This window comes from Neoarius graeffei, chromosome 1 (assembly GCF_027579695.1).
Source record: "Neoarius graeffei isolate fNeoGra1 chromosome 1, fNeoGra1.pri, whole genome shotgun sequence".
Classification (NCBI taxonomy): Eukaryota; Metazoa; Chordata; class Actinopteri; order Siluriformes; family Ariidae; genus Neoarius; species Neoarius graeffei.
In genome coordinates, this window is record NC_083569.1 from 79,799,442 (window position 1) to 79,871,530 (window position 72,089).

The window sequence follows — 72,089 nt, forward strand, 5'->3', positions numbered from 1 at the left end:
TGCAGTACATCCAAAACTCAGCAGCTAGAGTCCTCACACTCACCAAGCGCACTGCTCATATTACTCCTGTTTTACAGCAACTGCATTGGTTGCCAGTTATTTCTAGGATCAAATACAAAATCTTGCTTTTGACCTATAAAGCTCTTCATGGTTTCGCCCCTTCCTATCTCTGTGAGCTAATTCATTTGTACTGTCCCTCCCGCTCCCTCAGATCTTCTGTCTGTGGACCTCTGACTGTTCCATGTTTTAAACTGGCATCTATGGGTGCCGGATCATTCAGTGTTGCTGCTCCTAAACTTTGGAACTCGTTACCACAATCGCTTCGTGACTGTTCCACTCTCTCTTCCTTCAAAGCTAACTTGAAAACTTTTCTCTTTTCCTCACACTACTCTTCCTAGTGTGGCTTTTTTTTTTTTGGCAACTCTTGTGTCAAGCATCCTTGGGTTTGTGAAAGGCGCTATATAAATTTAACTTAATAATAATAATAATAATAATTGAATGATTGTCAGTCATGTATCTGTGATTTTTTTAAAGCTTATTTTATATCTGTGTTGGAGGGGAGAAAAGGGAGAATCTTCACTTTGAGTTTTCAGTCCAGATGGATAATGACCCAAGTATTACAAAATAATCCTTATTTTGATAAGTATTTTGGCTTATCCGATTACTTTTGAGCCTGTGAAAATGAAGTAAATGTGTAAAAAATGTCTGTAATTCCTAAATGTTTGATGTTTTTGTTAAAATCCTTGAATTAAAGGTGATATATGGAAGAATTTTCTGCTTCATTTTTATTTCGCTGAGATTTCTGAAACATTACAGAGAAATAAACATTGTACTATTGTATAACCCTGTGACTTTAACCAAATAAATTTATTTGATCTGATTTGTGAGGCTTCTGTTAAGGCTGATTTTCACTTCTGGATCAAATCCACACCGGAAGTTCAACGTCGACACTTCCGCAGTGTGAAGCTTTTATACTTCATGTAAGTTGTGTGTCTCCTCTAGGGGGCGCTGTCACATGAACTATACAACAACTAATTTTTTGTTGTTTTTTAAAGGAGGCAGAAAATGTACAATTTGTGTCAAACAAAGCAGAGAACACAATGTTAACAGAACAAGCAAACAAACAAAAAATAAGGGGTCATTTCTAACAAATTTAAGACATCAATAATATTCAGTAATTTATGTGCTGTTTTATTTTTCATTAATTTTAATGATTTGTAATTTAATGATAGTTCCCTCAAAAAGACCACCAATAAGATTTGTGTTTTGATATATTTACATTTATGAATATAAAATTTGCCTAGAATAACTCATTTCTGATAAACTGTGTAAGAGAAGAGATTTTTTCTTAAAACCATACATGTCACACCAAAAGGTATCTTTCTACCGACAAGAGAAAAATAAGTGATCCATGCTTTCTATTTCATCAGCACAGAATGTGCAATTATTCTGACCAAAGTTGAATCTTTGTCTCAGGAGTTCACCTGAGGGATATATATTATTAAATACCTTAAAATGAAGTTTTTGAAGGTAAAGGTAACTTAAGAAATTAGTGCATAATTTCTTTAAGGGACGCTGATTAAAAATACAAGAAATTGAGTTCCTGTTTAATTGCACAGGATATAAAGTGTTTGTAAAAAGACCACAGATCACTGTGTTTGGCAAAATCTTACTTGAGAAATCATGACCACTAATCATCAGGGAAGGGGGATGAGGAGAGGTAACCATATGAGGGAGCAAGTTTTAGTCAGCAAAATAAAGGAAACTGGTTTACTTTTAAGAACCTTATTCTATTGACTGTTTGTGCAGTGGAGGTTACATTTTAAACCGAATTTCTCTAAATGTTACCAGATTCATCTAATAAATGGGTGACAGAACAAATCCAGTCATTGAAAAATAAATACTTCTTCCTAAAAAGAATAAATCTGCAATTCCAAATGAGAACATCATCTCATCTCATTATCTCTAGCCACTTTATCCTGTTCTACAGGGTCACAGGCAAGCTGGAGCCTATCCCAGCTGACTATGGGCAAAAGGCGGGGTACACCCTGGACAAGTCGCCAGGTCATCACAGGGCTGACACATAGACAACCTTTCACACCTATGGTCAATTTAAAGTCACCAGTTAACCTAACCTGCATGTCTTTGGACTGTGGGGGAAACCCACACGGACGCGGGGAGAACATGCAAACTCCGCACAGAAAGTCCCTCGCCGGCTACGGGGCTCGAACCCGGACCTTCTTGCTGTGAGGTGACAGCACTAACCACTACACCACCATGCCACCCTGCCTTGTTTTATACCTCTGTTAATTGTAAAACGAGGGGAGGTGCCGCCTGACAATGATATTGAGCTATTAGTGCCATGGTATAAGGATTTGAATACAGTCCTAAAGTTCTCTCTGAAACCACAGAGTTCCAATGCTTTTAAAATAAAAGGATGATCTACCATGTCGAAAGCTTTATAGAAATTCAGAAAAAGAATAAAGCCATCATCATCATCTTCAATATAATCACGATATTCAAGAATGTCCAGAACTCGGCACACATTGTTATGTACTGATCTACCTCTCATAAAACCTGATTGGGTATCACTTATTATTTGAGAGAGTCCTTCTTTGAGATGGTTGGAGAATTTGTGTTTGTAAGTAGTTTGTAATTGTTATTGAGGAGTGTTTTTGGTCTCCAGTTATCTAATATGTTTGTATCTTTATCTGGTTTTAGTATAAGAACTATGACACCTTACCTCATAGTTTGTGGAAGTGATAAATTTTCTGTAGTTTCTTTTAGTGTTTCAAAAAAAAAGTGCTTTGATATGATCCCAAAATGTTGATAAAAATGTGCTGTAAGGCCATCTGAGCCAGGCAACGCAATGCTCTCTCAAGCTCCTCAAATGTAATTTGTGCCTCACAGTCATTTCTGAAATCCTCATTTATTTGAGGAATGAATTCTTTATTCTACAAAAAAAAAAAAAGATTTCTGATGAATCAGAAGAGAAACTACAAGAGTATGACTTACTAAAAACAGTATGTTTATTTGTCTATTTTCTTTGGGTCTGAGCATTTATTATCATTAATGATCAATGCTCTGATATATTTTTTTCTCCTGGAGGTTTTTCTCCAATCTGCAAAAATAAGAAGAGTTTCTCTCTCCCTCCTCAATGCATTTAGCTTTAGATTGAATAAAAACCACATTTGGTTTCTTCGTGTAAATATCATCCAGTTTGGTTTGTAATGTAAGCAATTTCCTTTTGTCAGCATCACTAATTGAGGGTTTAGTGCAGCACAGATATATTTCTCTAATCAAATTGGCCTCTACTAGCTGGTCAGAATGTTTTAGTTGTTTATTAAATGACATAGAATAAGAAACTTTTCTAAATTTCAGAAATTCCCATTTGGAGATACAAGAAGAAAGGCTGGCATCTTCAGAAACTTCAGCAATAATATTCTGAACCCCTTGACAGTAGATCTCAGAATGTATGGAATCAATTTTGTGCCAAAATGTTTCTCAGTTTTGCTTGACATCATTTATTTTGGTTGCGATTCCAGCTTTCTCGTTTGCGCTCCCTGACTTTTTGCTTGCAGTTTTGGCACAAACTTCACGTGTGGGTGGGCTGTCCAGGAATGCATTCCCATTGGCTAACTTGTGTCTGACTGACAGCTACGCTCAGCCATTCCCTACTCGGATTCTGGCGGACTGTTTGACGAGTGACCGATCCATTGACGGTAAACAAGGATCGAGTGGACTTCAGTGGCGACTATTATATTGAATTAATTCAACAAAGTGTAAATTCAATATAATAGTCGCCACTGAAGTCCACTCGATCCTTGTTTACCATCAATGGATCGGTCACTCGTCAAACAGTCCGCCAAAATCCGAGTAGGGAATGGCTGAGCGTAGCTGTCAGTCAGACACAAGTTAGCCAATGGGAATGCATTCCTGGACAGCCCACCCACACGTGAAGTTTGTGCCAAAACTGCAAGCAAAAAGTCAGGGAGCGCAAACGAGAAAGCTGGAATCGCAACCAAAATAAATGATGTCAAGCAAAACTGAGAAAGACGCGGAACAAAAAGGTTTCTGAAGAGTAATAGACTGATATTTTGCACGATTACACAAATAATTTGTTTGCCAGTCTAAAAAATTGACTTTTTTCTTTTTTTTGTATTTTGATTTGTCGTTTTTGTTTGATATTTCAAAAGTATTGTATGAACATTTTGGCACAAAATTGATTCCATAAGAATGTAACAAGCTGGAATTGAACTTCCAATAGCCCTTGTTTCGTTTGTAGGCATTACTAGGTTTCAGAGTTAAACACTTAAAACAGTGGTCAGATAAAGGAGCAGAAGATATACAACAGTCAGTGACAAACTCTTCTACATAGTCAGAAATGAGACTCATTATGAGTCTATAATCAAACACATTACTCAAACAGGAGTAATGGGTGTGGAGATGGATGTAGGGCTTTATTCAGACTGGAATGATGGTTAAATTTGAGATTAATTCAAAATTATTTTTATTGACAATGCATAGACAAGCAACTAGCAACTTTAGAACAATCAAGCTTCATGTAGGCTGCACGGTGGCGTAGTGGTTAGCACTGTCGCCTCACACATAGGCATAGAATTGATGTTCCTACCAATATCAAATGATGGCTGATGCGTCCCTACCAATATTTCTGAATGGAGAAAAAAAAAAACCTGCTCCATGTGCGGTACATAAATTGCTACTACAGGTTTCCACTGGGTGAAACACCATGCAAAATTCACTCATGAATATTTCCTCTGGAGGTGTGGTCACGAAAACAGCAAGCCAGTTTGGCTTAGGGGTGGGTGATACTGGGAATTTGGGTATCGATCTGATACCAAGTAAATACAGGGCCAGTATCGCCGATACCGATGCTTTTTACTTTAAATGTTATCATTGAATAATTTTGTGATTTTGCCTTTTTTAGTTGATTATGAGTATGATAAAACACAGGACAAAGATTTTAGGCAAATATGTCTGTGAAGATTCTCAGTCATCCAGGTCATAGTAAACTGTGGGTGGTAGAAGAGAGCAACTGGACTTGTTTGAAGATTCCTGAAAATGTATTAGTCAGACAGAACTGAGGAAGCCTTTCGGATGAGAGGTGAAACGTTTTCAAGAATCTTCAAACAAGTCCAGTTGCTCTCTTCTACCACCCACATTTTAGGCAAATAAAAATGTTTTTTATTAACTAACTACAACAATATAAAAAAATACAGGTATATTAATAATAAAATAATTCCCTTATCACCTTCTGCTACACAAAATTATTTAAGAAAAAAGTCACTAGTGCAAAATAACAAAAAAGCAACAATGTAACAAAAATATAAATATAATGTCAACACCACAAAAAATACCTTCCACTGCACGCAAATATTTGTGAAAAATAAAGTCAGTAATAAAGTAACAAAGTCAGTAGTTCAAAATAAGTAAACAAAAGCAACAATGTAATAAATATAACAATATAAACAACACAACAAAAAAAAGATACCTTCCATTGCACGCTATGTGTGAAAAATAAAGTCAGTACTCTGACCATGGGCGTCGCCACCATTGAATGTGAAGGGGACATGTCCCCCTCACATTTCATAATTCTTCGTTTGGACCCCCCACATTTAACATAAAATATGAGTTCACCCAGCGCCGTTTCTATTGCTTCGTGAAAGAATCCATTCCACTTGATCGATAAGAGAAAACACAGAGCACTGAAAATCCACTCCGGGTTTTCCGGGCGGTCCCTACAACAGCTCACCGCGCGCGAGGGAAGTGAATCTCAGCGCGAGCACAGAAATGTTGGTGCAGCTGCTGGAAAGTGGAGGAGGTGACGTCATCCCCATTGCAACCTCACAATGTCTAGCTTTTGCTAAAACCTTATTCTTTTGTTATATGCCCTCAAAATTAACCCTAGGACACGTTAAATTAATATTCAACTAAACAGTGAAATAAGCTTAGCCTAATGGGGTATGCTTGGTTGATGATGAATTGTTTGCAGTATTTGCTCCTCCCCAGACACAATGGACATAAGGACATTCTTTACAAAGAAGCGGAAAGTCAGTCAAAATTTCCCCACAGGACGGGTTTTTTTTTTTTTTGTCCCAATGGAAATGTTAGTGCAGTTAGCTGGCTAGTCAATGTTAGGAGATGTATCAGCTAGCTTAACGTTAGCTATCATTTAATTCAAACCCAGTAGGCCTGCCTTACTGTAATGCCAAGAATGAGGTCAAGTCTGCTCTGATGATATTTATTGATTCCTTGTTTTGTCTGGTCTTTGCCAGTTTTCTGGAAAGTAAGATGGGAAATCAGTGTATGGGGAAGGAATAGTAGAAAGGAAAGTAATGGAGAGAGATGGATGTTATTCCAGGTGGACTGTGAAGGAAAGGGGGATAAAAGTTATGAAGTGGTAGAAATTGTGGTGGCACCAATATAAGAAGGAGTTATATCTATAAATCTATTTGTTATACTAATCTGTAAATGCTACTGTAGTACCACCATTGCATGTAGGTTGACAAAACTGCACTTGTTCATTGTGTGAAGTTCTCTTTTATGTGTCATTGCTTGACACAGTGTAATTTTGTGTTATGAAGACTGCATGATGCCATGCCATTTTTGTTATGAGTATCACTAAATCGGAAAAAAGTAAAATGCACCCACTAAAGTCACTATTGGTGGTAAACAAAATTGCACCTGTTCATTGTGTGAAGTTATTTTTTTATGTGTCACACAGCAAAATCCCCAGTGTTGAATTAACACCCAGAGTGTTGATTTAACACCCTACTGTGTTTATATAGGTCCAATTGGACCCAGATTAACTCTGAAAGTGTTAATTCAACACTGAGGAATTTGCTGTGCACCGTTGCTTGACACAGTGTGATTTTGTGTTATGAAGTTTGCATGATGCCATGTCATGCCTGGTCATTGTGTGAAATTATGAATATTCTTATTTTTAAACATACAGTTGAGTGTCACTATTGCTTGGCCCAGTGGCATGTTGTGTTACATCTAAAACTAAATAGAAAACACAAAATAAAAAGTAAAATGCACCCATAAAGTCATTGTTGGTGATAAATTGTGTCACATTCATCTCATTATCTTAGGCGTAGCGGTGGGTTTAAAAACAGGCTGATGAATATATGGACTAATTGAATGAGGACTTATTGTTGAGTCTCTAAAATAGTCATTGAATTAAGTGACTTTTGTAGGTAAAATTAGGTGTTTAACAACCTGTTAAAAATACACCAGAATGCAGGAAATGGCATCTAATTAATTAAAAATTTTCTGGCGGAGGACCCCCCCCCCCCCCCCCCATTACAAATGCTTCTGACGCCCCTGACTCTGACTCTCCGCTCTCCGACAAAGCAGGGAGGGGCAAGGTGTGAGCGGCAGAGAGAGAGAGAGAGAGAGAGGTGCGCTGTTTACATAGACAGATTTAGAGAGAAACTACGTTCGCATGAACTCTGAGTAAATTCGAGTGATTTACTGGACGTATTGAAGAGAAACTGCGACGAAAGTATCGATTCGATTCCGATACTCACCGTGGTATCGATACTATCGATACTTAGTTTGGCTACCGGGTCAATTAGCAAGTGCGGTTGCAGTGCAGTGACTGGTTGCTAGCTAGCAAGCTAGCAAATTGTCCTTGAGGAATGTAATGTTAGATTAGATAAAACTTTATTGATCCCTTTGGGCGGGTTCCCTCAGGGAAATTAAGATTCCAGCAGCATCATTACAGATAAACAGAGAAAAGAAATAGAGAAAAACTTCTAGATAAATTAAATTAAGTATTTACATATACAAATATAAAAAGAATAAGATATGGGAGGGAGAGAGGAGGAAAAAAGGGAACGGGGCAGCAGAAGAGATATTGCACTTTATATTGCACATTGTCTGGTATTGCTTATTGTTAGGCTACTGCTCCTTCCCATCCTCTGTCCTCCCAGAGAGGAGTTGTACAGTCTAATGGCATAAGGGACAAAGGAGTTTTTGAGTCTGTTCGTCCTGCACTTCATTTTAGCTTGTAAAATGAATACGTTAACAACAGTTCGTATTCACAACATACCAATATGACTGTTTTCTAAGTTTGTGTGGCATATAAATAACAATCCGACTTGATACTGACAACAACTGGTGTTCATTAAGGTCACAAAGACATTATTAAATCATATCAAATTGTGCTAATGTTGGCTAATATTGCACCGAGCCTTGCTTGTGAAGTGCCTGCAAACTTTAGCAGCCTGCTAACCCTGGATTTGAAGCGCTTCAGTTAAGACCTGCAGAGCCCTGACCAAGTTCGGGTAACATGACACATGTAAACATGGTGATGTGGACATTGTTCGTGGCCCAGACACCTTTTAATCAAATAAAATGTTTTCACATAATAAGCAAAACAGCCTCCGCATTCTTGATCAGAAATTTTTGGTTACTCCCGCCGCTCTTTTGAAAAGTCACATACTGAGTACATACAGTATGTCCGCTGAACTGACTGGATTTCCAGGGGGTTCATTTGAAAGCGGTAAGCGAGATGTCAGGAAAGAAAAGAAAGCTGGACATTCGCAGCTATTTTTCAAAACAACCAATCAGAATTCAGATACATTCTGTTGCCAAGTAAAATTGGAACCTTTCAACGTGTCAAAGTTCTAGAGCCCTCGTCCTGTTTTACGGTTAAATCGGTCACATATCAGCTTAAACTAGCATTCTAAAACTAGTTAAAGATCATACAGAGAGAGCCCACTCCCCCTGCCAGACTAATGGAACGCAGTTGTGGCAGAGGGGGCGTGGTCAAGCGCCGGTCTGTGACCGGAGGGCAGAGTCAGGGAAGGTAAGTAGCAGAATCACTACACCTGAGGTCATGGCCGTAACTACCATTGAGGACACCGAGGTCATGTCCTCGGTATTTTTTTCAGAAATTTAAAATTGGTCTACGCTGAATTCGAGCAGTGATCAATGTAAAATGCAGCGTCCACATCCACATGTCATCTGTATTTCCCCCCAATAAAATTCACATTTGTCTAATGTAATCTGAAATCTCTCAGCCTCTATCTCTATTGTTGCCGTGTCTAACGCAGCGTCACGCGACGTAGCCTATACTAGTCTCGGCCGGGGAAGTTGGGTTTTGGATAAAACAGGTAGGGTGTAGTCTACGCTCTATCACATATGCCTACCTAACCTAACGTAGACTAATAGTCACATCGCATTATAGAGCTTTACCTGAGTGCAAAATGAAAACGTTGCAACAAACTAAATTAAGGTTTGGACAGCCAACAGAAGAGCAGGGAAAGAGAAGGTGAGAAAATATTGTCAGTGCAGTGGCAGACCGTTCAGCGGTGTCATGCCAACTTTCCAAGGGGAAACGTTTCATTGTCATTGCCTATTACATTTTAGTTAGCATTTCGAGAAACATTCAAAACTACGTTGTCACAGGCAGCCCTGTGCAGGGCTGACTAAACGGGCTTGTTTGAGTAACTCTCTCTCTTTCTCTCATAACTCTCTTTCTTTCTCTCTCACTCACTCACACAGACACACACACACAAATAATACACTCTCACACTCTCTCTAATACATAGTCTTCACACAGAACTAATAGCCCTACATTCTAATGTAATTTAAGATAATGAAATGTAAATAATGCCAATACTTCAGGTAGCTGAGCAATACACTCAGTTCAGTTTTGACTTTTATGTCAGACAAAACTCCACAGTTATGATGGCACAGTTTTAGAATTGTTGAAGTAAATGTGTTATGAGCCAAACTTACATTACAGGCAATGGTGAGAACACTCTGTTTCAGAGAATGCATGCAAATGGATCTCAATTCAAGACAGCCAGATAGACTGATGCCTTTACATTACTGCTCAGAATGTCTCTACCAGTGGTGTAGTCTACTTTTTTGCAGTGGGTATACTCAGTGCTTGCCATGCAACGCCCCCCCCCGGGAAAAAAATTTATACTCACACACACATATAACACGTGTGTGTTGTGGCTATTACTTGTACTCATCCATCTTGTAACTGTCCGATAACCTGAAAGCAACACCTCATTAGCACCATCACTGCCTAATGCAGAGTAATATGCATCTTGAAACTGGTTTTGTGTACAGATCTACTGTATGCAAAACAAATGTGGTTTAAATGTACAAAATTCATAAAATTTTGATTCACCGTTCAACTTAAGATAAGTGGGCTTTTCCATCATTGTTTTTTTTATTTTCATGTATCAAGAAAATTTTACATTGACATGTAAATTAAACACATCACACAATGTTTTTAACATATTAAATGCATTTCTTATTTCTTATCTATTCAGCACATCAGCTTAAATGAACAAGAAAACATCCTAGATGTGCTAAAACAAATGTTTGCTTCAAAGAAGAAAAAAATAATTTAATTAACAAATATGCAGTGCCCTTCAGTGTGTTAGTCCACAAGCCCTGCAAAAAAGGTCTACAGGACTTTCCAGGTGTTTTTATATTCTGGCATTTGAGGTCTGCATTGCTTCCTTGGTTGTGTTGCAGAGTGATGGCTGAGGACACTTCTGAAAACACTGTGTCGTTTGTTTTTGTTTCATGATTTCGCAAGCTTGATTGAATGCTAGATAATGCCGCGTGGTCTGTCATGACTGAATAAGCACTGTTGCTTAGCAACAAGTCAAAGGCAACAGGCATCAAACTACGTAGCTTCGTACGACCTGTATGCTTTCCCCTCTATTCTGACGTCATTTGACTGGCTACATACACGGCAAGTGCAGACGGCTGGCTTGACTGACATAGCAACAGTTGCTATGGGGGGCGGAGCTCCCGGAAGGGTCAATTCTCTGCTCTTGGATCAACTCGCAACGCCTTGAGTGCTGAGTCGGCTCTGTCAGCGTCTAATAAATGAAGCCCATAGGGTTTGAATTGAATAGGCGCTTGTAGCGCTAAAGCGCGTTTGGTGGACACAGGCATCTAGGAATGGAACTGTGGAACATTCATCTGACAATGTTGACGTTGGTTTGGCCAGTTCAAATAACGAATATATTTTTCGGTAGGCGTATGCACATGCGCAAATCACTGAGCTCTTCAGTGAGTATTGAGGTATTTCACCTGACGTCACAGGGTCACGTGACGCCCCGGTGTCCGCCATTTTGGACGGCAAGCTAGCTAATGTCAACAGCAGTAGCTGGTATGTTACTGTAGCAATGTTTACATTCAGTCATTTGGATGACTGTTAAAACCTTTCAGTCTCAAGTTTTTCCTTTACTGGATTTACTAGTTTACTGAGCTAGCGCGCGCGCTAGCCAGGCTCCCGGCCGGCGCGCGCGCTAGCCAGGCTCAGTAAACTAGTAAATCCAGTAAAGGAAAAACTTGAGACTGGAAGGTTTTAACAGTCATCCAAATGACTGAACGTAAACATTACTACAGTAACATACCAGCTATGATGTTGTTGACATTAGCTACTGCTAACAGCTAGCTGCTAGTACACTGCTACAACTACACTGACCCTAATAATACAGTTCTTAGTCATTGCCTGGTAACAGCAAACTTATAACGGGCCATGTCTCAACAGACTAAGAAGTTATTTCAATGACATTTAATAACATTTTGTTTATCCTGAGGACCGAAAGTAAATGAAAATGTGAACAAACCTTAGCTGTAATCAGATGGCGACCACCGGCTCCAGGGACGACCCGCTGATGTAGGCATGTTACCCAGCCTGACACAAAATATTTGTAGGTATCCAAACTTGTATACGCTTTCAGATCAATACCTGTGTATGGCGATGGGTTTTTAACGACATAGGTATACAGATCATGTGGGCCGAAGTCAGGTAAAGACGAGGGCTTGGTGTACTTCCGTACGTCAGTGAACAATCCTGGTGGAAGCAGGTAAACGTCGTTCTCTAAGCCTGCTAACCTCAATTTTTGCAAATACCTCTCCCTCTGCTCGCCCTGTAAATGCCCTACGTTGCTGGATAGTGAAGGTGTTTTCTGCATCTCGCTCCTTTTTCTTTTATGTTTTTCGTTTGTCGCCTTCCTCGCATTCAAAATGATTCGAGCCGTGCCGTCTAAAATGGCAGCATTACATGACTTGGTCACGTGAGTGAAATACCTCAGTACGGAAATCGCTGAGCTTTTCCAGTGGGCATACGGCGTATACCTGCGTATCACGTAGACTACACCACTGGTCTCTACACATACAGACACCCACAAATAACACACAAACTCTGTCACTCTGTCTCTCTCTCTCTCTCACACACACACACACACACACACTATTATTATAAGGTGTAATACTAAAGCTTACAATTCAGCAGTTCACACCCTTTCTGTCATGTGTATGCTGCAATGTAAATAATGCCAATACTTTAGGTAACTGGTAGTCTGGCTAACGCGACTTCAAAGCTCTCCGAGCTATTGGTCTGGCAAAGACCAATAGCCCAACCGTTTCCCAGAGCCCGTGGTTGACCCGCCTCCCTGAAATGCCTCAGTTTGCTACTGGTCAAAGCCAGAAAAGGCTGTGACGAAGCTTAAACCAATCACATCACTCTTTCCTCTGACGTATGTGACGCGACGATAGGATTCTCGCTGAGCCCCATTGATTTGGCTACCAGCGGGGCTAACTGGTAGATTAAATTCTTACCGAAGCCGGTTGGGAGCAAGGCGAAAACGTCCTTCCTTTCAATAAATACCTCCAGGGCTGCTCTTTGCTCCGTTTTCAATGAGAACTTCCCGTTGAATGCTTTCAATACAGCATGATTCTGTAAACAATCTATGGCTTCCGGTCGCAGTTCTACTACGTCACTGCCTTGAACACGCCTCTACCCAGGGCCGTTGGAGATGCTCAAAGTTGATTGGTTCCCGATTTTTCGGGAGCTTGGAAGAGCTGTAGATAGCTTGCCTGGCCAGACTAAGCTCGCAACAGGCCCTCGTGTTGCGTCATGCTTAGGATGGGCGGGCCCAGGCTACCAGTATCCATCATCTCTCCAAAGTCCAGACTTTTAAAATATGAAGTTCAGAACTGTAGTAATTCATGAATAATAATAATAATAATAATATACAATTCATTTGATTAATTGCAAATATTGCATGTGATGATTAACTCATTCTACTAATTTGCAAATGTGTTTTACAAGCGAATAGCGCATTGACCGTCAGGAGGGTGTATGTTCCTAGTCTGGCTAACGCAACTTCAAAGCTGTGTTGCGTCACACTTAGGATGGGCGGGCCCAGGCTAGTATGTTCCTTTCCCTCATAAATGGAAGTAAAACACATCCGGAGCCTTAAACACTGCTGTAGCGGTTTGTAGGAGGAGGAGGAGCACAGAAAGACGGCAGGCCAGAATAATGTTCAATAACATTTTTATTTTGCTCTTTTCACTCGCGCTCTCTCTCTCTCTCTCTCTCTCTCTTTCTCACACACACACACACACACACACACACACACACACACACACACACACACACACACAGCGCGCACACAAGCCGTCTAGTTCAGGAGAGCTCTCTTCCTCTGCTGTCTCTCTCCTTATATAGGGCGCGGTCACTGGGAAGTCACACAAACACAGGTTAATTGACCTCAGGCAGGGCCGTAACCAGGATTTTTCAAATACCGAGGTCAAGCATGGCTGACAGCACCGAAGGCCCCCCCGGCACAACTTAAATAAATAACAAACCAAAGATAGATTTGGTGGTGGACACATTTATTTTAACAATTCTACAACTGTGGCACCATAACTGTGGTATTTTATCTGACATAAAAGTAGAAAGGTAGTGAACTCTTGAACTGAGTATGCATACCTAAAGTACCAGTTACCTAGCCTGGGCCCGCCCATCCTAAGCGTGACACAACACGAGGGCCTGTTGCGAGCTTAGTCTGGCCAGGCAGGCTATCTACAGCTCTTCCAAGCTCCCGAAAAATCGGGAACCAATCAACTTTGAGCATCTCCAACGGCCCTGGGTAGAGGCGTGTTCAAGGCAGTGACGTAGTAGAACTGCGACCGGAAGCCATAGATTGTTTACAGAATCATGCTGTATTGAAAGCATTCAACGGGAAGTTCTCATTGAAAACGGAGCAAAGAGCAGCCCTGGAGGTATTTATTTAAAGGAAGGACATTTTCGCCTTGCTCCCGACCGGCTTCGGTAAGAGTTTAATCTACCAGTTAGCCCCGCTGGTAGCCAAATCAATGGGGCTCAGCAAGAATCCTATCGTCGCGTCACATACGTCAGAGGAAAGAGTGATGTGATTGATTTAAGCTTCGTCACAGCCTTTTCTGGCTTCGACCAGTAGCAAACTGAGGCGAGTCAACCACGGACTCTGGGAAACGGTTGGGCTATTGGTCTTTGCCAGACCAATAGCTCGGAGAGCTTTGAAGTCGCGTTAGCCAGGCTAGGATACTAGTGGAACACAATGGAGCAAAATATTGTGACCCTCTAATGTTGACCTGAAGTTGGCGCCACTGGGGGTTAGACTGGGTTGATGTCCCCTCTAATGTTAATACCAAATCTACACCCTTGACCTCACAGCAAGAAGGTCCTGGGTTTGAGTCCAGCGGCTGCCAGGGGCCTTTCTGTGTGGAGTTTGCATGTTCTCCCCGTGTCCGCGTGGGTTTCCTCCGGGTGCTCCGGTTTCCCCCACAGTCCAAAGACATGCAGGTTAGGTTAACTGGTGGCTCTAAATTGACCGTAGGTGTGAATGTGAGTGTGAATGGTTGTCTGTGTCTATGTGTCATCCCTGTGATGACGTTTAACATATTTCTTTTAATTTAGTATTTTCAGTCCTGATGGACCGCATCATTTCACCTTTCTACCAGCAGATGGTAGGACTTAGAAACCGAGGATTCATTTATGCATTCAGTTCTATTATGGAGAACAGAAAAATCCTGCCACTTTTATTTCGAAATATAATAAAAGTTTTATTGTGTTTGTGTTTGATGAGGCTTGAAGGAGAAACACAGTTTTGTTTAGTTTTATTTACACAGACATCAGCAGCTGAACTTCATCCATTTTACTGATCAGATTAAATTCTGCAGCCAAACTCAGTGTGAACTGTAAATAATCTTTAATAATATTTGATTTGTCATGAAAAAGTTCCACAATCAAAATGTGTAAAAACAGACAGTAGGAGTAAAATTATTTGTTTCTGGAAAAAAAAAACAGGTATTAAAATAAATTGAACAGCACTTTGAAAGGAGAATATGCATTTCTAAAATTAATCAGAAAATGCAATATATTTCTGTTTATTCTCACCATTTAATAGATGATTAAATTTGTGAGGTGAAAATTCATTCAGTCTTTAATACAGGGGAGATGATCAGTGGTGCTGAATTTTTACCTCCATCATTTAAACAAGGGTTGAAGTATGGATAGAGTTTCTCAGTGAAAGACTGACCAGTGAAAGAGTAGATATGAGATCTGGACTTCACATCATAAAAGGAGACCAGACCCTCCTCATAATCCACAAACACCCCCACCGTCTCCAGTTTCTCTCTCAGTGTGAGGGGGACAGAGGGATCAGCTTGAGCCTTATACTGATTCTCATTCCTCAGTACCACAGTCCATTCTGAGGAGTTGCTGTAACATCTCCCTTCCTGTTAATGTTCTTTCTCACAACTCCTAATGTCCACGCAGTTTTCCCTCTGACCTGCACCTCATAATAAAATCTCCCTGAGGAGAAACTCTGCTTTCCCAGAACAAATAAATGACCAAGTCAATAAATAAATGACCAAGTTTAATATTTTTCTCTCATTTGTTTAACTGGGTTCTCTTTATCTACTTTTAGGACTTGTATGAAAATCTGATGATGTTTTATGTCATATTTATGCAGAAATATAGAACATTCTAAAGGGTTCACAAACTTTCAAGCACCACTGATATATCTCATCTCATCTCATTATCTGTAGCTGCTTTATCCTGTTCTACAGGGTCGCAGGCAAGCTAGAGCCTATCCCAGCTGACTACGGGCGAAAGGCGGGGTACACCCTGGACAAGTCACCAGGTCATCACAGGGCTGACACATAGACACAGACAACCATTCACACTCACACCTACGGTCAATTTAGAGTCACCAGTTAACCTAACCTGCATGTCTTTGGACTGTGGGGGAAACCGGAGCACCCGGAGGAAACCCACGCGGACAACATGCAAACTCCACACAGAAAGGCCTTCGCCGGCCACGGGGCTCGAACCCAGACCTTCTTGCTGTGAGGTGACCGCGCTAACCACTACACCACCGTGCCGCCATATTTTTTATATATATATATATATATATATATATATATACACACACAGGAGTATATTTAGATCCCAAGAGGAATCAGGTGCACTCAAAGTGGAAAATAACATTGGACCATGGGCGTTGCCACCATTGAATGTGTGAATCTCAGTGAATCTCAGCGCAAGCAGAGACATGTTGGTGCAGCTGCTCGAAAGTGGAGGAGGTGACGTCAGCCCCATTGCCACCTCACAATGTCTAGCTTTTGCTAAAACCTTATTCTTTTGTTATATGCCCTCAAAATTAACCCTAGGCCACATTAAATTAATGTTCAACTAAACAATGAAATAAGCTTAGCCTAATGGGGTATTCTTGGTTGATGATGAATTGTTTGCAGTATTTGCTCCTCCCCAGACACAGTGGACATAAGGAAATTCTTTACAAAGAAGTGGAAAGTAAGTCAGAATTTCCCCACAGAACAGTTTTTTTTTTTTTGTCCCAGTGGAAATGTTTGTGCAGTTAGCTGGCTAGTCAGTGTTAGGCGATGTATCAGCTAGCTTAATATTAGCTATCATTTAATTCAAACCCAGTAGGCCTGCCTTACTGTAATGTCAAGAATGAGGTCAAGTCTGCTCTGATGATATTTATTGATTCCCTGTTGTGATTTGAAGAACTTGTTTTGTCTGGTCTTTGCCAGTTTTCTGGAAAGTAACATGGGAAATCAGTGTATGGGGAAGGAATATTAGAAAGGAAAGCAATGGAGAGAGATGGATGTTATTCCAGGTGGATTGTGAAGGAAAGGGGGATAAAAGTTATGAAGTGGTAGAAATTGTGGTGGCACCAATGTAAGGAGTTATATCCATAAATTTATTTGTTATACTAATCTGTACCTGTGATGACCTGGCGACTTGTCCAGGGTGTACCCCGCCTTTCGCCCGTAGTCAGCTGGGATAGGCTCCAGCTTGCCTGCGACCCTGTAGAAGGATAAAGCGGCTAGAGATAATGAGATGAGATGAGACTAATCTGTAAATGTTACTGTAGTACCACCATTGCATGTAGGTTGACAAAACTGCACTTGTTCATTGTGTGAAGTTCTCTTTTATGTGTCATTGCTTGACACAGTGTAATTTTGTGTTATGAAGACTGCATGATGCAATGTCATTTTTGTTATGAGTATCACTAAATTGGAAAAAAGTAAAATGCACCCACTAAAGTCACTGTTGGTAGTTAACAAAATTGCACCTGTTCATTGTGTGAAGTTATTTTTTATGTGTCACTGTTGCTTGACACAGTGTGATATTGTGTTATGAAGTTTGCATGATGCCATGTCATGCCTGTTCATTGTGTGAAATTATGAATATTTTTATTTTTAAACATACAGTTGAGTGTCACTATTGCTTGGCACAGTGGCATGTTGTGTTACATCTAAAACTAAATAAAAAAGGAAGCACAAAATAAAAAGTAAAATGCACCCATAAAGTCATTGTTGGTGATAAATTGTGTCACATTCATCTCATTATCTTGGGCATAGCAGTGGGTTTAAAAACAGGCTGATGAATATGTGGACTAGTTGAATGAGGACTTATTGTTGAGTCTCTAAAATAGTCACTGAATTAAGTGACTTTTGTAGGCAAAATTAGGTGTTTAACAGCCTGTTAAAAATACACCAGAATGCAGGAAATGGCATCTAATTAATTAAAAATTTTCTGGGGGAGGACCCCCTGCCAGTGTGTCCCCCCCATTACAAATGCTTCTGATGCCCCTGCACTGGACTACATTCTCTACTGGAATAATAAGAGAAAGCATTACATTACGGGCATTTAGCAGACATTCTTATCCAGAGTAAGAGGCAACAGGACCCTGACATACCCACAGCAGTGGGAGCAGTTGGAGGTTTGGTGCCTTGCTCAAGGGCACTTCAGCCATTCCTGCTGATCCAGGGAGTTGGACCAGTGACCTTTTGGTTCCAAAGCTGCTTCTCTAACCTTTAGGCCATGACTTTCCCTGTTAAGAGTATAAAGAGTTAAAGGTATCATTGCATCATTTTTTCATTAATTGTGCGGTGGTCCCTAGTATGAATGAATGGCCTGTGAGCCGGTTTTGGTGAAAAAAAATGCTGTGGTGCTCCTGTTTCAGGCTGTTCTAGTTTGGTGGAGGAGTGGGTGGGGAGAGAACGACAGGATTTCAGCTCTTACTCATGAATGTTCATGACATGTAAACATATCACTTCTGATTGGCTAACAGCACTGTGACGCTCCCTCCAGTGGGTTATGGGCAAGGCCATTTTCGAAGTGACGTAAGTTCGTAGGGCTTTTTCTGATTCGCTCATTTTTCCGTCTATTTTCTTTCATAGGCTGATACAGGGAATGGGGGTAGAAGAACATCTTCACGTGCAGCATACATATGCAACTTGGAGTGACCTATGGTATTTAAAAAAGAGCAAGTATTAAACGGTTTGTCATGGAATGACACCTTTCAGATAATAAACAGTCCCTGCACACACTCGTCAAAGTTATTCATTTATTTCATTCAAAATTTAACTAAAAGATTGGGATTCTACATGATATTGATAGTGTGAGCCACTATTACTGTTTCTATGTTTGAATGGTGCACTGTGATTGGCCGAGCAGAGAAATCGTGTTCTACTGAAAATCAGGAGTGGTATTTGTTGCGTATTGGAAAGAAAGGGGATATATAATGCAGAGAAATGTGGCAGACATTGTGTTTTGTATAAAATTGATTTTGGAACTTTGAATAGCAATCAAATGTCAAACTTATTTTGGCAGGAACTTGATTTTTTTTTTTTTAAATGGCACTTATCGTGTTTTGGAACCAAACTCTTCACATGCTTCCTCCGAGTCACGTGAAGTCACTGTATGCTTTCAAACTGCTGCTCATGCTGCACCAGAAGCTGAATGATGTATAGAATTTCAGATTTCATTCAAGTAGTGTTTTTTTAATTGCATTAACTGTTTAGGAATTACAGCTATTTTTATATTGTCCTTCCCTTTTCCCAGGCTAGATAGTAAATGAACAAATGACTAATAAGCAGTTTCATAGCCAGGTGTGACCTGTTTCCTCATTATTTCATGATAAATTAAGGAGACAAAAGATCCAACGTTGATTCTAAGTATTGAATTTACATTTGGCAGCTGTTTATAGGAACAGTTGTGCAAAGAGGTGTTGATGCAAGTGAAGGAGGCCATAGGATCTGTGGTACAAAGAGGTGTTGATGTAAGTGAAGGAGGCCATCATTGTGCTGAAAATTTAGGAGTGGCCAAATCAACAACTTGGTACATTCTTAAAAAGAAGAAATGCACTGGTGAGCTCAGCAACACCAAAATACCTGGAAGACCACAGAAGGCAGCTCAAGTGGATGATCATACAATTCTTTGCTTAGTGAAGAAAAAACCCTTCACAACATCTAGCCAAGTCAAGAACACTCTCAAGGAGGTAGGCCTATTATTGTCAAAGTCTACACTCAAGAGACGCCTTCAGGAATGTAAATACAGAGGGTTTACCTCAAGATGCAAATCACAGCTAACACTCAAGAACAGAAAACCCAGGTTATACTTTGCTTGAAAACATAAAAAAGCCGACCTAGTTCTGAAACAAGATGCTCTGTATAGATGAAACCAAGATTAACTTGTACCAGAATAATGTCAGAAAAAAGGATGGAGAAGGAAAGGAAGGGCTCATGATCCAAAGCATACCACATCATCTGTCAAACATGGTGGACATTTGCATGTGTGGCTGTGAATGGAATGAGGTCACTGGTGTTTCTTGATGATGTGACTGCTGATAGAAGTAGCAGGATGAAGTATGAACTCTGAAGTACAGAGAGCTTTACTTTGCTCAGATGCAATCAAATTGGTCCAAAACTGATAGAGGAAGCCATGGTCTAATGAGAAGCAGCTTTGGGACTAAAAGGTTGGTGGTTTAATTCCCTGGACCAGCAGGAATGGCTGAAGTGCCCTTGAGACAAGCACCTAACCCCTAACTGCTCCCCAGACTGCTCCGGATACATCTCTCTCTCTCTCTCTCTCTCTCATATATATTTCCCATCCTGACATCCTGGAGGCCAATTGGCCTGTCAGTTGCAAGCCTCTTACAAGGCTGTCTGTCTATTGAAAGCACACTTAATCTACCGCCAGCTTGCTAGGCCTGTCGCAGCTTCACAACCATTCGCACTCACATGTACTCCTGTGATCAATTTAGAACCTCCAATTAGCCTAACCTGCATGTCTTTGGACTTTAGGGGAAACCAGAGCACCTGGAGGACACCCACGCAGAGAACATGCAACCTCCACACAGGAAGGCCCCTATCGGCCGCTGGGCTCAAACCCAGAACCTTCTTGCCGTGAAGCGATAGTGCTAACCACTACACCACCGTGCCGTCCAAAACAAAATATGTTTTATATTTTAGATTCTTCAAAGTAGCCACCGTTTATTTGAAAAATATATGCTCCTTTTGGGGCGACACGGTGGTGTAGTGGTTAGCACTGTTGCCTCACAGTAAGAAGGTCCTGAGTTCAAGCCCAGTGGCCAACAAGGGCCTTTCTGTGTGGAGTTTGCATGTTCTCGCCATGTCTGTGTAGGTTTCCTCTGGGTGCTCCGGTTTCCCCCACAGTCCAAAGGCATGCAAGTTAGGCTAATTGGTGGCTCTAAATTGACCGTAGGTGTGAATGTGAGTGTGAATGGTTGTCTGTCTATGTGTCAGCCCTACGATGACCTGGCGACTTGTCCAGGGTGTACCCCGCCTCTCGCCCATAGTCAGCTGGGATAGGCTCCAGCTTGCCTGCGACCCTGTAGGACAGGATAAGCGGCTACAGATAATGGATGGATGCTCCTTTTGAATTTGATGTCAGAAACATGTTTCAAAAAAGTCGGGACAGGGACATGTTTACCACTGTGTTGCGTCACTTTTAACAACATTCTGTAAACATTTGGGAACTGAGGAGACCAACTGCTGTAGTTTTGAAAGAGAAATGCTCAACAGTGTGGGGTCTCCTTTGTCGTATTTTGCGCTCATAATGCACCAAACGTTTTAAATGGGACTGGACTGTTGGCAAGCCAGTTTAGCACCCGTACTCTCTTACTGTGGAGCCATGCAGTTTTAATATGTGCTGAAAGCGGTTTGGCATTGTCTTGCTGAAAGAAGGAAGGCCTAAAAAGATTTTGTCTGGATGGCAGCATATTGCTCTGAAACGTGTAAATATCATTCAGCATTAATGATGCCTTCCCAGATGTATGTACAAGCTACCCATGTCATGTGCACTAATGCACCCTCATACCATCACAGATGCTGGCTTTTGAACTGTGCACTGATAACAAGCCAGATGCTCCCTCTCCTCTTTAGCCTGGAGGATGTGGTGTCCATGATTTCTAAAAAGAATTTCTACTTTTGATTCGTCAGACCTCAGGACAATTTTCCACATCGCCTCAGTCCGTTGTAAAAGAGCTCGAGTCCAGAGAAGGTGGCAGTGTTTCTGGATATTGTTTATATCTAGTTTTAAATTGCATTTGTGGATACAGTAATTACCTGTTTTCACAGATGTTGGTTTTCTGAAGTGTTCCTGAGCTCGTACAGTGATTTCCACTACAGACAAGGTGTCTGCTTTTAATGCACTGTCGCCTGAGGGCCTGAAGCTCACAGGCATCCAATTTCAGTTTTCAGCCTTTTTTCTTGTGTACATAGATTTCTCCAGATTCCTTTCAAATCCATTGCGGTGGTGTACAAAGGAAAAATTAGCATAAATCATGTCACTGTTCAATTACTTATGGACTTGACTGGATAAAAAAGTTTTCATTTAAATAAATATTTAAATATGCATCAATCAAAAACATGACCTAATAAAAAGATCAAAATTCTGAACGAGGAGCCGGTCACCTTCTTAAACAGACAAAACACAGTGAAGCTTATGAGGAAAGAAGTGACAGTCACTCTGATAGAGGAATCAGGTAAACTAGTCAGTGTAATCTCCTCAGGATGAATTTTCACTGCAGTCAGAACACTGGCACGGGCAGCAACATGAAACGTCAGAGCCGTAACGTGTCACTGACCAGTCAGGTAGCGTTTTGTCATGAATATTAATGAGACTCCCCTCTGCCATCCTACATTTAACATACTTGTATTAATTTAGTATTTTCAGCCCAAATGGACCGCATTATTTCACCTTTGTACCAGCAGATGGAAGGATTTAGTGCAGATCGAAGATTCATTCATTGATTTATTTATTCATTCATTTCTAGTTTGAAGAACAGAAAAACCCTGCCACTTTTATTTCAAAATAAAATCCAAGGGGCAGCACGGTGGTGTAGTGGTTAGCGCTGTCGCCTCACAGCAAGAAGGTCCTGGGTTCGAGCCCCGGGGCCAGTGAGGGCCTTTCTGTGTGGAGTTTGCATGTTCTCCCCGCGTCCGCGTGGGTTTCCTCTGGGTGCTCTGGTTTCCCCCACAGTCCAAAGACATGCAGGTTAGGTTAACTGGTGACTCTAAATTGACCGTAGGTGTGAGTGTGAATGGTTGTCTGTGTCTATGTGTCAGCCCTGTGATGACCTGGCAACTTGTCCAGGGTGTACCCCGCCTTTTGTCTGTAGTCAGCTGGGATAGGCTCCAGCTTGCCTGCGACCCTGTAGAAGGATAAAGCGGCTAGAGATAATGAGATGAGATGAGATAAAATACAAGTTTGTTTGTGTGTGATAAGGTTTGAAGGAGAAACAGTTTTGTTTGGTTTTATTTACAACCCCGATTCCAAAAAAGTTGGGACAAAGTACAAATTGTAAATAAAAACGGAATGCAATGATGTGGAAGTTTCAAAATTCCATATTTTATTCAGAATAGAACATAGATGACATATCAAATGTTTAAACTGAGAAAATGTATAATTTAAAGAGAAAAATTAGGTAATTTTTAAATTTCATGACAACAACACATCTCAAAAAAGTTGGGACAAGGCCATGTTTACCACTGTGAGACATCCCCTTTTCTCTTTACAACAGTTTGTAAACATCTGGGGACTGAGGAGACAAGTTGCTCAAGTTTAGGGATAGGAATGTTAACCCATTCTTGTCTAATGTAGGATTCTAGTTGCTCAACTGTCTTAGGTCTTTTTTGTCGTATCTTCAGTTTTATGATGCGCCAAATGTTTTCTATGGGTGAAAGATCTGGACTGCAGGCTGGCCAGTTCAGTTCCCGGACCCTTCTTCTACGCAGCCATGATGCTGTAATTGATGCAGTATGTGGTTTGGCATTGTCATGTTGGAAAATGCAAGGTCTTCCCTGAAAGAGACGTCGTCTGGATGGGAGCATATGTTGCTCTAGAACCTGGATGTACCTTTCAGCATTGATGGTGTCTTTCCAGATGTGTAAGCTGCCCATGCCACACACACTAATGCAACCCCATACCATCAGAGATGCAGGCTTCTGAACTGAGTGCTGATAACAACTTGGGTCATCCTTCTCCTCTTTAGTCTGAATGACACGGCGTCCCTGATTTCCATAAAGAACTTCAAATTTTGATTCGTCTGACCACAGAACAGTTTTCCACTTTGCCACAGTCCATTTTAAATGAGCCTTGGCCCAGAGAAGACGTCTGTGCTTCTGGATCATGTTTAGATACAGCTTCTTCTTTGAACGATAGAGTTTTAGCTGGCAACACCGGATGGCACGGTGAATTGTGTTCACAGATAATGTTCTCTGGAAATATTCCTGAGCCCATTTTGTGATTTCCAATACAGAAGCATGCCTGTATGTGATGCAGTGCCATCTAAGGGCCCGAAGATCATGGGCACCCAGTATGGTTTTCCAGCCTTGACCCTTACGCACAGAGATTCTTCCAGATTCTCTGAATCTTTTGATGATATTATGCACTGTAGATGATGATATGTTCAAGCTCTTTGCAATTTTACACTGTCAAACTCCTTTCTGATATTGCTCCACTATTTGTCGGCACAGAATTAGGGGGATTGGTGATCCTCTTCCCGTCTTTACTTCTGAGAGCCGCTGCCACTCCAAGATGCTCTTTTTATACCCGGTCATATTAATGACCTATTGCCAATTGACATAATGAGTTGTAATTTGGTCCTCCAGCTGTTCCTTTTTTGTACCTTTAACTTTTCCAGCCTCTTATTGAGCCTGTCCCAACTTTTTTGAGATGTGTTGCTGTCATGAAATTTCAAATGAGCCAATATTTGGCATGAAATTTCAAAATGTCTCACTTTCGACATTTGATATGTTGTCTATGTTCTATTGTGAATACAATATCAGTTTTTGAGATTTGTAAAATTATTGCATTCCGTTTTTATTTACAATTTGTACTTTGTCCCAACTTTTTTGGAATCGGGGTTGTACACAGACATCAGCAGCTGAACTGAATACATTTTACTGATCAGATTGCATTCTGCAGTACAACTCAGTTTGAATTGTAAATAATCTTTATTAATCTTTGATTTTTAATGACAAAGTTCAACAATCAAAATGTGTAAAAACAGACAGTAGGAGTAAAATTATTCGTTTCTGCAAAAAACTAAACCCAGATATTAAAATAAACTGTACAGCATTTTAAAGGGGAATATGTATTTCTAAAATTAACCAGAAAAAGTAAAATATTTCTGTTTATTCTCACCATTTAATAGATGATTAAATTTGTGAAATGAAAATTCATTCGGTCTTTCATACAGGAGAGATGATCAGTGGGGCTGAATTTTTACCTCCATCATTTAAATAAGGACTGAAGAATGGATAGAGTTTCTCAGTGAAAGACTGACCAGTGAAAGAGTAGATATGAGATTGGGACTTCACATCATAAAAGGAGACCAGACCCTCATCATAATCCACAAACACCCCCACCGTCTCCACCTTCTCTTTCAGTGTGAGGAGGACAGGGAGATCAGCACGAGCCCAGTACTGATTCTCATTCCTCAGTATCACAGTCCACAATCCATTCTCAGGAGTTGCTGAAATCTTCCCCTTCCTATTAATGTTCTCTCTCACAAGTCCTAAATCCCACTCAGTTTTCCCTCTGACCTGCACCTCATAATAAAATCTCCCTGAGGAGAAACTCTCCTTTCCCAGAACCATAACACACGGATCAAACCTCTGTGGTGTATCAGAGAGATTCTGTCGTTTGTCTCCATGTGTCACTTGGTTTCCATCAGCAGACAGGATGAGATTGGGATGAGCTGTATCAGGATCCAGAGTTACATCCACTGAGAGAAACACACAGTGTGTGATTTGAGTATGCAGGTAAAAAAGATTAAATCATCATCCAGTGCATCAGATTCGTCACGATTTATAAGAGGATTTATAGAAGGTTAAATAATTAAGCTTTTTTTTTATTCTGTCCAAACGCACATGTAACCCTGTTGAAATTTGTTCATGAGAATATAAATGAATAAGTTCATAGTTGAATAAATAGAATTTAAGGTTAAAATGTTAAGATTCATTGACCAGCAATGAAGTAATGATGTTGCGCAATGAGAGAAATGCATACTGTATTGGGTAATGTTAATGTTTTAGTGAATACAGCATTTAATATGTTAAATATTTGTTGTGCAATAATATATGTGAAAATTCTTTAAATATGCGTGTAAGAATAGGAAGAAGGAGTTAAACAAATGTTTTTTTTAACGAAGCGGGTTTTTTCAGTTATTTATTTGAGGTGAACTTAATTTTTTCCCCAAAAAAAACCCCTTATTTTATAGTTAAAACGTTTGAGTTATACTGTGGTTTGTGTTCGTCAGAATTGTGAATTAACGTGTGTTGGAAGCGTCGCGTGCGTGTGTGCTGGGTGTATTTTTCTCCTGAGGTATTTTCGGTTGTCATGACAACAGTTTGCCTGAAGTAGCTGTTAGATAATGGTTTTGCTGACTCATCTCATCTCATTATCTCTAGCTGTTTTATCCTGTTCTACAGGGTCGCAGGCAAGCTGGAGCCTATCCCAGCTGACTACAGGCGAAAGGCGGGGTACACCCTGGACAAGTCGCCAGGTCATCACAGGGCTGACACATAGACACAGACAACCATTCACACTCACACCTACGGTCAATTTAGAGTCACCAGTTAACCTAACCTGCATGTCTTTGGACTGTGGGGGAAACCAGAGCACCCAGAGGAAACCCACGCGGACGCGGGGAGAACATGCAAACTCCACACAGAAAGGCCCTCACCGGCCATGGGGCTCGAACCCAGACGCTCTTGCTGTGAGGTAACAGCGCTAACCACTACACCACGTGGAAGCGGAGAGGGGAGAGGGGGAGGGGATGACCTGGTTCTGCAGTTAGCAGTAGCCGCGCAGTGAACGCAAATGCAGGGCTATTTGTCAGTCAGAAATGTTACAATTCTGCAAGATCCAAGCTAGTGTATAGTGCCATGCGTGAAACTTGCTGATTTAAAGTGAAGGGGCTTCGAAGTTAGTTAGACTTCCACCCAGGAGAAGAGCACAGTCTTCCCAGTGCCTCCTGAATGGACGCTGCGGCAGGAATGTAAACGCTAGTGGTGGGCGGATCGATCTAAAGTATCGATCTAAAGTATCGATCGTATCTCCATTAAAGCAACTCAAAATGGTATGTTTCCTTGTGCCAGCTGTTTACACTAAAGGGTCGATTCAACAAAGATCTTATTTAACCTTTTCATGTGTGAAATGTGAGGAAAAATAGTCCAAGTTTTAAGATTTTGTAGGATTGTTTTCATCATTCAAAATTGTGCTTAAATTGAAATCCATTTAAGTTACTCAGAACATTCTGTCTTATTTAAGTCATTTAACTGTCCATGCATGTGGGGGGAAAATGTTTTATTCTCAGTTCATGCTGAACCATATCAGTTATAAAACACGTACATCTATATTTTCATACATATACTGTACATGTATCTGCAATTGCTTGATTATTTGAGATTAAACTAATGTATTCTTTTGAAAATTGATTAAAATTAAGTTAAAATCCGAAACACTTTCTTATACTAGCTTCACTGAGATGTCAGGATTCTTTTCCTTTTATTTTAAAATTAATACTTTGGCTGCTGCTCAGATTAAGAAAGCAGTTTGAAGACGTCACTCTGGGCTGTGATCACCTCAGACTTTGGCTTTATTTTGTCAAATGTTTTTGAACCAAGTCTGACTATTTCCCGCTCTTTATTTCACTCTTATTTTCAGACTTTGTTACTTCGGGTGCTTGTCTTCTCCAAAGAAGCCAGACGAATACAGCTTGCTGTACCAGAATCTGTCAGTGAACTGATTGATGGACTGAAAGAGAGACTTGGACTTGAAGGTGATTTCTAATGACAGTTTGAGGATCCAGATTTTGGCAATGCGTTATGCAACTTGACAATGTCTGAATTACCAGCTGAGCTAAGCAGTCCTGCATATTATGCAGGCCTGTAATTCATCTCTACTTAACCAATCCAGTGACCATTCGATTGGTTCAGTCTTCGCTCTTGATACAGCCAGTGTTCACTCTGAGCATTTCAAGTCTAGCTCAGACTCTATCCAGAGCAATTTAAGGCATGTTGCTGAGCGGCCCTCTCCGTTCCTGATCCGTCTCATATGATGTTGAACTGAAATTGTGTAAGGGTAATGAGATGTACAAAAAGTCAAAGAAGGGCCTTGACGTGAAGAGACATTAAAATGGACATTTCAAAAATTGCCTGTGCAATTTTATCCAAAATCAAAAGCTACCCTGACAAAGATGAACTTCAATCAGTTGCCTCGTCCCTGGTTCTTAAGGAGCTAGGTAGCATCACAGGCTATGAAGGATGGAAAACAAGTATCCATTACAAGCTTGGAAACTACAGGTCAAAGCTGCAACAGGCAGGCTGCAATGAGGTGGATGTGATTAGGAAAAGAAAAGGTGGAGATGAGGATGACCACCTGTTCACCCTGAAAAAGCCCAAACATGGAGAGGTCAACCATGTTCCAGATTATCCACAACACCATGATGATTCTACTCTTGAAGAAGAGGGTTGCTCTGGTTGATGAAATGAAGAAGGAGAAGAAAAAGAACCTGACAATGATGCGGCACAAGACGGAGCCGACATTTTCCCTTAGGCGGAAAGAGGTAGTAGAGGGGCAGCCTATGGTATCCGAGGTCCAGGAGAGATGGCCTGCGCTGTTTTCCTTTGAGGAGGTAAGATTGTGCTCATTTATTTAGTAATTTTATTTTTCAAATGCTCAATGCAGCGTGTGTAATTGGGTAGGTCTTATTTTACTACATTGACTATAACTGACGAAATGCGCAATCTGTTATAAGCTATATTGACAAGCTATACTATACCCTGTCCTACCACTCCACTACAGGCCACTCCACACACTCCAACTCACGACACTATCAGCCCCACAATTCGTAATAGAATTTGTCCTCCCAAGGAGTACATATGTCCCCTAATTCAACTTGTAAATTGGAAACAATTGATGTGTCATAGTCAGATTAATTGTTAGTCCTTTGGATTTGTCTTTACAGATGCGAGTGAAACTTAATGAAACTTTTTTGCCAAAACTAAGTGATATACAACCTCGATTCCAAAAAAGTTGGGAAAAAGTACAAATTGTAAATAAAAACGGAATGCAATAATTTACAAATCTCAAAAACTGATATTGTATTCACAATAGAATATAGACAACATATCAAATGTCGAAAGTGAGACATTTTGAAATTTCATGCCAAATATTGTCTCATTTGAAATTTCATGACAGCAACACATCTCAAAAAAGTTGGGACAGGGGCAATAAGAGGCTGGAAAAGTTAAAGGTACAAAAAAGGAACAGCTGGAGGACCAAATTGCAACTCATTAGGTCAATTGGCAATAGGTCATTAACATGACTGGGTATAAAAAGAGCATCTTGGAGTGGCAGCGGCTCTCAGAAGTAAAGATGGGAAGTGGATCACCAATCCCCCTCATTTTGCACCGACAAATAGTGGAGCAATATCAGAAAGGAGTTCGACAGTGTAAAATTGCAAAGAGTTTGAACATATCATCTACAGTGCATAATATCATCAAAAGATTCAGAGAATCTGGAAGAATCCCTGTGCGTAAGGGTCAAGGCCGGAAAACCATAGTGGGTGCCCGTGATCTTCAGGCCCTTAGACGGCACTGCATCACATGCAGGCATGCTTCTGTATTGGAAATCACAAAATGGGCTCAGGAATATTTCCAGAGAACATTATCTGTGAACACAATTCACCGTGCCATCCGGTGTTGCCAGCTAAAACTCTATAGTTCAAAGAAGAAGCCATATCTAAACATGATCCGGAAGCGCAGACGTCTTCTCTGGGCCAAGGCTTATGGACTGTGGCAAAGTGGAAAACTGTTCTGTGGTCAGACGAATCAAAATTTGAAGTTCTTTATGGAAATCAGTGACGCCGTGTCATTCGGACTAAAGAGGAGAAGGACGACCCAAGTTGTTATCAGCGCTCAGTTCAGAAGCCTGCATCTCTGATGGTATGGGGTTGCATTAGTGCGTGTGGCATGGGCAGCTTACACATCTGGAAAGACACCATCAATGCTGAAAGGTATATCCAGGTGCTAGAGCAACATATGCTCCCATCCAGACGACGTCTCTTTCAGGGAAGACCTTGCATTTTCCAACATGACAATGCCAAACCACATACTGCATCAATTACAGCATCATGGCTGCGTAGAAGAAGGGTCCGGGAACTGAACTGGCCAGCCTGCAGTCCAGATCTTTCACCCATAGAAAACATTTGGTGCATCATAAAACTGAAGATACGACAAAAAAGACCTAAGACAGTTGAGCAACTAGAATCCTACATTAGACAAGAATGGGTTAACATTCCTATCCCTAAACTTGAGCAACTTGTCTCCTCAGTCCCCAGACGTTTACAGACTGTTGTAAAGAGAAAAGTGGATGTCTCACAGTGGTAAACATGGCCTTGTCCCAACTTTTTTGAGATGTGTTGTTGTCATGAAATTTAAATACACCTAATTTTTCTCTTTAAATTATGCATTTTCTCAGTTTAAACATTTGATATGTCATCTATGTTCCATTCTGAATAAAATATGGAATTTTGAAACTTCCACATCATTGCATTCTGTTTTTATTTACAATTTGTACTTTGTTCCAACTTTTTTGGAATCGGGGTTGTACATTTTTATAGAGTAATTGCATTGTAGCTTCCTAGGAATTTTCTGTTCAGAAAAAAAAACCTAACAGGGTAATTATTGTCCAGTTATATTATTTTATTGTTGTGTTCATATATCTGAAGAATTTAATCAAATCACCAGCAAAGACCTCCTGGGGACTTTCACTGCATCCCTTGACAAATATGTGCCTTGCCTGCTTCAACTGTACCGGGCTAAGGAAGGTAGGCTTTGGTCAGAAGATGGAACACCTCCTTGATAACCTTGATGAACAGGTAAATGATGTGCCTGAAGCTAAAAGCATTCATAAGTTGAGGGAAAATATCCTGTCATGCTTTTCAACTGCCAAACCTCGAGCACTTGCTGTGTTCAGTAGCCAAAGAAGACGTGACCGCCCATGCCTCTTTCCTTTGTTGAAAATATTAAATATTTGCCCGGGATTATTAGGAAAGCATGAATATACTTTTTTCATTCCAGAGAGACAGAAAAGCTAAAAAATGCTTTGATGGAAATGCATCAGTAAAAATTGATGGTACCAGTCATTGCTTTGGTGTTCTGAATTGAAACAGAAAATGATCACAGTATTTTTGATTTGTAAAAGTACAAATTAATGCAGGATTGCAGTGGAATTTCTTTCCCTCTTTCCTTTTGCATTTTGTATAAATTCACTTTGGCACTGTATTAATTGATATGCTTGTGTGTTTTCCACTGGGTACTGTTAGACATCGGACATTGTGTCTCACCGAAAGACAGCAGCACTGAGGGGCCTGCCTATTTTTGTTCGGGATGACACCGCTAAATTCTTCTTGAAGTGTTCGGTGAGTAATAGCAAGTTTATTTATATAGCACATTTCCTACACAGGTAATTCAATGTGCTTTTTTAAACTTCTACAAGCTGAATGGCAAGTGTCAGTAGCATGTTACTAAAATTTAGGTTGGAATAAGAAGAAATGCATTTTGTCTTTCAGTTTTCTTTAACACTCAATCATGTTTGTTACTTCTCTTCAGGACACTGACCCTGAAGAACAAGGGCTCAGAGATGTGTCTGTTGCCATCCTCACTGTCCTCAAAGACAATGATGCTGCAATTTCACCAAATGTGCAAGACATGGCTATTGTGTTGGAAGGGGCCATTGTGCTCCATGACCTACCAGACCTCAGTACGGCCTTTGCATACCTCTTTGGCCTTCTGTATGTCATGAACAGGGCTCTACAGTGCGCACATTTCACTTGCATTTGCGAGCGAATTTTTCAGCATGTAAACAAAAAAAAAAACACGCTCATTTGTGTGAGTTCTTCTTGCGGCTGACAATTTAGGAAAGCACTGAGCACAGATGCGACGACTTTAACATTCTAAAATGTATCAAACGTTAAACTGCAAAGTATGTAAATCCAGCGCTGGATAGCCTACCTAATATCATTTTTTACACTAGAGACAAGAAAATTACATCAATGTGTTCATCAGAGCCTTGTAGTGCTCAATGTGAAAAAATTTTGTGAATATCTCCTTCCGTTTTCGTGTAAATCCCCGTTGTTTGGAGGGAGTGCTCTGAGAAAATCCTTCACTTTGTGTGCCACTCTGTGTCTCTGCGCTCAGCGGGCGGGTGGGGGAGGGGCTGCTCGCTCTCTCACACACACACACACACACACACACACACACACACACACACACACACACACACAGAGGAGGGAGGGGCTGCTCCCTCTCAGAGAGACACAGGCTTGTAGCATCATGGCAGTGTAACAAGTAACGGCCTGTATTGTTGTAAGTGTGTGTGTTCAGTGTTGTGTACGTGTGTGTGTGTTCTGCCTGCTCCTTGCTCCCTGTCTGTACGGTAGTTGCATGCATTGCCTCTGTCTTGCATTGCGCGGTGGTTCCCACGGTAGCCGGGGGGGGGGGGGGGGGGGGGGGAGTGAAAAAGTTACATTTTTTTTTTCCGTTCTGCCATGCTAGTGCGTTTTACCGGGACATGAGATTTCAGCATTTTTATTCTTCTCGGTCTGTAGCTTGAATAAGTTTAGGCTACTGAATAACACTTTCAGTTATAGTTGAGTCTGGTGCTTTTGTGCTGACGCTACAATAGTCTACTATCACAATAAATATCCCCCGTAACATTTCCCGTTTTCTACTCATCTTTCTGTGATTGCCCCTCTTTCCCACAGTTGTATGTTGTGGGTGTGGCATTCGGTGGGAAAAGTGCTTTTTAGGGATTCATCAGATCATTCAACTGAGAGATAACTGAGAGCTGGTTCGGACCGAGCTGAGAAATATATTCGCTATGCAGAGAATAACGGCGCTTTTTAAAAGCAATGATGGTGGAAACAAGAATAAAAGAACGGATGAGGAAGAAAGTGTAGTGAAGAAAGCTAGAACGACGGGAGAAGGTGCGGGAAAATTATATAATGAGATGGAAAGCACACACCCCAGTGCAAACATTTAGATGGGAACATACAACACAGCAGAAAAACAAATAATATACAGTATACAAATGGTGCATGTCACAACACAGCAGAAAAACAAAGAATATATATACAACTGGGCGTGTGTAGTTCAGATGTTAATTGCACATTAGTTATAGAAACTCAGTTCAGCTACAAAACTCAGGATATTGCACTGTATTTGGTATTGTATTGGGTCTGGATGTAAAAGTGTAGAAATATAAATATAAAATACAAAAGCTATAAAAACTAAAAAGTTGCACTGTAATAAGTATTGCACTGTATCAGGTAAGTATGAGAATATTGTCCTTTTAGCTCCTTGTTGGTGCATTGTTGCACCTGCCAGAAGTGGCATCAGTCAGTGCATGTAATTAGCCTTTTTCACATTACGTCACTTGCAGAAGAACCTCACATCCATTTTCAGCCTTTTGAATGGAAGAAGAGGCGGCATGCTAATCTGCTGGCTAACAAGTAGCAACCATAGAAAGTCAGTAAACTTCCTTTCCAAAACAAGGCAGATAGGTGACTGGAATGGTCGCTAACAATACGTAATGATAAACAACAATGTGCAATATTATTATCAATCTTATCTGTGAATGACACAGTTTTGTTAACATATGTTGCCGCCGTATACCTCTTCTTCCATTCAAAAGGCTGAAAATGGATACGAGTTCCCCTGCAAGTGACGTAATGTGAAAAAGGCTAATTGTTCAAGGTGGTTATGGCCTGTGGGAAAAAACTGTTTTTGAGTCTGTTGGTCCTTGCTTTGATGCACCTGTAACGCCTGCCTGAGGGCAGCAAGTCAAAGAACTCAGAGCCAGGGTGGGAGCTGTCCTTGATGATGATGTTAGCTCTGCTGAGCTCTGCTCTCTGTTTAGCTACTGTTTGTTCATTCATTCAGTTGTTCATTATTCATTTGTTTGTTCATTCATTAATTCGTTCATTCATTCATTATCAATTGAATTTTGCGTTTTATGTGTTGGTGTGTATAAGGTTTGCGCTGCAATAAACCTTTAAAATGAAAACCTACTTGTGCTTGTGCCCCCATTTTTTTCCCTGTGCTCCTAAAATTTTTAACTTGGGAGCACGTGTGCTCCTGAAAAAAAAAAAGTTAGTGTAGAGCCCTGGTCATGAACATTGATTATCCAAAGGAAATGAGGTATACCTTTGAAGCACTTCAGACTATCTTTTTTTGAGCTTGGCTCTCGATGCTCACAGCACATAAGGGATCTCAAAACAAAGCTATTGCTGTGAGCTAGTCATTTTAAGCATGCAAATCTCTGCCTCTGAAACAAAGATTCATGAAACTTTTGGAGATGTCAGCTGCCAGTTCACAAGAGGTGCATATACCGTGTTTCCACTGTTCATGTTTGTTGTTGGTGCTCAAGTAAAACTTTGGTGTATGCACTATCTTGCATGTGCAGTCATTTTAAGCATGCAACTCCAGTTTGCCTGTGAAATATACATTTTTGGTATTGTTGGATGTCAGTTAACAAGAGGCGGTGGAGTTTTATAATTTTGTTTTATTCTTAAATTCTTTGATTCAAAGACCTTTTGAAAAATGCACGTGTTGTGCGACATAATCCAAATTCAAGACGTTTTTGGATGTGTTTGTCACAACTATTTTACAAGATTTGTAAGAGGCACATAGCCAGTGTTTTGCCTGTTCAAGTTTATTAAAATTTCAGTGTATGTGCAATTTTAAACTTGTCTAGTTCATTGTGATTAGTGCTCATTTACAACTTCAAGATACACTTGGACAGGCAATTATTTTATGTATGCATGTCCTGTTCACCACGATGTTTGCCAAGAGGAATAAGCATAGTGTCGGCTAACTTAATGCTTTCTGCTCTTCATTTTATTTAAATATTAATTTATTTCTTAGAGCAACATGCATTTTTATCGATTTATAAAGCAACATTTCTATCTAACTGAGTCAAGAATTTTGTTTATTCATCAGGAATTTCTGTATTTGTTGATAGAAATACATGTTATTAAAGCAAGAATTTCATGGTTAGCCTCAAGAATATCAAAATTATGTGAATAAGAAAATTAAAGTCTGCAGAACTCTTGTTGAAACTTGAAAACTAGTAAAAGTCAACAGCAGTAGTCAAAAGTTGAGACAATTCAAAAATCTATTGCATGCTGCCTTGATAATTTGAGTGTTCTCAATATTTTCGTTTTTACAGTGTAGTGAGGAGGATAATGAGAGACACTTTAAGACTTCCTTTTAGCTGGAGAGATCTACAGATGAAAATAAGTCTGATGATGCAGTGGTGTAATGATGATCTGTACATTTTAATATGAGAGGAAACAGAAACCTCACTGTACCTGCATACTGCTGAATCCTCTTCAGTTCTATGGAAACTAATTACAACAAAACATCACCTTCATTAGATTTCAGATGGTTTTATTGCAGGATTTGAATCAAATAAAGCTAAAAATTAACAAATATTATTATAGACTTAGGCCAGGAAAAAAACATCATATAATAGTTTCTCACCTGCTTCCTTTAACTTGTCATTGGGTGTTTTAGTGAGTTTCTCATTCAGAGTCTGCTGAAGCTGAGACAGAGCTGTCCTCACAGTGTCCCCACTCAGATCAGTGTTAATACTGATCTCAGTCCAGTTCTTGGTGTGTGGAGGGCTGCACATGGAGGAGTAAATCTACAGTAGAGCAGGAGAGAGGAGAAATCCCTCAGCATGGTGAGTGTTGTTCTGTGATGTTCTGCATTGCCAGTGAGCAGAGAGAGGAACACTGACCTGTAGGAGGTGGAGATGCTCCTCAGTGTGTGAGAGCTGCTCCAGCTCAGTGTCTCTCCTCTTTAGCACAATGATTTCCTGCTCCAGCTCTTTAATGAGTCCTTCAGCCTGCCTCTCTGCTGCTTTCTGCTTCTCCTCCATCACCTCGAGCAGCTCAGCCTGACTTCTCTCAATGGAGCGAATCAGAGCAGTGAAGACTTCAACACTGTCTGCTTTCTCTTTCTTTGTGTTTGTCTAAAGGAGCAACACATTTTCACTTTCTTTACATCACACTGAATAATGAACTAATATTTATTGCAGATTATTAAGTTCTACAGATTCAAGCAAACAATACAGAAGCTGTTTTCCACACACTTTGCTGAGCTCAACTGAGTGTTTGATCTCTTGGATCTTCTTCAGTCGGTCCTGAATCATCTGCTGCACATCTGTCTGTGTTTTTCCCAGCTGAGTCTAAGGACAGAGCAGAAGACAAATAATTGATATTTTTAATACTTTTGTACCTTTGTCCTGGAATTTGATCTCTGAAATTTCCAATCTGATCTACCACTGGATAAATTAATTTGTTTTTTCTATAATAATGTCTAAAGTTGCTGTTAATCAGTGTTTCTCACCTTCCTCTCTCCGCTCTCCTCCTCTATAGGAACAGTGTTGTGATTCTTGTGGTCTCCTTCAGTGCAGAACTGACACACACATGTCTGATCATCTCTACAGAACAGCTCCAGCGGTCTGTCATGTTTCTGGCACATGTAGTCCTCCAGGTTCTCCACAGGGTTTATTAGTTTGTGTTTCTGAAAGCTTGAAACAAGATTATGAGGCTCTAAATGAGTTTTACAGAAAGTTGCATGACAATCCAGACAGGATTTCAGAGCCTTCAGCTTCTCTCCAGTGCAGGCATCACAAAGAACCTCAGGTTTATCAGGACTATGTTTCTTCTTGAAGAGATCTGCAACCTCTCTCAGTGTTGTATTAATCTTCAGTTCAGGTTTCTTGGTGAATTTCTCTTTACATAATGGACAGTAACAGTGTTGACTCTTCTCCCAGCACTGTGTAAGGCAGCTCTTACAGAAGCTGTGTCCACATGGAGTGGTGAGTGGATCAGTGAACACGTTCAGACAGGTCGAACACAGCAGCTTCTCTTCAGACAGGAGACTGCTGGAGTCATCAGAAACTAGGGTTGATAGAAAATAATGTTACATATTGTTTGTTTATAAATAGTGTAGAAATACTGGAATTTGTTTCAACCTTGTCTCTATACAGTCCACTGCATCTGTAGTGTAGGTGTGAAAATCACGCACCGGAATTTCTCCATAATTTTTCTGGACTGATCCCAAAAAGTCTTTTAATTCTAAATTCACTTAGAATGGAAGCCTAATGACACTTGTTAAGGTGTCATGGGGTAAAAAAAATTTGGAAAATATGTTCATGAATTTTTCAATGAAGGTTTTGCAAGTGGAGAGCTTACATAAGAGACAAAACACAGAAACTCTTGCATTAATACTGTAATAATCAATGACAAAGTTGTCATCACCCCAGAGCTGATTATTTTTCCCTAAAACTGTACATGCTTGAGTGCTTTATTCCTCTTATACAGTATCACTGCAACACTCCAACAATAAAACACTTTTCTTTCACAAAGTCACACTTTTTCAACTCAGCTGAACTTTGTCATTCTTCCATATATGAAGTATGCAGAAGAATAAATATCATTTTCTCATGATCTGAGGTGCATAGACAGTGCAAATAACAAATATGAAGCTAAAACAGTAATCATTGAATATTGCAAGAGCTTTGTAAACATCACATAAAACATAACACCTAACAGAAGATGACATAAGACAGCATAAAATAACACAACCTACCCAATGTGACATAACTCAGCCTAGCATACATATCATAACATAACGCATCCTAATGTAATGACACATGATAACATAAAATGACTTGCAAAAACAGTGCCACCAAAAGACAGTGTGATGTACCATAAACAGCAGCAAAACTAAAGTGTGCACAGTTTAAAGTGACTGTGTGCAGTTTGTGTATTTAATGTCTATTGTTCCTTTTAGAGTGAAAAAGGACTCCGTCTGTTGTTACTTTAAATGTGGAACATATGCAAAAAATTCACTGATCTCCATATAAAATATCTGGAGAGCTCATAGCCCAATCCCCACTGTAGAGACGAGTGAAGTCATCTGGCCATCATATTACCACACACACCATGTATATTTGCTTTGTGTTAAAGTGTCATAGGGGGCAAGGTCCCTGGAGGAGTAGTACCTTTCTGGTTGCCATCTCATCATCGTGGCATCCCAGACTGGTCTCCCCATACCAGCGGCATGCGATGCGGAATATAGGACCAACTTGACAGCAAGTGGTCCCTCTATCTAGCCTCTCACATGCCGAAGACCATCCGCGTGGCTCTTAGCACCGCCCCTAGTGTTGCAGAACGCGGCGGACCTATGGGAGTAAACCCAGACAGAAAATCCCGGGAGTATTTGCGTCACCCCGGTTTTTCAAAGCAATTTGAAAACTTGATGATGATATCCAATACTTGCACCACGGTTCAAGCCCATGCCCTAACTTCACCTGGTACCGTGCCTGTCAATGCCTGCCAGACATCTCATGACGACAGTGCCCCAAACCCCCAGGGGAGGTCACTGTCTGATCGCCAGCCCGGGAAAGGTCTTATGCACCCTGGTAAAACACTCATCATAGGGCAGCTCAATTGTCGAACTCTCTTGACTATGTCATCCAAGGAGGAACTGAATTTCCTTATATGCCACTATAACACACCCATAGTGTGCATCCAAGAACATCGTTTAGTCCATAACGACGAGTCCTCGGACATCGTAACCCATAATCTAGGTGCGGTGACACTGTTTACCATCTCGGCTTCCCGTAACGCCCAAGGTGCGGCCATTCATGGAGTAAGGATAGCTATACTTTCGTCTTTCTTACCACTACTTTCTACTATCAGGAAGGTCTCGGAACGAATTATTATCGCCGTTTTCAAAGGCAATCCAAGGCTCAATGTTGTGTCATGCTACTCGCCTCATAACGTTTCCCCCGAAGAGGAAGTCACGCAGTTTTACCGCTCTTTGCGTGAGGCAGTTGCCTCTATACCGGCGCATGCTTTCCTTGCGATTGGGGGCGACTTCAATGCCCATGTCGCGGCACGACATTCATATCACATGAGTGAAAATCGGAACGGGGAGCTATTGACCGAATTTGCTAGCGAGCACAGTCTTATCATTGCTAACACTTGTTTCCAAAAGCCCAGGCGTAAACTCTGGACTCATGGGTCCTCGAGAGGTGATCTCTCTCAAATCGACTTCATTCTATGTCGTAAGCGCTGGCGAAACAGCCTTAGAGACTCTCAAGCACACTCATCATCCAATCCTGTTGGCAGCGATCACAGAATTGTTACTGTGTCTACCAAATTGAGTGTCCATTCAACCAGGCGCCCGCGAATGAAATGGCTCAACTGGTCTTCCTTGATTTCCAACCCAAATCTCGCCTCCTCCGTCGATGCTTTAATATCCGAAGAATTCCAAAGCCTTCCTGAAGAAGACCAATCTTATTCGTCCTTGGTGGGAGTCTGTAATAAAGTGGGGTCGTCCCTTCTACCCAAAGAACATCCCAAAAAGTCACCACTTTCCGATTGCCCTGCGGTGGCGGAGGCGCGCCATGTCGCTATTAAAGCCAGCATTCAGCTTACTCAAGCTGCCCAGGCTTCCCTTTGTTCTACGTATGTTATGCAGGAAGAATTAAGAATTCGAGCCATCCTCGACCGGTTCGACTCCAGTAACACCTTGATGGACACAAAAAGTGCATGGAACCTAGTGAAGACGTTATCCAACAAATCTCCAAACCCAGTATTCATCCAAGGTGAAGATCGTTTGAAGCTCTGGAAGGACCATTTTCAACGTGTGTTATCACCTGATAGCCCTACACCAGAAAGGCCAACTGAGATCATCCAAATCTTTGAACTCAATGAGCAAATCTTCACTGGGCCGTTCGACCGTAATGAAGTTAACTCTGCTGTTGATGAGATGAAATCTGGTCGCGCTCCTGGGATGGATGGTCTCCCTATTGAGCTATGGAAGCTCCCAAACATCTGCAACTTCTTCACGTTCTGCAATGAAACCCTTGCAGGCAACAGGTCCAAGGAATGGGGTCTAGCAGGCATTGTCCCTGTCCCTAAGAAAGGCAACCTGACGTTGCCTGACAACTACAGGGGAATTAGTCTAGCTCAGATCGCCTCTAAAGTGTATAACTGACTCACTGTAAAAAAAAAATGGTTGACAGAACTGAAATTATCTAGGCAACGTGATGCATTTGTTTTTTTGAGTTCTCTTTACCTAAATAAGCCAAAGGTTGACACAACACAAATTTGCGAATTCTGCCAACCTCTTCACTTAAATAAGTCAAAGGTTGACACAACACAGATTTGTGAATTCTGCCAACCTTTTGTTTTTAATAATACAAACTCATTATACTAAGTTTGATCAACAAAGACTTTCAGTTTCATATGTAAAATCTAACTTCTACCAATTTTGTTTTTTGAGTTCTAACAATTTTCACCACACCCCATCATTCAACACAACACAAAGTGTAGTTAAAAAAAAAACCTTTTATTCACCATTTTGAAAATTTCACATTACAATTGTGAATTCACAGACTCGTGCCCTATGAACAGGGCTTCTTGAGAACTAGTCTTATACTGTGTATGAATGTGTGAGTATTGGGTCTGAGAATGAATGCAAGATGTGCATTTCTAATTGTGTGCAAGAATACACACATTACACTTTGAATACACACATTGAAATTAACTTATGAACTTATGAACTGATCTTCTTAAGAACCGGTCTTTACTCACATTAGAATTGGGCCCAATGAACTGAGCTGCTCAAGAACTTAGTGTGTATGAGAGTATGGTCTGAGAATGAAGCTCGTTGGGCTTGTGGAGAAAGGAAGGAAACCCCGTAGTAGGCGTGTCAATGAACATAAAGTAAGAAAACTTAAAACTTCTTGTTAGAGAGTAGGACAGTCTTTAGAAATTTGAGGGAAACTAAGAAAAACTTGTTTTGCTTAATCAAGTATCTTTGTTAGTTATTTTCTAAGAAAAATGAGTTGTACAAACGTGAGTTTGTTTGTTAGATGTCAAAATTGTTTTTCTGAGTCAGTTTACAATAAAATTGTGAGCTTGAACAACAACTGTCATTTATATTTTTTACAGTGCTGTTACTCAATAGGTTGAGGCCATTAATGGATAACTTCTTGCGCCCAAACCAAAATGGCTTCTGTCAACTGCGTTCTACTAGCGCTCACATCTTAGCCCTCCGGCGCATTATCGAAGAGCTCATGAACCATCATAAAGAAGGTATGATAGTCTTTTTGGACTTTAAGAAGGCTTTTGATTCCATCAGACGCGACACAATGTTTTCCATTCTACAAGCATATGGTGTCCCCCCCCAGCATGGTTGAGGCAATCAGGACAATGTATATCGATAACACTGCCGTGGTTATAACTCCTGACAGTGTAACTGAGGAGTTTTCTATCAACTCGGGCGTCCTTCAAGGAGACCCCCTAGCTCCTCTGCTCTTCATCATTGTTCTTGATTACGCCTTGCATTTAGCCCTTCGCATGGATGATGGGCTCACTCTTAAACGCCGTAGAAGTTCTCACCACCTTGCTGTCCATCTATCCGATCTCAACTTCACTGATGGCATTGCGCTTCTCGAGGACTCTGTGAATTCGGGCGAGGATCTTCTCCACCGAGTAGAACTGGCTGCTAAATCAGTTGGCCTTCAGTTGAACGCATGCAAAACCAAATGGATGCATATAAGTTCCTCTATGGACCAATCTCTCCACGCACTTGACAACTCTACCATCGAGAAGGTGGACGACTTCAAATACCTTGGCAGTTGGATGAACACTGCTCATGACATCAACTCCAGAAAGGCCAAAGCCTGGGGCGACCTAAATTCTCTAATCAAGGTGTGGGCTGCCCCGCTGTCTAGAGACACAAAGGTCAGAGTGTTCAAGGCCTCAGTCGAATCCATTCTTCTCTACGGATCCGAGTCTTGGTCTCTAATGAGAGCACAAGAGCAATCCTTGGATGGCACGTACACCCGCATGCTCCGCAGAGTGTTCAACGTCAGCTGGCAGGACCATTGGACAAACGACCGCCTGTACGGTTCCCTACCATGCCTCTCGACCATAATCGCCAAACGCCGTCTGGCATTGTGCAGCCATGTGTTTCGTCACAATCAACCTGCCGCACAAGTTCTCTTGTGGGAGCCTGAGGCGAAGCGCAAAGTCGGTCGACCACGTACCACTCTGAAAACGGTCCTCGAGCGAGAGACGGGGTTGAAGGAAGATCAACTCAGAGCAGCTATGCTTGACCGGCGGGTCTGGGATATGATATCTTATCAAGTCACCGGCTCGCCGGATGACAGATGATGATGATGATGATGATGAAAGTGTCATATTCGATCAAATTTGTCCCAAGAAAAGTGCTTCCTGACTTTTCCCACTTTCATGACCTCCTCTTATTTTCTCAACTTTACCCCTATTCCTTACATATCTTTATTGCGCTCCCCTTCATTGTTGCTTTTTTCCCTTTTCCAGTTCAGTCTCTGATCATTTTTTGAACAGCTCTTTTACTCCTATAATTACTTTTATGGAGATTATTTCAGTTTTTCTCTGATGAAGTGTATCTTTCTCTTTCGACAGTTGTTGAAACAGGATTAATTTCTCATGTTGTTTGCCATTTTCAGTTCATTCTCACAGTCATGTCTTAACAGTATTTATTGGTCATAATTCACATCATACCTGAATCAATTCTGATAGAGTTCACTAACTTCCAGATTATTCCTCAGAGCTAACACTAATATCTCACATCTCATTTTCTTTCACACACATTGCCTTTTTTATACTATTGAATTGTTATATTGTTCTTATTTTTGTTTGAGACAGTTATAAATAGATATTGCCATCAGTCTGTTTCTAAATAGTTAATTTGTAATATCGATATGTAACTCTCTGTTCCAGCCATTATTTTATGATTAGTTTCATTTCATTTTTCATTCTGTGCAGTAGAATTTTATTTATTTAATTTTTTTTCTGATTACATGCCTCTGGGTAACAGGAAATGACATTACTTTTGTGGACTCTGACCCACAGGCTGTCTCCATCTCATAATTGTTCTATCATGTGTGTCAGCCCTGCGATGACCTAGCGACTTGTCCAGGGTGTACCCCACCTTTCGCCCGTAGTCAGCTGGGATAGGCTCCAGCTTGCCTGCGACCCTGTAGGACAGGATAAGTGGCTACAGATAATGGATGGATGATAATAATAATAATAATCTGCAGTAACCTTCCTGAATGTATCCATTATGATAAAATGTACTGAATACTGTACATTATGATGAAAACACAAACACCCCCACAAAAATCAACCATTCACACACTGACTGACACACACAAATGCACCCATACACACGTGTATAATTAACATGTCCAGTTTTGTGTAGCTTCCTAGGCAGAGATATGACTGTACTGATCTGATGTATGTGGTAATATGGCATATGTAATGTATAGTAATATGTATCTTTTCAGTTTATTATTATTATTATTGCTGTATATACAACATTTGTCAGGGTGCAGGTATGTACTGATGCAAGCACAGAGGAAGGTGGGTGCGTCACAAACTGTAAACAAATTCAAATCGGCATGCAGAAGTCGTAGTAAGGGACATGCAAGGGTCAGGCGATCAACAAACAGGATATCAGAGGGCAGATGAGGAAACGGAGTCGGGAAACAAATGTAAACAAAAGTCTAAGCACTAGAAGTCAGTCATGAGATCAGAAGGCTTGGTATGATCAGGTACAGAGACACAGAACGATACTTCGCAAGGTGTGCTTCTGAATGCTGAGCTTATATAGGGAAGCAGTACTTAACTAATAAGAAACAGGGCCCTCGTTAGTATTCCGGAGATGAGGGGCGCTGTGGCTCTTGGGAGTTATAGTCCAGAGCGACTGTGTGAGTGAGTGCACTTCTTAAAAAAAGGTTTTGATGGAGTGATAGAAATAGTTTGAAATGTATTGAGACATTCTGGCAGCCACATCATCTTAAAGCATATACACAGAACCATGGCCTCACTTTCGTTTATAAATGCCTTGAGACTTCAAGAATGGCACAGGAATAGTTTTAAGCGCTAATAATAAATCTAATATAGTCATTTTTATGATTAAAGTGATTTATATAGGTAGCGGTTTGAGTGAATGACCTTGACGTCCGTAACGTCACAGCAGGAAGTCTATCACTCTCATCGCCATTTCTGCTATACTAAAACACAGAGCTGACTGCAACTCTGATCATCCATTTTGAGATAATTTATTGCCATGCCCCATAGATGTGTTGCTGGCCGGTGTAACAACATGACAGAAGGTGGATTTACGTTGCATTCATGGTCCAAGAATGTTCAAACTGCAAAGATTTGGACGCGTTGTGCGAGAAGTTCATGGGCACATTGGGTGCCTATGAAGCGGTCTCTCCTCTGCTCTGCACATTTTACTGAAGACTCATACGAGACCTCTGATCTGTTGAGGAGCGTTGGCTATAAGCCCATATTGAAAGAGGGTGCAGTATCAACAATTAAAGAAAAAAAAACTACAAGAAAAGGAAAGTATTTATTTTACTTATTTTTTTAAAAAGAAAAGTTCAGTTGCACCAGTCCTCCCGGACTGAGCTGAAGGTTGTTGCTAAAACCCGGGCCAGAACAGGACGGGACATATCGCTCGGGCAGTGACCTCCCCACAGTTGTTGCTAAAACCAGTGATGTCCTGTCCCGGGTTTTAGTAATTGCCTGAGCCGAGCAGTAATGGTGGAGTACTCTGTATGGACAAAACAGAAAATGAGTGGAGCAGTCATCCGATTTCTAAACTGGATATCGCCCTTATGTGGAAGAAGTGAATGAACGGAGAACTGAACGAACAACTGAAAGTCAGATTGTTTCAAAACAATCAGCCACAAGATCAGCCTTCAAGAAGCGAGAACCCAGATGGGTAAGCTGCGACTCTCATTTGGATATAAAAACAACATGTTGTTTACCTGCATTTAGATTAATGCACGTAACTTGCATTGTGTGTTTAAGTTACCGGTATGAAATTATTTAATTTGCTTCAGAATGTGATTGTCTCAGTTCATCCGATTATTTAATTAGCCTTTTATGTTTTATCAGTGAAAATGCATACATGTACATGTATGTTGCATAAGTTATAACACCTATCCTGTTTTAATGAGAGTTAACCCACAATCAATGAAGTCAAATCAGTCTTAGTTGAGCAAGTTGGTAACGGTACTTCTTACTTTCACCATAAATTTTTATTTATATGACTTTGGTCTATAGCTGTCAAAGGCCTCGGCCTTAAAACCGGTTCCTGCTGTGCACTCAGGGCTGGCTGGCTCAGCAGGGCAGCTTGAATGCCAACTTTGCAGTTGATTTTAACTCTCAAAAATATATATATTTTTTATTCCCATTTATGCAGCATACAAGAGTCAAGGATGGAGATACTATCCAATCAGAAATGTATTTAAAAATAAAGGCTCTGCGCATCTGCTTTAAAAAGGTTTATTCCACCTTTTAAATGAATCTTCAGATCAGACCACTTTTCAATATCTTGCTAAAGATCTTTAATTAGTGGGAGAAAATTGTCTTTTTACAGCTGTAACTTATCTCCACTGATGCAGCAACTGAGGTGTTTAATTAATATTCCTTGTCTGGAATTTAAATTGTTTTCCAAATTAATTCTGGATATAACCTCATTCATTTTATAACCTGAAAAATTGAACTTCTGTTATAATTTCAATTACAAATGGACTAGAATTATTTACATTACATTATTTATAAAGTAATAAATAATCAGCAAATAAACTATGTTTGCATTGCTTCTTACCAATTGTAATGCCACTTATTTGTTCTGTCTAATTTTTTCAGCTGAAGGTTAAACTGCTAATGTAGATATGGAGGGTGATTGAGGGTATCCTTGACCTGTGCCTCTACTAAGGGAAAGGCTTCAGAAAGAATTCCAGTTGTATACTTGTGCCTTCGGAGATTTGGAGATTATCATCTCATCTCATTATCTCTAGCCGCTTTATCCTGTTCTACAGGGTCGCAGGCAAGCTGGAGCCTATCCCAGCTGACTACGAGCAAAAGGTGGGGTACACCCTGGACAAGTCACCAGGTCATCACAGGGCTGACACATAGACACAGTGCTGTACAACCATTCACACTCACATTCATACCTACAGTCAATTTAGAGTCACCAGTTAACCTAACCTGCATGTCTTTGGACTGTGGGGGAAACCGGAGCACCCGGAGGAAACCCACACGGACACGGGAAGAACATGCAAACTCCGCACAGAAAGGCCCTCGCTGGCCACGGGGCTTGAACCCAGACCTTCTTGCTGTGAGGTGACAGCGCTAACCACTACACCACCGTGCCGCCGAGATTATCATCATATTCATAATTTTCACTGGGAGGTCATAAACCTAGAGAACTTTAAATAGATAAAACCGTTAAAGTCTATCAAAAGGTTTTTCTGCATCAACCACCATTAGTCTTCAATCCTTCTTATACTTCTTTGCATCCTTTGTTCAAGATAAACATGTTTTTGTATCAGTTTTTAAATCTCTCTTTTGTATAAATTCAGTTTGATGGTGATGGATAATATTTGGTAAAGGCCCGGTCACACAGCGCTTTACGGCTTTATCACGGCCAAAACCCGTCAAAAAGTGCTCTCCCGTGAAGCAGACGATGTTGTTCGTGTTGATGTCGAAGTTAAGACGTGTTACAGTCGATATACAGACGTGACAGGACGCAGGGGAAAATCGGAACGGCGTCGGACGCGGCAAAAAGTTTTGGACTGCTCAAAACTTTAGACCGCGGACAACCACGGCCGGCACACGTGGTAAAGACGTGCAACACACGTGAAAAACACGTGATAATCAGTGTCCCGGCCGTTATTAAAACTTGGGGAGACGTGGTAAGACGCGAAAGTTTGGCGGTCTATCACGGGCAGAGCACGGTCATCGGACGGGTGTTACGCGTTGGTATCACGGGATATAGCGTGTGTTTAGCAGCTTATCACTGAGAAATGGATTTTTCTGCATACATAGCACTGTCTAAGCCCGTTAAACGACGTCTCAAACAAGTTCTAAATTCGATTGATCACTGTCTAATCACTTCTGCATCACTTCTGATTTGCGGCATGTATAAATACCGTAATTTTCTGAGACCTCGGCACTTGCAGTCTAGATGTCAAGGGGTGAACATGAACCCTCAACGCTGTGATGTCCTCATCTTAATGCTCCAGCACCAACAGAACCAACTGATACAGGCTCAACATATCCTTGCTGAGAGAAGAAGAAGAAGGAGGAGGAGGAGGGTGGTACGGAACATCTGGGTCTGTGAAGACCAGCCGTGCGCGACCGCTTTTATATGTGCAGCAAGCCGCTCTTCCAACGACGCTGAGCCGCGGTTACCCGTGATTTGGCAGTGCTATGGCAGTGGAGTGCCCGTTTTACGTCCGCGCTCAACACGTGATCGGCAGTGCTACAGACGCGATGAGGCCGTGGTTATCCGTGGTAACTTGTCGCTTTTTTCCCTGTGTTCGAACACGTGCGAACCTATTTTTAGCCTTACACGTGGCTGGACTTGGTTAGCTGTGCTTAGGCAGTGCTGCAGCAGTGAAACAGCCGCCGACGGCCATACCCCGTACAAAGCACGGCAAAGCCAAAATTGACCGAAAATTACCACTTACGACCACGTCCACCAGATTTTTGTATCTTTTTGTACGTGATATAGACGCGGAGTGCTGTGTGACCGGGCGTTAACACAGGCTTTATTAGTCTGTTATTTTATAACTTAAGTCATAATCTTTTTTTTTTATCACAGTTGATTAAACTAAAAGTTATGAAGTCAGAAGGTCTATCACTGTCTCTGCCTGGCTTTGGTGTTACAGAAATAGTTCATAGGTGCATTGTTTGTGGAAGCGTATGATTGTTTTTCACAGAATTTGCAACTTCTATCAACAAAGGGGTAGTGTTTGACCAAAAAGCTGAATAAAATTATATTGTTAGACCATCCAGTCCTTGAGCTTTCTTTCAAGGAAAATTTTTAATATCAGATTTAATTTCTGTCCAGATTATGTCTTTATTAAGTTTTTCTTTTTGCTCTAATGATAAGCATTTCAAATTAAGTGATTTTAGAAAGAGGATATTCTTTTATTTCTGATGTAAAAAAGTTTCTCATAATATGATTTAGCTAAATGCTTTGTTAATGATCTGATTATTTCTGTACACTAAATCTAATTTTTTATGTTTCAGAGATACGGATTGTCTCTTGCACCTTTTTAACTAATGAGGTTAAATGTTTACCGGAATTAGTGCAAAAAATGTAATGAAGTTTATTAGACTTATGGCTAAGGTCATTTGCTTTCTTAAGTAAGACATTTTCCAGTTAAGTTGTCCAGAACACCAATGTTTTTACGGCTGATCTTGTGGGTCCCCCATTTACACTGGTCTGGATAAATAAATCACTATGAGTTTTAATGTGCTTCAAAAATGCAGTATCCATAAAATATTTCCTATTCATTCTCCATATGCTGTGGGTCTCTCTCTCTCTCTTTATATATATAATTTTTTCCCAGACTTTATTAATTGTGAATGAAAGTGTCAGATTTTGGGGAGTAATTCATGATGCTCATTTTCATGGTTTATTTCATGTCAGTTTTTTTATGGTTTTCATAGCATCATTGAAAGATAGATAGATAGATAGATAGATAGATAGATAGATAGATAGATAGATAGATAGATAGATAGATAGATAGATAGATAGGTGGCAAACAACATATTTAGAGTCACATTTAATTATTTATGATCATTTAATTATTTATAATCTTTCAAAAATAATTTAATTTATTTATTCCCAATTCTAGTTCAGAATAATTTATTTTGTCACTTTTAACTGCAGCGGCATGGTGGTGTAGTGGTTAGCGCTGTTGCCTCACAGCAAGAAGGTCCTGGGTTCGAGCCTCGGGGCTGGCGAGGGCCTTTCTGTGTGGAGTTTGCATGTTCTCCCCGTGTCCGCGTGGGTTTCCTCCGGGTGCTCCGGTTTCCCCCACAGTCCAAAGACATGCAGGTTAGATTAACTGGTGACTCTAAATTGACCGTAGGTGTGAATGTGAGTGTGAATGGTTGTCTGTGTCTATGTGTCAGCCCTGTGATGACCTGGCGACTTGTCCAGGGTGTACCCCGCCTTTCGCCTGTAGTCAGCTGGGATAGGCTCCAGCTTGCCTGCGACCCTGTAGAAGGATAAAGCGGCTAGAGATAATGAGATGAGATGAGACTTTTAACTGCAGATCTAATTATTGAAGCAATTCAGTATCTTGTTAAATATTTGAATAAAGTCAGAAAATTCTTCCATAATGGCACATTCAGTGTCAATAAATGGCTTATGTTTGTGTTTTATTACACACAGCTTATTTTTATATGAAAAGAGTGGCATAAAGTTAACAGGAAATACTTTCACTATTCATTTCAGCCAAAATTTCATCATCTTGACGGTCCTTCATTAAATGATGTAGCGCCTACACCATGCAGGACAAGTCCTCACCACAAACTATCATGTATGAGCTGTATAACTTACAGAAAGGTGGGTGATCCATGCTGCTCCTTTTTCTGTCTTTTGTTGATGAAGATTCAGCCACTTTCTTCCTCCTGTGTTTTGAACCTTTTTCAATCAGAAATCACATCATTCAGTTCACACATGTAACAATATGAGGTGTTACTGATTAGTCTGTTTGACTCCACAGGCCTGTCTGCAGTGTTAAACCTCAGCAATGACACTGGAAGCATTTAGACTGTGATATAAAACACACATAAACATTCTCATCTTCATTAGATTGTCATAAACACAGGATTTCACTGATCATTCTCACAGCTCTCAGCTCAGGAACTGGATCATTCACAGTTTCTCATGTTTCTATAAGTGTTTATGTTTCACCCAGTGATCACCTCTGGACTTCACATACACACACACACACAGTATAAAATATAATTGTATTTTAACTTGTATTTCAGTGTTCATGTTGGAATCAGTTTAGTTTTGAGCAGTTAATAAAACACAGCAACCTTTAAACCTGTTTTTCAGCTTTGTTGTCTCGGTTGATCACTGATCATTAAAGACACAGTTTTTAAACTAAACTCAATAAAAACACTTATAATCAGCTTGTATTTCAGTGTCAGTGTTTCAGCAGTGTGTTAGAGACTCTGTCTCTGTCTGACATTGTTAACATGTACAGTTTATCCTGATAAATCACACACTGACAAAACCTCTGAACAATAAAACATTCACTGAAGAACATACCTTTATTTTACTCGCCTCTTTTCAGGGAGTGAGAATTGTCTGTGTTTATATTTCAGAGTCGGTGAAAATCCGGCAGTGAATTTCAGAAATTAATGTGAAAATAAGGATTTCTTCTCGCTGTGAGCTGGAACTGCTTTCACTTTGACTTTAATCCCTTCCTTGTTCCCTTTGTAGGGGTTGATAAAGGGGCGGTTCCTCATATGATCACAGTGCAGTTTGTCTCCACCTCCCTGACTTCACCTCTGCTCATGTGGATTTATACAGTCATTCAAACTGCACATGAAATAACAATAATGTGGTTTATTTCTCCTGCAGATTATCGTGATTATCGGAGACGATCGTGGGCCACGTCATTTCATCTTTGTCCCAGTAGATGGCAGCATTTGGCCCAAATGGAGACTTCATACATTCATGATCACATGCTGCAATTATTTTATTCCTGATTACCTCCGCCAAGGAGGTTATGTTTTCGGTAGCGTTTGTTTGTTTGTTTGTTTGTTTGTTTGTTTGTTTGTTTGTTTGTTTGTTTGTTGGTTGGTTGGTTGGTTGGTTGGTTGGTTGGTTGGTTTGTCTGTTAACAGCATTCCGGAAAAAAGTTTGATTGATTGATAAGCCTTTATTATCTCTACTTGAGAGAAATTTGTTTTGGACAAACGAGAGAGTGTGATTTTACAGAAACATATAACATAAATGTAGTATACTAAACAGGTAACATGCAAACATAGATACAGCCTAGTTCATCTACCTCCACACCCCCCCAAACAGACAGCCCCTTGTATTGCAGTCCATAGGTATTGCACACAGCCATTTCCCTGAGCTACTTAGCACAGACATTGCTCAGAATGATATAATTATAATAATAAATATTACACATAAAACAAAATGATTGCATAAAATTACACCACAACCTAAAAATACTACCCCCCCCCCCCACACACACACACACACTATCACCCACACCACACTAAAACCTACTATTAAGTAATTTAATTGACCAAGGAACCATTGAGAGTTTGAACCTATTTGTTTTACAGTTTGGGAGCCTATATCTCCTTCCTGAGGGTAGCATTTCATATTCGCCATGCAAGATATGTTCCTCATCCCCTGAGATTTTCAGTCCCTGTCTCCTTACTGCTTCATCAAATAAAGCTTGCAATAATGTAGGAGGGGGCATGCCCATTATTTTCCCATCTCTCTTAATAAGGGTATGCAATTGAGCTTTCAGTTTAACAGACAGGTTCCCAAACCATATTATGATGCCGTATCTAATGATGGATTCAGTGGAAGCCCTATAGAAGGCCATCATAATATCTTTCTCAACGCCAAGCACTCTCAACCTCCTCAGAAAATGAAGACGCTGACTGATCCTTGAACACAAAAAGTCAACATGCTGGCACCATTTTAATTGAGAATCAAATAAAACACCTAAATATTTATATGTGGATACCTGCTCCACTGCCCCCCCCCCCCCCCCATTTAGTGTCACAAATTATGGTTACCTATGGATCTGGGGTCAAAGATGATTTCTTTTGTTTTACTCACATTTAAAACCAAGTTATTTAACTCACACCACAACACAACCATGTCTATTTCTGACTGATAGACAGATGCATCAGAATCCTGTGTCAACAGACTAAGAATGACTGTGTCATCTGAAAACTTGATAATGTAATTGTTTGTGTGGTGACTTCTACATTCATTAGTGTGTAAAGTGAATAACAGAGGAGAACTCATGCAACCTTGTGGGACTCCAGTGTTAATTGTCAGTGTGTCAGAAAGTGTAGAATTAATTTTGACTTCTTGTGTTCTGTCAGTGAGAAATGCATGGTACCATTTTATCATTACAGGGCTGACTTCCATTCGTTGTAACTTATCTAAAAGAATCTGAGGCACAATTTTATTAAACGCAGAACTAAAATCCATAAAAAGTAATCTAGCATATGCCCTTGTGTTTTCTAGGTGTTTGAGTATAAGGTGAGATGTAGTGCATAAGGCATCATCAGTGCTTCTCCTATCTTTATAAGCGAACTGATAGGGGTCAAGGAGATGTTGGACCTGTGCTCTTAACTCACCCAGCATTATACGCTCAAATGATTTCATTACCACTGATGTTAACGCAACAGGTCTAAAGTCATTATTCTCACGTGGACAAGATTTCTTAGGTACAGGAATTATTACTGCTTTCTTCCAACCTGAGGGTATACAATGTGTCTGCAGAGAGCTGAAACAGTGGGCCCCAAGCTGGTGCAAGTTCATGAGCAAAATCATGAAGGATTAATGGAGAAACCCCATCTGGCCCACTTGCTTTCCTCGTATGCAAAGCCCTGAATGCCTTCACAACAGCAGAAGTGCCAATAACTATATTGTTAGCATTGACATTACATGATAGTCTAACTGCCCTGTTCCCATCATCCACAATATCAAACCTTTTATAAAATAAATTTAACTCATTGGCACGCTCCTTTTCATTACACACATTAAGTGTCATTGCCCTATTATTTAGGTTTGTCATGTCCTTTATACAGTCCCACAGCTTTTTTGTGTCCTTTGTTAGGAAAGTTTCTTTGATCTTTAGTCTATACTGTTCCCATGCCTCCCTTAGTTTCCATTTCAGTTATTTTTGGGCGCTCCTTAGTTCTAATGCATCATTATTCCGAAAGGCGCGTTGTTTATGCTTAATACAGTCCTTAATGTCTGGGGTAACATAGTCTTTATTATTAGGGTAAACTTTTATGGTTTTCTTCGGCACCACCATCTCGACGCAAAAATTGATGTAATCCGTAATTACGTCCGCTTTATAGTCTAAATCGTTCTCCTGGTGGAAGACGTCCCAATCCGTTGCAAAGAAACAACCACTCAGTTCCTCTATGAATCTGCCCATACACTGACTGTTTTAGTAATTGGTTTGCCTTTTTTAATAGCTGGTTTAAACACGGGGATTAATTGAATGATGTTATAATCAGAGTTTGAGAGCAGAGGCCTGATTTTAGCAACATATGCATTCTCTATATTACCAAAACACTTGTCCAGTAATCTGTCCTTTTGAGTGTTGTTCTTAACATATTGCTGAAACCCAGATAGTGCGCTGTTCGGGTTGCAATGATTAAAGTCCCCCATAATGAAGATTGGTGCGTCGGGCTTGTTTTGTAGTTGCTGGTGAACACAGTCTGCAATGCGAGAGGGAGCTTTCGCTGCATTACCACTCGGCGGTATGTATACAACACAGACAAAAATATTCCCATAATCCCTGGGTAAATAAAAAGGTCTTAAACTTAAACACAGTAGTTCGACATCGGGAGAGCAGACTTTATCCTTAACAGCATAGTTTGTACACCAGGAGTCTCTGATGTAGACACAGACACCACCACCCCTCCTTTTACCTGAGCTACCATCCCTATCCAACCAGACGTTAGTGAACCCCTGTACCTGGGTCAGCTGATCTGGGAAATCCTCCTGAAACCAAGTCTCCGTATATGCCATCAAGCACTAGCCTGGGCCTGCCCATCCTAAGTATGACGCAACACGGGGGCCTGTTGCGAACTTAGTCTGGCAAGGCAAGCTATCTCCAGCTCTTCCAATCTCCTGAAAAATCGGGAGCCAATCAACTTTGAGCATCTCCAACGGCCCTGGGTAGAGGTGTGTTCAAGGCAGTGATGTAGTAGAACTGCGACCAGAAGCCATAGATTGTTTACAGAATCTATGCTGGAAGCGCTTCATTCACTAGAAACATTACGAACATGGAGCATTGGCAAGCCTTTGACACAGCAGTAGATGCTGTATTGAAAGCATTCAACGGGAATTTCTCATTGAAAACAGAGCAAAGAGCAGCCCTGGAGGTATTTATTCTCCTCCTTCTTCTTCCTGTTACTCAAGCAGTTTCCGTCGCGTCACATACGTCAGAGGAAAGAGTGATGTGATTGGTTTAAGCTTCGTCACAGCCTTTTCTGGCTTCAACCAGTAGCAAACTGAGGCATTTCAGGGAGACAGGTCAACCATGTGCTTTGGGAAACGGTTGGGCTTAATATCTTTGCCAGACCAATGCTCGCAGAGCTTTGAAGTTGCGTTAGCCAGACTAATCAAGCACGCCTCCCGATATTCATGACAAATCCTGGCATTTAAACGTAGCTCATCCAATTTATTGCTTAGTGAACACGCGTTACTAAAGATGATTGAGGGCAAAGGTGGTCTGTCACGTCTCCGCCGGAGTCGTTGCCCAATGCCTCCTCTTCTGCCCCGTTTACGCGGCCTCTTTCTCTCTCGCTGCTGAACCAGATGGCCAGGGACATTTTCTAAAATTCCAGCCGTCGGGGTAGCTCTTGGTCGCAATGCTAAGAGCAATTCCCTTCCGTAGAGTAGCACCTGTTCACTTCCTCCAGGTGACCTGTTGATCCCGTCGACATATTCCGCCCAGACAAGGGATATAATGATCAAGATCACCAAGAGTCCGTACACCATCGTCCTCCACATACTGGCAGATAAACTTACAGACTTTTTGCACTTGACAAACTTGACAGACAGCACACTTAAAACACGATAAAAAAAACAAACTCAGAACAAACTCAGAAAAAAACAAATAATCACACGAGCTCCCATGGCTGGGTCGCAACAGTGCTGCGCCACCGGAAGTTACCTCCTGCTGTGAAACATGTAGGAGTTCTACATGGCTGATGGAGGAGGCCCAAGTTATGAACGGATTGCTCTGAATTTTTTTCCAGAGGTGTGACTGGGCACAAGTAACAATCCATTAAATTTTGGCGGTGATCCGGATCACCTTCTGGATTCCAGATTTTTTTAAAGGATTCTGGCGGAGGTCTGCGCTCTCCGAGTGCTTTTCTAGTTAACATTTGTTTTGGTGATTTTTTTTTAACATAACCTCGACATTTTTGCTACTAAATATAAAAAAAAACGTGATTGTATGTTTGTTGAAAGGAGAAACTCATGTTTGTTCAGTTTTATCCACACAGACATCAGCAGCTGCTTTGAACAAATTTTATTGATCAATTTAATATCAGTGTGAACTGTAAATGATCTTTATTAATATCTGTATTGTAATGAAGTTCCATAATCATACAATTGAATGAAATGTGTGACTGTCAGTCATGTATCTGACATTTTAAGGCTTATTTTATGTCTGTACTTGACAAAACCAGGGAGAATCTTCACTTTGAGTTTTCAGTCCAGATGGATAATGACCCAAGTATTAAAAAATAATCCTTATGTTTATAAGTATTTCAGTTTGTCCAATTACTTTTGAGCCTGTGAAAATGGAGTAAATATGTAAAAAAAAAGTCTGTAATTCCTAAACATTTGTGATATTTTTTGTTAAAATCCTTGAATTAGTCTAAGGGTGTCCTGGGTTCGAGCCCCGGGGCCGGCGAGGGCCTTTCTGTGTGGAGTTTGCATGTTCTCCCCGTGTCCGCGTGGGTTTCCTCCGGGTGCTCCGGTTTCCCCCACAGTCCAAAGACATGCAGGTTAGGTTAACTGGTGACTCTAAATTGACCGTAGGTGTGAATGTGAGTGTGAATGGTTGTCTGTGTCTATGTGTCAGCCCTGTGATGACCTGGCGACTTGTCCAGGGTGTACCCCGCCTTTCGCCCGTAGTCAGCTGGGATAGGCTCCAGCTTGCCTGCGACCCTGTAGAAGGATAAAGTGGCTGGAGATAATGAGATGAGATGAGTCTAAAGGTGATATGTGGAAGAATTTTCTGCTTCATTTTTATTTTGCTGAGATTTCTGAAACATTACAGAGAAATAAACATTGTACTATCGTATAACCCTGTGACTTTAAACAAATAAATTTATTTGATCTGATTTGTCCAGGGTGTACCCCGCCTTTCGCCCGTAGTCAGCTGGGATAGGCTCCAGCTTGCCTGCGACCCTGTAGAACAGGATAAAGCAGCTAGAGATAATAAGATGAGATGAATGATTTGTGAGGCTTCTATTCAGGCTGATTTTCACTTCTGGCTCAAATCCACACCGGAAGTTCGACCTCGACATTTCCGCAGTGTGAAGCTTTTATAATTCATGTAAGTTGTGTGTCTCCTCTAGGGGGCGCTGTCACATGAAATACACCACTATTTACTGATTTTTTTTTCTTTTAATGAGGCAGAAAATGTACAATAATATATGGCAAGTCAAAGCACAGCACACCACGGAAGCATATTGCTGCCACACTCAAAAAAATTTGGCTTAGTATTAAGTAATTCCATGAAAACTTTGTTATAACAATATCTTATCACGTTTTTACAATATATTTATCATGTAATAACATGATATTGTCACGTAATTTCATGATACGAAATTATCATGTTATTTCATGATACTAAATTATCATGCTATAATGTGAACTTATCACGTTATTTCATGATAAATTATCATGTTATTTCATGATATGAAATTATCATGTTATTTAATGATAAATTATCACGTTATTTCATGATATTTTCATGTAATAACATGAAAACACCTTATCAAGAAATAATGTGAAAGTATGGTTTAACGTCATAGGCTAGGCTACTTCCATTAAAAGCAGACATCCTACCCTAGCCTACTGAGAACAAGCTATGGCTCATGTACATGATTTAATTCGATTCTACTTTAAGCTTGGTTTGAGACATGGTGATATTCTACAGTTGTTGAGCACAGTAGATGACATTGTTATCAGTATGCGTACTCTCCGAAGGATTTTGAAGAGTATGGGGTTGTACTGAAGAAAGAACGAATCCGACCCTCTTGAGGTAGCATCGTTTCTCATTGATCAACTGGATGGACACAGAAGGCTCCATGGATACAAGCTCCATCATCTCAACTGCATCCAAGCTGGATATGTTGTCACCCAAAGTACGGTGAGGCATTTGTTAAAGTTTCTTGACCCCTATGGTGTTGAACAAAGATGAAAAAATTGCCTGATGCGACGCATCTACTTACGTAAACCCTGGGCCTAATTTTATGTGGTACGTTGATTCTTATGATAAATTAAAGCCATTTGGTGTATGTATAAATGGGGCAATTGATGGCTTTTCAAGACTCATGATATGGCTTCATGCCTATTCAACAAACAGCAACCCCAGTATCATCGCTGGTTATTTCATAAGAGAAGTCGAGAGGAGGCTGGGGATGCCTTCCAGAATTCGCGCAGATTTGGGAACAGAAAATGTCACAATGACAGAAATGCAGAGGTTCTTATGATGGAGTACGGATCGCCGCAACGTCAGTAATTGTTATATATCTGGGTCCAGTAATCATAATCAGCGGATTGAAAGCTGGTGGGCCTTTTTGAGAAGACATCATGCCCAATACTGGATGAATCGTTTCCAGGAACTGAAAGACAAAGACTGTTTCTCTGGAGAGTTCTTGGACAAGCAGCTTATACTGTTCAGTTGCCTGGGCATCATCCAGGTATGTACATGACTTTTTTCCCTTTCCTTAGAATATCTTGGGACACATCCAGGTTTACACCACAAATAAATGTTAGTGAAACACTACCTGCTTACGGGAGTGACTGCTGTGTGCGTGGTAACAAATCTAGGAGGTAGGCACTCGGTGTGCACCACGGGTGCGTACTAGGAGGTACGCGCTCTGTGCGCACCACGGGCTCAAATGGCTGTTCCATCTAGTTCATGGACGTGCGTCTGACAGAGCTAGAGAGAGATCATGCCTAACAGGCATTAAACTCATAAATTAAGAGTAATAAAAATCCTATTTGACAGATAAATAATTCTATCCAATAAACTGGGTAAAGGCATAGACAAAGGGAAAGCTATGCAGCAGCTGTCAAAATCCTACTTTAAGTAGACCTAATAATCTTGCCCTGTGATCTTTTTTCTTAGGAAGAACTGCAGCAAGCTGCACAGTTGTGGAATACCCATGTTGTCCTCAAGAGTAGAAATACAGTAGCTCCAAGTGGACGTCCGATTCTCATGTACACTATCCCTCATCTATTTGGAGGACAAGATCACCTGAAACATGTCTCTCAGGAAGCAGTGGAGGCTTGTAAACAAGAATGCCAACTGAGAGGACCATATCCTTGTGATGAAACAGTATTCAACATGTGTTGCCTTTTAATGGCAGAGAACTTCTTACACTCACCCACTTCAGCAGATGAAGCTATAGAGCTGTATCTTTTCCTGAGAGCATGCATCCTAAAAGACTTAGAGATTACCCCATGATATCTGCAGTGTAAAGGCAGGAATATATTCAACTGTTGGTTATTTTTCACATTAATGTATGATGAATATCAAGATCACAACTATCTTGTTTTTGTTTTATTTTCATGATCTATGTTTCCTGTGTTGTACATGTGCATAGTTAAAACAATCAAAATGGGGTTATGTCTCTGAGATCAACATTACTGTCCCACATAGTGTAGTGTATGGCATGCAGTGCTGTGACCTGTTCATGTGATGCTAAGGCATCTGTTTACCAAGTTATGTCAGAATCAAGAATTCAGTGTGGTTATGTTTCTCAATACAGTGGGATTAGTGCTTCAGAGGAGGGGGCACACATCAACACAACTTGAGGTATTTTCTTATGCTTTCTCGTTCCCCTGAACCTCTTAATTTTTGTGTTTGTAAAATGAAATAAACTTAAACATAACACAAAATAAGCTGTTGTGTTTTTCAACATTATGGTGTAATCTATAATCAATTAAAAAATGAGGGATATAAGAGCAAGTCAAATTTTATTTTGTTGTAACATGTAGAGGAACCATTATAGTATCACATTGCTGTCTCTTGGAACTGATCAACATGTTACATGGTAAATCCAGGTTGGTAAAAACAAGCTATGAGACAACAGCATCATAACCCCACACAGAACTAGAGCATATTGTGCTCTGTGTAAACTCATCAGCAACTAACAAGAGAACAGGAATAGGCTGGGATTAACATTAACATTGTTACATCAGTAACACAAAAGTGGTCAGGTCTCGAGCTCATTGCACATTGAAACTCATCAACAAGTTTAAGGTAACTGGCTTGCTTTGCTCAAACTTGACAGATAACAAAAAGCATGTGCACCTTCAGCTCTCAAACAGATTACACATTATATGACTAACGTTTCACGAACAGGTAAAACACCCCACAGTATGGCCCTAAACAAAAATGACAAATAAATGTTGATATAACTGAATACATTTTTACCTCATTTCTGTTCGGATGTTCAAAAATATCTTACTTCTAAACTTTGCCTTCTGCTTCTGCTACAATCAGATGAGATAAGCATACCATAATAAACCTATGCTATGCCGAATTCATATGAGGTTTTATTGATCAGTATACTGTCAAATTCGGTGCGTAGTTCAGGATAGGAGGCATATGTCCATGGCAGTTCCAGAACTGGACCACAGGTATGTGCTACAGGTCAACATGCAAGTCCATCTACTGCCGTAAACATGATCTCAATCTTGTTAACACAGACAACATCTGACCCAGTGATAAATCTTAACATCCTTCTGAGACCAACATCATCCAATCCTCTAATGCACTGTTGCAGGAAACGAAAACTCTGGTTCTCTGCTTGGGTGGAAGGAGAGGCATGGAGTAACTTCAAAAGCTTTTTAGTAGTTGGCTTTTTGTCCTCATACAGAAGCAAGACATTTTGTGGGCTCGCAAATGCTTCTTTTAAGGAGGAACCAACAATCAAGGACATCTTCTCACATGTATATCTTGGCTTTTGGATCAGCTGTTTGTGTGCCACCTTTAGAAGGGTGCCTTTCAAATTCTGTTGTGTTGGAAGGGCTGTTACATGCGGTCCAACAGGTTAATCAGCTCATCCCTGTCATCCTCTGAAAGATCTTCTTTTAACGCTGTGGTGATCAGATTCCTATCTGATTGACTAACAAACAGAAGAAGACTTTCAAAAAGCACATCATCTGAGACTTCATTCTCACCAAAAATAAGTGATACAGGGGATAAGCGACAGGGGAAATAGCCATGGTCTTGAAATCCTTTTAGTAGAATCCGACCAATGGATTTCCATTCTTCCTCTTGCTATTTAGGACACTGCGATGGAACCCTCAGGTCCTCCCCTTCAGCTGTGTGGTCCATGAGTTGTGTCCAAAATGCAGAATATACATCCCTTGAGACACCATCTAGGTCAGCTCCTTTTTCATCTATGTAAGTGTAACAAAGGGGGTACTTGACAAGTGATGAATCCTTAAATTGGTCTATTATCTCCTCCAGAAGACTGACCCTGTGAAGTTTAATGGTCATATGCACAACATCACATGAAGCTGTAGAGATACTTGCTACATCATCAATAGATGCTGACTCTGAAGTAATGTTTGCCGTGCTTGTGGGAGGAGGCATGGGGGAAGGCATGGGGGGAGGCATGGGGGAAGGCACATATGCTGTGTCTGGAGTAATGAGTGCTAAGCTTGTTCTGGGAAAGAGGGCTGATGTGATGGCAGTGTTCTCATTGAGCTACAGGCCAGGTTGATATAACAAAGTGTCATCCATTTGGCCAGCCATGGGTTCTCCAAGATAGGGGCCAAGCATCACCTCAACCTCAGATGTGTCTAATGCCTCTGTATCAACAGTTTGAAGATGCTGCTCGTCCTCTTCTTGCATGTCATTCTGTAGTACATCCTCGTTCACATTTGAATCTCCCCCAACACATTCTTCATCGTCGTCATCTTTTGGGGCCTTAGTGCACAGGTAGAATCTCAACACTCCATTCTTAGTAAACTGTACAGCTCTCCAACTGTAATAGCATCATCAAAAATAGCTTCCTCCTCATAATCTACTATGTCATGACTAAATGTTTCAAAATTTCCTAATTTATTTTTTTTTTCCATTTGGAAAGAAGATATCTTTGGCATACTGTAGTATGTCTCCTTTCTTTGATTCTTTGGGGACATCAAGGGTCCTTGTCCCCCCTCCTTTGCGTTTTCGGACTTGTTTACCTTCATGGATCCATCCCAACTCCACTTTTCTCGTCTTTTTTCACTGTAAAAAAAAAAGTGACCATCTCAACTTAAATTTTCTAGGCAACATGATGCAAGAGAATTTTGTGTTGAGATGGTCAACAACAAAAGGTAAGTTGGTTGAACTCAAATTTAAACACGAAAATCCTTCTTAAGTCAACAAAGATCCTTGTTAAGTCAACAAGGATTTCTGAGTTGAAATTTGAGTTCAACCAACGTACTATTTGTTGTTGACTATCTCAACTCAAAATTCTCTTGCATCATGTTGCCTAGAAAATTCTAGTTTACTCAATCTGTCTCAATTGCTGTTGACCTAACAAGGATTTCTGAGTTTAAATTTGAGTTCAGCCAATGTACTATTCGTTGTTGACCATCTCAACTCAAAATTCTCTTGCATCATGTTGCCTAGAAAATTCTAGTTTACTCAACCTGTCTCAATTGCTGTTGACCTAACAAGGATTTCTGAGTTTAAATTTGAGTTCAGCCAACGTACTATTTGTTGTTGACCATCTCAACTCAAAATTCTCTTGCATCATGTTGCCTAGAAAATTTGAGTTTACATTTGATTTCAACCAACGTATTTTTGCCGTTACCCAAATTAGGTTACTCTTCTTATAATAACAAATAAATGTTTGCTATAATAACATGTATTTCTACATTTCATATGATGTTTTTTTCAAGTTACCTGTACCTTAAAACATACAATAAATCACTGGCGCAAAAAAAGACACTTACAAATAATTGTCAAAGGAAAACACTTTTATTTGTAAGACTGTGTCTCTTGCAAATGAAAAAGAATTCTGCAATGTGCAGGAAAAAAGTGATCCACTTCCAGACAGATTGCTACATGTCAATCTCACATTTCAATTTTAGAATGAAGAACTAAAGACCTTTGTTGAAATTTACCTGAACATTAAAGTCAAGTTGGATTACAGACTATAATTTGAAATTTTGAACACATTTGTTGAATGAGTCTTTCACAAGTGTTCTGGAGTAAACTGACATTTATACCACAATAAAAAAAGGGCTCAGGCTGCATCAGCTACTTGCACTTGACAAAATAAACCAACTGTGACTGCCATGTGTCAATCTCACATTTCAATTTTACGACAAAGAACTAAAAACCTTTGTTAACCTTTACCTGAGCTTTAAATCAAGTTAACCTTTACACCTGAGTGTCAGTGTTAATACCTGGATTACAGACACTAGCACGTTCCTCCTTGATGTGATTTGCCCCTGCGCAGAGGGAAGGAAACCCCATACAGCACGTGTATATATGCGTCATTGGTTCTACCAACAAGGATACCAACATGCAGCGTTGCAACAGGTTGCAGCTAGTTCTATCAACAAGGATATCTTTGATATTTGGATGTTAAAATTCTTGATAGCTCAACATGATATCACAATGAAAGAAAGTGTATTAGGCCGACCTGGTTTAGTTGGTTGTAAGTGAAAATGACATTTCTGAGTCAAATGATATGTAAAATCTATGTTCAATCAACACCCGCCCGTAAAATTTTTTACAGTGTTTCTGCCCATTTGTTGTGTTTTGTGTAACTTCTTCCCTGTCTTTCAGTAGACGTCCCCTCGTTGCAAGTGTCATCATCACTCCCACCAATGCCCTTTTTTTCAGTTTTTCAAGCATTGAATGTTTTGATGATTCTTTATTTTTTGCACCATGATGTTGCAAACAGAAGCGTCTTGCCGCAATCCTATCTCCATAAGTTGGGATGTAGCCAGCCAGAGTGTTGTCGTCCATAAAATCAAGGACTATGGCATCAATCTGTCAAGACAGAGATAATAATTAGCCTACAACTCAAGTACAAGACGAGACAACTTATGCACACACACACAGGAAAGACTGAGGGGCGGTGGGTGGCCTTAAGGGTATCAACTGAGACCTGGTTTAACTTTACAGTTGTGACTGTCTTATTATTATTATCAATATTTATTATTTTGGTTTCTATTAGGCTATCAGCATATTTCTGTCGTTTGTTACTATTAATTCTAACTGCTTCTTACCAAAATCTAGTAACATCAGTAGCTCCACATAGGTGAAGATTGTGCAGTAGGTTAACCAACTTCATTTGTTACTCTGGTATGACTTTTGAAAACAATAAAACATTCGCACTCAACTCACAGCTTACTAGTACGTCCTTTTTAATAATCATGCTAAGATCATACACTGAAAAAAGTGAAACAAAGCTGTTGTTCATTTAATGTATTTGTTTTCATTCCAGTGAATAAAAAAAAATAGTTTGCTCCCATATTCAAAAGTTGTTTAAATGAATTTAAAATATTCAGGTTTAATAAAGATTATAATCTTTATTAAACCTGAATATTTTAAATTCATTTAAACAACTTTTGGATATGGGAGCAAAATATATTTTTTTTAATTTAAATTTAAAATATTCAGGTTTAACAAAAATTATTTATAAGGTGCCATGCCATAAATCCGGGGACCCGGGTTCGATTCCGACCCGAAGTCATTCCCCGATCCCTCCCTGTCTCTCTCCAGCTCATTTCCTGTCGCTACACTGTCCTATCAAATAAAGGTGAAAAAAGCCCCCCCAAAAATTTATTTAATTTAGGAAAATCTGAAATAATTGCTTTGGTTCAACCATCAGGAATTGGTTTACATGAAGTTAAATATTTCAGGTCAAATCAAATGAATTATTTATATTGTATAACACTACAATATTAGGTGTGATCGATTACCTCATTTTTTTTTTATTTGAGCCAATGTTTAATTTTTTTCAGTGTAGGTTGTGGGGCACTCTGTCTACTACTAATGATAGCCCACCACCCAAAATTAGGCTGCTAGTTGAGCTCAGAAAGGGCTGAATCAAGTCCAAACAAAAGCTCACAGCCTTAGTTATAGCACCGTTTATGGAGATGCTCGCTCCATCTAGTGGATAGTATGGGGAGGGACTAATAAACCATTGTGATGGTGCATCACTCTGGCCTGTGTTTTCGTGCTTCAGGACCCAAGAAAGCAAAGAACACAACAAAACTATTGTACTATTTGACAAGGGGCACGGAACATGGAAATATTAACCCAAAGATTATTGTTTTAAGAGCTTTTCACGTACAATAGTAGGCTAAAAGTTACATGTGTCTACTGTAAAGACCTGTTAGTTAGGCTAGGTCACATTTTATTTATTTATAGGCCTTTTTGTAAATTATAAAGCAGCTTTGCATGTAGTAAACTACTATTGTTTTGTTACTTAGCTTGCTACATTTTGTCTTCAGGTAACTGTCATGTAGAGAAGCTTCATCTGATGTAAAGCAGGCTAACTGGTAGTTTTAGTTAACTACATTTTCTGAGTAGCTTCCCCAGCATTGCCCAAGACAACATATAACAGTGGAGGTTTGGTTGTTTGTACTTGCACTCCTTTGTGAGCCAGTTTTTCATGCATATTGATAGAATAGTGATTATATACTGACCTCGAGTGGTGTCACAGGTGGAACTACTTGGCTCTCTCACAGTTTTAATTGATATGGATTATCTGCCTCCTTGTAGGTGTTGTCAGTGTGTAGTACAGTGTAGTGTGTTGTCTGTTGATTTGTGCACATTTTTGTCAAAGTTTTAAACCACATGTGAGGAAGGTTATTCTTTGGCTACATCCAGACTAGTCAGAATCACTGTATCAGAATTAAAACTATTTGTAGGTTATCCACACACATCATTTCTACACCCGTAATCAAAACGTTATGCGCCCACACACAACCTGGAAACTGCCCGAGTCGCTGTTACCATTCACTTACATGCCACCGTTTCATTCATTCGGATGATGTGAAATGCCATAAGAGAACGGACTCTGGTGCCATTGTACAGTAGTTGCTGCTTTAATGGTTACAGCAGCAGATCGGCAGGCTATGATCTATGTTATGCTACCATAGGGCTACACAAGATATTTAACAGAAGTGTAGTGAACTGTAAATAAACTGGGAAATATCTGAAAGTGTTCTGCTTCCGTTAGTGTCAGTGGTGTTGTTGGCAGAGCCTGTACTAAACTACCTTAGTGTGTGATAGCTTTACAAGCAAGATTATGAAGGGGAATTCTATCCAGCTAGCTTTGAAAACAGCTACGACGATGCAAATATTGCTTACCTAATTTCCGAAGGCATTTGATGATCTAAGACGGGGTCTTTCTCTCCCATGTTCTCTCCCCATACTAGCATTGCCTACCCTACATGCTTTACAATCTTGCCCTACGGAGTCCCAACTTTGTGCCAGGCCTACATGCATTTTCTTATGTTTCGTTTGCGTTCTATTTTATTCATAAATACGGCACAGGTTTGGGGGATTGGGCCATCGCCTTGCCTATGCTTCACAACACATCCTGCTCTGCGGAGTCCCAATTTAGTATTGTTTGTGCCAGGTTAATAAAATCGCTGCATGGTCCCACTCCTTGTTCTTTAAGTGAAAACCACAAGGCAGACACTTGAGGGGTTACACATGCAGTCAACAATGTTTTATGTTCTTAATTCCTGAATATCTTGAAACACTGACACGCGTCTAAAGAATGCATTTGTCTTTAATGTTAACTCTTTTTGGGGGGAATGACGATACAACTAGCTGCCCACAGCAAAAAAGTTATAGCTAAATGCTAGCACCTTCATTTAGCAGCTGCTTACCGGGCTACTGGCAGGTGTGGGCAGGCTAGTGGCCACCATAAGCTAAATATACACTACTTGAGGACGAAACAGTAAAATACACTTACACGACCTTGCTCCATGTGAAGGAGACAGTCCTCTGGTACACCACGAGCTCAAAGAAATCTCGACAGTGGAGAATCCATATTTTCAGCCATAGCGAAGCACGAGCTTGCCGGAACATGAGGTTGGGAAGCGTGGAGTGTCAGTGGACTGGCTTGGCTAGATGTTATGATGTTAAACCACAATTTCATGTTATTTCTTGATAAGTTGTTTTCACATTATTAAATGAAAATATCATGAAATAATGTGATAATTTATCATGAAATAACATGATAATTTCATGTTATAACATGATAATTTTGTATCATGAAATAACATGATAATTTCGTATCATGAAATTACGTGATAATTTCATATCATGAAATTGTGATAATATCATGTTATTACATGATAAATATATTGTAAAAACATGATAAGATATTGTTATAACAAAGTTTTCACATAATTACTTGATACGAAGCCAATTTTTTTGAGTGTGGCAGCAATACACACACAATGTTAACAGAACAACAACAACAACAACAACAAAAACCCTAAACTAAGGAGTCACTTCTAACAAATTTAAGGCATCAATGATATTCAGTAATTTATGTACTGTTTTATTTTTCATTCAATTTAATGATTTGTAATTTAATGATAGTTCTCACATAAAGACCACCAATAAGATGTGTTTTAATATATTTACATTTATGAATATAAAATTTGCCTCGAATAACTGAAATATTTAAGAGAAATTCAGTCTCTTTATTCTCCATTATTATTCCAAATGTAACCTCATTTCTAATAAATTCTGTAAGAGAAGAGATTTTTGCTTAGAACCAATCATACATATCACACCAAAAGGTATCGTTATACCAACAAGAGAAAATCAAGTGATCAATACTTTCGATTTCATCGTCACAGAATGTGCAATTATTTTGATAAAAGTTGAATCTTTGTCTCAGGAGTTCACCTGAGGGATATAAATTATTAAATACCTTAAAATGAAGTGCTTTAGTTTTTGAAGGTAAAGGTAACTGAAGAAATTAGTGCATAATTTCTTTAAGGGAGCCTGATTAAAAATGCAAGAAGCTGAGTTCCTGTTTAATTGCACAGGATATAAAGTGCTTATAAAAAGACCTCAGATCACTGTGTTTGGCAAAATCTTACTTGAGAAATCATGACCACTAATCATCAGGGAAGGGGGATAAGGAGAGGTAACCACATGAGGGAGCAGGTTTTAGTCATCAAAATAAAGGAAACTGGTTTACTTTTAAGAAGCTTAGTATATTGACTGTTTTTGCACTGGAAGATACATTTTAAACCGAATTTCTCTAAAGGTAAGATGTTGCCAGATTCATCTAATAAATGGGTGACAGACAAAGTTTAACTTGTTAATGGTTGGTATCACTAGGTGTGGAAAGAGATTAAACTGGAAAAATGCACCTTGATAAACTTTCCATTTTGGTTATAAAAGTGCAACCAAAAATAGAAAAACAATCTCTAGTTAACCATTTGTTGAATTGTAATTTGCATTCATCCATTTTGTTCCATATATTGTTCCATATATTGTCACCGGCGTCTTCCGGTGGTGCTGCTCTGCTTGTGACCCGGGCTCGCTGTCTACAGCTATCATCTTTGTTTGCTGTTTGTATATGGAATTGTGTGTGAATGTGTTGTTGCATTGTGGGAATGTGTGGAAGGTAATATGGCAAGATTAATCCATTATGTATATTTTGTGCTGATCATCGTCAGACTTTGTATATTATGCCAAACTCAATCTGTGGGCATGGAGGTCCAGCTACCTGTTACGTACAGTGGTGCTTGAAAGTTTGTGAACCCTTTAGAATTTTCTATATTTCTGCATAAATATGACCTAAAACATCCTCAGATTTTCGCACAATTCCTAAAAGTAGATAAAGAGAACCCAGTAAACAAATGAGACAAAAATATTATACTTGGTCATTTATTTACTGAGGGAAATGATTCAATATTACATATCTGTGAGTGGCAAAAGTATGTGAACCTCTAGGATTAGCAGTTAATTTGAAGGTGAAATTAGAGTCAGGTGTTTTCAATCAATGGGATGACAATCAGGTGTGAGTGGGCACCCTGTTTTATTTAAAGAACAGGGATCTATCAAAGTCTGATCTTCACAACACATGTTTGTGGAAGTATATCATGGCACAAACAAAGGAGATTTCTGAGGACCTCAGAAAAAGCGTTGTTGATGCTCATCAGGCTGGAAAAGGTTACAAAACCATCTCTAAAGAGTTTGGACTCCACCAATCCACAGTCAGACAGACTGTGTACAAATAGAGGAAATTCAAAACCATTGTTACCCTCGCCAGGAGTGGTCGACCAACAAAGATCACTCCAAGAGCAAGGCGTGTAATAGTCGGCGAGGTCACAAAGGACCCCAGGGTAACTTCTAAGCAACTGAAGGCCTCTCTCACATTGTCTAATGTTAATGTTCATGAGTCCACCATCAGGAGAACACTGAACAACAATGGTGTGCATGGCAGGGTTGCAAGGAGAAAACCACTGCTCTCCAAAAAGAACATTGCTGCTCATCTGCAGTTTGCTAAAAATCATGTGGATAAGCCAGAAGGCTATTGGAAAAATGTTTTGTGGATGGATGAGACCAAAATAGAACTTTTTGGTTTAAATGAGAAGTGTTATGTTTGGAGAAAGGAAAACACTGCATTCCAGCATAAGAACCTTATCTCATCTGTGAAACATGGTGGTGGTAGTATCATGGTTTGGGCCTGTTTTGCTGCATCTGGGCCAGGATGACTTGGCATCATTGATGGCACAATGAATTCAGAATTATACCAGTGAATTCTAAAGGAAAATGTCAGGACATCTGTCCATGAACTGAATCTTAAGAGAAGGTGGGTCATGCAGCAAGACAACGACCCTAAGCACAAAAGTCATTCTGCCAAAGAATGGTTAAAAAAGAATAAAGTTCATGCTTTGGAATGGCCAAGTCAAAGTCCTGACCTTAATCCAATCGAAATGTTGTGGAAGGACCTGAAGTGAGCAGTTCATGTGAGAAAACCCACCAACATGCTGGAGTTGAAGCTGTTCTGTATGGAGGAATGGGCTAAAATTCCTCCTTGCCAGTGTGTAGGACTGATCAACAGTTACCAGAAAAGTTTAGTTGCAGTTATTCCTGCACAAGGGGGTCACACCAGATACTGAAAGCAAAGGTTCACATACTTTTGCCACTCACAGATATGTAATATTGGATCATTTTCCTCAATAAATAAATGGCAAGTATAATATTTTTGTCTCATTTGTTTAATTGGGTTCTCTTTATCTACTTTTTGGACTTGTGTGAAAATCTGATGATGTTTTAGGTCATATTTATGCAGGAACATAGAAAATTCTAAAGGATTCACAAACTTTCAAGCACCATTGTATACCTGGGATGCACTACTGGTACTTTGAATGGCCAGGCTCTCTCCTGTGGATTTACCAGACTGTGTGAGAGCGCAGCCAGTGTGCGGCAGGCGGTCGAGGAAAAGGGGCAGGCGAGGTGGAGTACGGCAGCGTCTGCAACGTAGAGCAGCAGGCCTCCCCTACCTTCAATGATACAATCCAACGCAAGATCACTTCGAGCTAAAATAGATGAACTTCGGCTTACCACCAGGACATGCTTCGAGTATTGCACCTCAAGTCTGATGGTAATCTCAGAAATGTAGCTAGACCAGGATATCCAAAACTCTCTGGGTGACATCGAGGGATTTTCTCTTGTCTAAGCAGACAGGACTGAACAAGCCTGGAAAAGTAGAGGTGGCGGCATAGCTGTGTATGTGAGTAACAATTGGTGCAAACAGTACACAGTTAGGGAAATATTCTGCTGCCCTGATGTTGAGATTTTGCACTTGACTTTGAGACCATTTTACCTCCCAAGGGAGTTCAGAAGTGTGGCTGTGTGCGTTGTTTACGTTCCTCCCAGCGGGAATGCAGCTAGCATTGCAGACTGTGTATATCAATAACTATAGCGTTCACTGGGCGCACCTGTTTTTGTTATGGGCAACTTTAACTATTGCAAACTTGAACTAGCACTCCCTGGGTTCCAACAATATGTTAATTGCAGCACATGTGAGAATAAGACTCTTGATAAGTGCGATGGTAACATAAAAAATGCCTATGTCGCCAAACCCAAACCCCCTCTGGCTAACTCAGAACACAACACCATTCATTTAATTCCCACATACAGTATAAAACCATGCTGAAACACAGTAAGCCACAAGTGAAAACAGTAACTGTGTGGTCTGATGATGGGATAGAAACACTTAAAGGATGCTTCTTGTGCACAGACTGGAATGTTTTTCATGACACGGACATTAATGTGACTACAGATGCAATCATGGAATACAATAATTATTGCATAGACAGTATTCTTGCCAAAAGAGAAATTGTGGTCTACCCTCATAATAAGCCTTATGTAACTAAGGACATAAAGGATTGCATTAACTGGGAAAAGGCAGCATTCAGAAACAAAGATCTGGTTGGGTTAAAAGTGGCACAAAAGGAACTGTATCAACTGCTTAAAAAAGCCAGAAGACATCAAAAGGACTTAATGGAGAGCCACTTCACCACCCTGAGCTCTAGAAAACTCTGGGATTCAATGAAGGCCATTACAAACATGGTACCAAGCAAGGGGCATATAGTTACTTCAGATGATCAGCTGCAAGCTAATGAACCAAATGATTTTTATCTTAGGTTTCAGACTCAGGACTTTACCAATGAATGCATCACTGTCCTAAAGTCTTTAAGCACTGATATGAGCGTAGGGAATGAAGTAGACTGGTTAAGGATACAGTCACTGTTCCAACAGCTGTGTACCAGGAAAGCTAGGGGTCCAGATGGGATCTCTGCCCGCCTTTTAAAACCATGTGTGGAGGAGCTTGTCCCAGCCTGGTGTCCTCTTTTTCAGTGATCACTTGACTCACACACTGTCCCAGCCTTATGGAAAAAGACCGTCATCATTCCAGTCCCTGAGAAACCTTGTCCCATAGAGAATAATGATTTTAGGCCTGTAGCACTGACATCTATTGTAATGAAATGTTTTGCGATATGGTGTATCTTGTAAAAATGGAGGTAAACCAGAATTTAGACCCCTGGCAGTTTGCTTACAAATGGGGTAGGAGTATGGATGATGCTATACTGTAAGTAGCATCACCCACATAGTCCTAAAACATCTTGAGGACACTAAGGCCTATGCACATCAATTTTTTTTATAGATTTTAGTTCAGCATTTAATACTATTCAGCCCTTTCTACTAATGGAGACACTGAAAAAGATGGGTGTAAGCTCTTTTATTGTTAAATGGTATTCTTCTTTTTTTAACTAACAGGATGCAATATGTGAAGGTCCATAAAGCAGTCTCAGACCCCAAATCCATCAGCACAAGGGCTCCACAGTGGTGTGTGAGCTCCCCTGTCCTTTTACTATTTATACCAATGTGTGTGTGAGTAAACACACACACAACAACATTGTTAAATTCTCTGATGATACTGCCATTCTTGGCTTACTACACAGAGATCAAGACACAGCCTCCTACCATTCTGAAATTAAGCAGTTTGTAGATTGGCTCACCATCTGGTCATTAAGACTAATAAAACAGAAGAAATAGTATTTGACCCAAAATCAATCTGTGAACTTAGTCCAGTGCTTATACATAACATACCCATACGTCAGGTTATTTCATATAAGTATCTGGTTGTTTTTATTGATTGTTCACTCACCTGGCACATTCATGTTGAAAGTCTTTGTATTAGGCTTCAACAGAGGATGTATTTCTTAAGAAGATGTAGACCGTATGGTGTCAACAAACTCCTGTTTTTATTTTTTCAAATGATTTTTGAGAGTGTGATTCGGTATGGTATAGTAGAGCTGTTAAGGCCCTATAAACATAAGAATTGTGCACAACATGATAAAAGCATGAAACTTTCAGGGTTTGTTCTCCAGGGCATAACAATTAATTTAAGATCTGGAGGCGCTCTCAGTTTGACCTTGGAGGTCATTTAGAGGTCATCAACCCTTGTAATGTGCAATTTCAATGGACAGGATTAAAAATTGGGGCATTTTATCATATAAGTGTGACAAAAATTGTAATTACATGTGGATTTCCATTTTTCTAGGTCATGAGGGTCCATTTATAGTGATATTACACTTAGAAGTCAAGGTTAAGATGAAGGTCACTCTAAAATATATGATGTGTTATGTCAATTTCAACAACTTTTATGATTTTGTAGCATACTGCCAAGCAGTATATACTTTGTAATTGTAAAATGACTTCCAAATGAGTGATACAAGTGATACAGGCCTAATGTGAGTATTCTAATCATTGCAGTCTCCAGAACATGCACAAAGGGCAGTACACTTCAATTCTGCCTTTTTGCATTTGCAGTGACCACAACAGCCCTTTTTGCAACCACAATGCAAAAGCTCATAGCACGACTGTGAGGCCTCAGGTAGTGTTGTCCAAAGTGGCTGCCATCCATCGTCACTGTTAACCCATCCCCAGT

At 40.3% G+C, this 72,089-nt stretch overlaps 1 protein-coding gene across 1 annotated transcript; it reads right to left on the reverse strand.

Moving 5' to 3' along the window:
- Positions 1 to 23,036: 23,036 nt before the first annotated feature.
- On the reverse strand, positions 23,037 to 50,083 carry LOC132894152 (zinc-binding protein A33-like). Its single transcript, XM_060933596.1, has 8 exons — positions 49,924 to 50,083; positions 49,204 to 49,287; positions 36,103 to 36,659; positions 35,846 to 35,941; positions 35,492 to 35,725; positions 35,233 to 35,395; positions 35,061 to 35,096; positions 23,037 to 25,406 (listed from the first exon to the last, which is right to left on the reverse strand). Exons 2-8 carry the CDS (start codon positions 49,220 to 49,222, stop codon positions 24,871 to 24,873), a joined length of 1,641 nt encoding a protein of 546 aa, XP_060789579.1. The 5' UTR covers positions 49,223 to 49,287; positions 49,924 to 50,083; the 3' UTR covers positions 23,037 to 24,870.
- Positions 50,084 to 72,089: the final 22,006 nt, after the last annotated feature.

Coding starts and splice junctions, on each gene's coding strand:
- LOC132894152 (XM_060933596.1), bottom strand. Junction 35,396..35,491: donor AGCATCTCCACCTCCTACAG/GTCAGTGTTCCT, acceptor GCTCTACTGTAG/ATTTACTCCTCCATGTGCAG. Junction 25,407..35,060: donor GAGGATTCAGCAGTATGCAG/GTACAGTGAGGT, acceptor TGTTTCTCTCAG/TGGATGTAACTCTGGATCCT.